Source organism: Astatotilapia calliptera, chromosome 19, assembly GCF_900246225.1.
Source record: "Astatotilapia calliptera chromosome 19, fAstCal1.2, whole genome shotgun sequence".
Classification (NCBI taxonomy): Eukaryota; Metazoa; Chordata; class Actinopteri; order Cichliformes; family Cichlidae; genus Astatotilapia; species Astatotilapia calliptera.
This window is the reverse complement of record NC_039320.1, coordinates 3,370,364-3,441,642: the sequence shown is the minus strand read 5'-3', so window position 1 is coordinate 3,441,642 and position 71,279 is coordinate 3,370,364. Positions and strand designations below refer to the sequence as shown.

The following is a 71,279-nucleotide window of genomic DNA, read 5'->3' as shown; positions in this document are numbered from 1 at the left end:
TAGAGGTGCCCTTTAACTCCAAATTTCCCCTACATATTTCCCTCTTCACTGTGATACTCTGTACCCACGCACGCACACACACAGGAAATGTTTTTGTCTTTATATTTCCAAAAGCCCTTATGGGGAAGCAATGCTGACACACACACTTTTTAACTTTGAAGTAAGTGAGGTAAATGGTCAAATCAGCAGCATGGATTGTCCTGCCTCACTTTAAACCGCTCTCTTTAAAAGAAAATCCAACAAATTTATTTGCATATTATAAAAGGGAATAAAATACTAATGCAGTCATGTGAGTCATAATATTCCCTGAACATTACTAGTGGTTGGGTGAGTCATATTTCGCCCTATCCTAAAGCCAAAATGACAAAAGAGTATATGTGCTGAATGTGATATGTGCTTAAAGAATGTGTCAAAGCTATTTTGGGGGGTAGGAATATATAATGGCATCATACTCATGATTCAAGATCCAGTTTGCAAAATTGCTTCATTTTATCAGCTGAACTACAGTCTCCTACTTTGTGCTATTAATATTTTGCAAGACTGCATGTCACAATATCAAAATAGATTAAACCGTCTCATTTTGAAATGAAGCCCTTCCCTTTGCTTGTCCTGAAAGACTTCAGCGAGAGAGAAAAAAGTCACTCTGCAGCAAGCTTTAAAATTCTGTGCACCTACAGAGCACATTAAAACGCTACAATAAACCGCAAAGGGCACCTTGTTGCATTGTGCTCCAAGCAGGAAGACAGCAAAGACGCAGTTAGTGGACAAACACTGGGTGGGATTTCCTTTCCTCTTGGCTGCTGCCTTACATTGTCTGTTTCCATATGCTGGCCAAGGGCCGCAGACATGGACAATAACAAATTGTGTCTGTTTTGAAACTACAGACAGACACACAAAGATATTCAAACAAAATAAATGCTCTCCATCATGTGCGTGCATTCTGACTAGGATTGCAGCCAAGGTAAATCAATTTCTAACACTTATCTTCAACATCGACGGTTCAAATGTTAACCGGGCTGGTGCGCGCCTTAATGTTAACTCTTTAACTATTAGCAATTACCCTGTAGCCACGCGAGTTGTATATTGAAATTACCATTATGGAAAAAAAAAAAAAAAAAAAGACACGCCTCTTAATTTTGTCAAGAGACATGTAGTATTGAAAATGGCATTGGGTATCAAGCATTTTTATAGGTATCAATATTGAGCATGAAATTCTAACATGGTGACAACCCTGCTCCAAACTTAAACAATCATACTGTACAATACAATAATCATAGTTTTACAACTGTTTATTAATACTCACAATTGTATATTTAAAATCTGTATAGTTTTCAGTGATAATATAATTAGAATATAATTATTTTTTGTGAGCTTATACAAGAACTATGTTTCTGCAATAGCCACATAAAGTTTGTTATACCAATATGTCTGGTAAGACTGTGCTGAATTTGGCAGAAGAGCTAAAAATTTCAGCGGTATAACTAAGTCATTTGGTACCAAATTTTTAATTTTTTATTAACCGATCTGTCAACAGATTTCTTTTACTTTTAAAATGTATGAAATGTCCAAAAAAAATAGTAAATAATATCTATACTGTTTCGCCGGAATTCAAACAAATGATTAATTATCAAAATTACTGATATTTTCTGCAATTATACTCATGTTCATCACTATACATGTGATGACCGAATTATATTTCCAAAATCATTAAGTAGCAGCTGTAGTTGAGTGTTTAAGTGGTCCAGACTGTTGAAATCCTGTGGAAAGCAGTTTCATCCATGTCCTGTTGTATGTTTGCTTACATTTTAGAAAAATAGATAACTACAGTATATTTACAATCATACTTTTTTTCTTTTTTTTTTTTTTCTTTTTTAAATGGACTGTCAATCAGCAGTCCATTTCCAGACATTTCACTTATTACATAATTGTCTAATATATAAAGTAAATATATTACCTTGTTCAACATATGCTCAGCCAATTCCTTGTTGGTAATCTATTGGTGGATATGTATACTGGATGTATATGATTGGTTTCTATGTTTTTCTCTACTAGAAACATTTTTTCCACACAAACGTCTACACTGCAATATGTTTTTCGATGAGCCTAATGAAGGCTACAGCCTGAAATACATTGGTCATGTAATAAAGTGGTTATTCAGAAGCATTGCTAAAGTTTCAACCTCTTAACATACAGAGTAGGGCTGTGCGATATGACCAAAATCTCATATCCCGATATAAGACATCTATTGTCCCGATAACGATATAAATCACATATATATCGTTATATCGAACAGCCCTAATACAGAGATACAAAAGACAGAAATTTTTCTTTTACAGACAAGTTTGGTAGAATAGTGACTGTCAGGTTATACTACAATGTGTCCTTATCACATGATATTTAAGGCTGTATAAGGAGGTTTCAGCTGGCACAGCTGGCCCATGCAATGCCATCAGAAGGTCCCACAGAGAGTGTGGCTCTAATCATGCATGTATTAACAAACCTACAGTGAATGCAACCCACTGAACAAACGCGGTTACCTGCTAAAGCTAAACAATTATGGCTATTCCTTTGACATTACATGTATGTAGTATAAACCATTAAAAAAAAAAAAAAACTAATGAAAACAACAAAGATGAACTGCTAGTTGCTGATCACTATAATTTCTCAGTTACAGGTTTCATAGCCTCCTGATGTCCTTCATGCAGTTACGTATTTGTAGCCTAAACATTTTAAACAAGTCTATATCAATTTAACCCCCACACAATAATGTGCCTAATTAACCTGACAAATAAAGGGCTTCCAAAGGCAGCTGAGGGAGCTGGAAGTTAACCGACTGTCCACACTTGCTGAGGTGATTGATTAATAGCTTCACCAGGAGCTACTTGATTCCAGTGCAGTTCTGCCAGACAGCAGCTAATGAATATCACTTAACAAACAATTAACACTGTTGACCAAATTCCCGTGCGTCCATGAATACACCACTGACCTAATTTGAAGTCAGAATGAAGATTGAGAAAGAGTTTTAGGCCCTCAGATAATAGTTCAAATAATGTTTGTTACTTTATATTTTTAGAGAGAAATTATTAAATTTTGCATCCATCCAAGGGCATTAATAGTTACTGACCAATATTCAGTTGTTAATTTTGAAAATATGTTTTTAATGTAGTCCAGAATATTTACAAAAAGCAAACAGTATTTTACATCTTCCCTAAATCAGACATCTATGTGACAGTGAAGGGAACTAAAATGTAAGACTAATAAAATTTTGTCATGGTATGCACAGTCTTTAAAGAATTTTGTTAAGAAAAAGGATAAAGGCTTCCTCTTGGCTAATTCAATGAATTAAATACAAAAATAAAGAAAATTTATTACATAGATAAAAACTGCCATAAAGCTGTCCTGCTCCTAGAAGCCTAGAATAACCACAGCTGTTTAAGATTATCAGAAGAGACAAGCAGCCATGAAAGTAAAAGAACTGACAAGGGGGCATGTATAAAGCTGATAATCTTGTTTCAATACAATATTGCCCTGGAAAACCTTGAGTGCTGGGATGAATATCGATGTTACTTTGACACGTACCACCCACGCAAACATTGTGGCAAAACAAGCACACTCCAGCAGCCCCATGAAAATACAACGCCTCTTCCCTGCAGGACAAAGATTCCTGCTCCAAACTCTCCACATCGCAGTCTAATCAAGCAACCACCAAATGCAATGCAACAAGCCTGATGAACAGGGGACCCACCTCACAGCCCAAAGAACCCCCATCAAGGCCCAGTAAAACCAGACACCTTCATACAAGCCCCCAACGATTAAAATTCTTTTAGCAGCACAACAAATATTAGGCAAGGGGTATAGGTAGTATATTCAACCACAAAACACCAATATTCAGTGAACACTACACTTTTTTTCCTCTTAATGTGACCTGTACTGTACTAACAGGGTTATGGGTGTATTCTCGGGAGCAGGTCAACATGTAGAGCATGGTGTTAACAGCATCAGAGAGAGAGGCTCAGATCCCACTGGAAACAAAACAGCATGTATGCACACTCAAGTCTGGGAGGAGCTCAGAGTGGAAGTGCCAGCCGGATAGCATATATATATATAAAAAAAAAAAAGTGGTAATCCTGATAAAAACAGACCGTTACACAATACAGACAGGATGATGTGGGGGGGAAAAAAATGATTGTTTGGGAAAATTCAAGGTCAAACCAATGTCTTTTTTTTTTTTTTTTTAAATAAGGCTTTGAACTTAGAGGTTTCTCAACTATAAAGCTTCTGTTTTTCAATAGCCAATTAATATTACAAGATAAGGCAAAGGAGGGTTCAAAAGGCTAATTGTGTGTCTTTCTGTGAATTGTTCCATTTACAAGCACCTTGATTTTATGATGTAAGAACTGCTGTACTAAGAGAAGACCTAAAATTCAACATTCTGCAAGCCTACACATAGAAAAACAGTTTTATCTTTCCCCATTTATGTTACTATTATTATTATTATTATTATTATTATTATTATTATCATCATCATCATCATCATCATCGTTAATTTTCACATGGTGATTATTTAACATGATTACTCATTAAAAGTTGCCTTTAGCTGTTATTTTTGTGCTGTCATTAGCTGGCCTAATTGTTGTAGTTTTTAATCTAAAAATGTATTAATAAAAAAAATTAATAAATAAAAAAAAAAAAAAAAAGCAGGGTGACTGGCTTGCAGAGGAAACCCAGCATAACAAACCTGGAGCAAAATGTCATGAACTCAAGCTAGGCGATCAAAACTGTATTCTCTGTCAGTATGTGATGCACTTTGGCTAACTGTTTTGACAGATTGCATGCGTTTCCTCCTTTACACGAAAAAGGCTTGGTACACTTGAAATGAGCACACTCAGCATTTGCTGCAGTTAAGCGTAATCACTCTTAAACAGCCCTCATGCAAACTCTCAAAGAGAGAGATCTCTCTAGCAAACAGGAAACAGATTATGCATCACTGACAAATTTGCAAATCAGAAACAAAAAATGTGCAAAGATGTGCAAGATTACATTCATGACAGTAATAAATATGAATTGTATACTGTAATTTCTCCAGTGTCAGGTCTACAACCAGAAATCTTTTTAATACTCCATGATGAGAGGGTCAAAGACAAAGCCACTGGATGCAGAGATCTACCAATCAAACTTTATTATAGCTCTGACTGACCGATTCACACCACTTTTAAATTAATAGGATTTATTTCTCTGTCTGAGAAAGGATTCCTACTTAAACAACCCTTATTTCTACCAGCATCTTTCCGGTTGCAGAAATAAATTGCTTTCTTTTTCTCGGCCCAAAAAGTTGATTCTGTCTATCTGGTCTAGTGTTTTCAGTGGAAGAAATGTCTCCAGTCTCAGCTGACTGCAGGTTCCCCAACTTTATAAACAGTATATTTGCATAATGAATGAAACTAGCAACACTGACAAACAATGGGCTGTGAGGTCCGTTTCTGGATTATTTATATGCAAATTATCATTACTATGAGTACCAGTTACACAGAGTTGGGGAACGGCTGCAATCACAGCATTGTAAGATGTATCCTTAGGCCCCTTACTCGATTTAGGGATGGCCTCTTTGACTCACCGCTCGAACCAGCGGGGCTGAGAATGGTCCTTTTTTTGAGTTTGGGGTCATCCTGCAACCTCTTACGAACGACCTCAACTGATTCAGTGGCTGGAACACAAGTGAAGAGAGATGAAACAATGGTTTTGTACGATGTTACATCTGCCTCCATAATGACATCTCTCACCTTCTCAACAAAATCCAAAGTGTTCTGGATGTGGTGTTTAGAGCTGCCTACCAACGGGTTGAGGATCGTAGCCAGAAACCTTGAGATGTTATAGGTGACCAAGTTGATCATGCAGATTTAGGTATACAGATTTGTCTTAAAGGTACACCCTGTTTATGTATTTTCGATCATCATCAGTGGTAGTTGATCAATGGTCAAGAAAACTTCTATATTAGTGATCAAGAAACTGACCTCACAGTATATTGTTCATCAGTGGTGCTAGTTTCAGTCATTATGTAAGTCTATAGTTCATTAGGTTGGGGAAACATTGAGTTACCAAATTAATCTGTCCCATAGATTAGCCCATTTCCACTGATACCCAATCCAACTTTCTGAGTCAGGATCAAACCGATATACAAACCAGTCAGATAGATGTATCCCTACATAGATAACAAAGGAACTACTCGAGAGACCACAATGTACCTAGGTAATGCTTGGACTGAGTACAAGAAACCTACAACTTAACACTGCATAGAGTGCTTGCTACTATTCAAGGGTAACAGGACGCTGATAGCCATCACCAGGAACACAATGCGGCTGTGAAGGCAAAGTCCACGGCCACTGCAGAAGCCACATCAAGGGAGGCATTATCTGTACTAACAGAGTGCATTGTCCACAATGCTGTTCATGGTTCACAGTCATCATTGTTCAATCTCAAAAGGTAAGTGACCATCAACCACCTCATATACAAGATGGAATAATTTATGAGACTCTACTGATAAAAATGAAAAACAACACTGATTTAAACTAATTTCCTTGAAACCCTTTTCTGATCACATGCATGTTTATCTGCAATGCTTAAGTTTCTCCACTATATCAAAATGGCAACAATTTAACTCAAATTTAATTGTGAAAAAGAGGACAAGGTCACAAAGTAGCATAGCAACAAAGAGAGGAAGCATGGTACAGTCATACTGTCAGTTTCCCCTGACAGTATGACTGAGGTTCACGCAGACAACCCTGTGGATCTCTTCAGCCACAACAAGGATGCTCTGGGTTATATCCAAGTCTGAAGCATCACATGTGGACTTGAACAGGGCAGACTCTTCCACTGAAAGCTGCTACCCATGCACAAGTTTAAGAGGTATTACAACAGAGCAATATCAGCTGGGAGTGGTGCACAAGTACATGAGAAAATGACAAATGTGAAAATCAGCCAAATTTGAAGCAGGTTAGGTCGATTTTTAATTCATGATGTCTCACCTAGTACAATTATGATGTCAGGCTGTATGCCAGGAGTGAACAAGACATCCACTCATTGATCCATTTCACCAGGATCAATGGCTAGAAGATTGGAATGTCATTCAAACTGGATATATCCAGTGGATGGTGGCAAAGAGAGGGAAGATGTTAAGAGCTCCAAACAGACAAGCTGCCACTGGCCAACCACACATACTGATGGTTGGAAAAGAGCAGAAGACTAGATGGAGAGTCTTCTTGTCATGCACAGAGGAGCATGACAAGGTTGCAATAACAGTGGACACATCACAATTTAAGATCAAAGTTGTTATAAAAGCTAGCCAACTCCAACTACATCTGAGAACCCTGTCTGAAAAAACACAGCCTTAGGAACATCTAAAGTGTGTAAAATCCTCAAACTCCCTTAAGATCAGATGCTCTGCTGGAGGATCAGAGCTTGAGAAAAAACATAATACCTCTCACATGGTGTTATAATTTTAAAAAGGTCACAAAATCAGTGAATGACTCTAAAATGTACTTAAATCATCTTATCAGTGTGCCTCACCATTGAACTTGCTTAAAATCTTAATGATGTAGAAGGTAAGGCCGATTCTGCTGTTCTATATTCTTGAAGACTGAATGAAATAAATATCAGTGTTTATGGTTGCAGATATTAGACGCCATATTTCGCTTTTGTTAGACTTAAAGCTGCTTCTTTGCATGTGTTTTGGCGCCAATGACAGTACTTGCCTTGCTTGTGTGTTCAGCATGTACTCCATCCATTTATAATGAGTTCTGCTGAGAACTGAGGAAGCCAATTGTATTTACACATATAATAATTCCCTCCCAGCCTAAACCATGTCTTACAATGACAGTACAGGTAGTTGTTATGACTCATTTAATTAAAACAATTATTATTGTTAATCATACACACCTGTCAGGACGGAAGCCAAAACATATTACTGAGTGTGTTTAAGATGAAGACTTGTACCACACTCTTTAAGTTCGCCATCCGCGTGCCTTGTTTTTAACTCCGGTGCATAACAAGTGACTAAAATAAGAAATACAGTCCTTATATAAGGTGAACTGTCACCTGTGAGGGAAAACATTAGCAAAAAAGTTTTATATTTCCACATCTTACCTTTAGTAAAACGATTCACTGACGCCGCCCTCACCTTTCCATCGTCCTTAACAGTTTTCATAATGTTCCCGGTCTCCAGAAAATGTCGAGAATATATTCTTTTCTTCTTCCTCCTCTTTTTAAAATAAAGAAACCGAGCAATAACGAAAGGTTTGACTTTGTTTTCTCCGGTCGCTACATTTAAAGAACTAGAGAAAGTGTCATCAATTAATTAACGGTGGTCGTCAGGTGCTGAAGACCGCACGCGCCCGCCGAGTGCCTGAACACCAGCCCCGCCCACCGCTCGCGCTGCGCTGCGGACTGTCACATAACAGTATCCAGAGCGGGAAAAAGCTGACTGGCTACAGTGTTCCAATTTACTGAAACCAGTCATTGAATGCGACACCTGCTGCCCCCTGATACAGCGCGGATTTTAGATTTTATACTGTGTTTCGATTACACAGCAGAAAAATGACAACTGCATAATGTAAAACCTCTTATCATTTTTACTGATTGACAGTTTTGTTTGTTTTTTACTAAATTATAAATAGAAAATAAGGAGCGGGAGGGGGGCTTACTGAATATTATTAGCATTTTTGTATCACAGTCTAATTATGTATTATTTTATATTTAAAAATAGCAAGCCAGAGAGCAGAAATACAGAAAACTTCCTCGAAAATCATCTACCTTGTAAAAGAGTAGGTAATGATTACTTACTTACTGACTCTTATTACTCTTACTAAATAGTTAAATTTTATTTATATAGCACCAAAGCACAACAACAGTCTCCCCCTGGTGGTTTATACTGTAAAGTAGAGACCTTACAGAGAGAAAGCCCCCAAAAAACAACAATCCACATACCATCTAGGTCATGCTTCTGGTAGCATTTGCATGCATGGGTTTCTGTCTGTGTGGTCTGTGTTATTAACATATAGAAACTACGTTTAAAATATGTCACATTTGACCTATGACTTTCAAAGTAATCAAAGTAATGTTGATTTCAAGGTCAAAGTAATATTAAGGTTATATAGAGTTCCTTACGTGACCTTGGTAATCTGACCTCTACTTGAAGGTCAAATAATCCATGTCCAGGTATTTACAAATCAGTACCTCTGATCCATTATCTGCTTCAACATAATGTTTGTGTAATCAAAGTAAACATCTGCCACGCTGCCCTAATCGGATTTTTACTGCCCTAGAAAATTATTAAAGTAGGCTTAAAAAGAACAAAGAAACAAAATGATTATATAGAAAATACAGTATTATTCCCTTGAAAGTAAATAACGCCCAGAGAGTGAGCTGCCTTGGCAGAGGTTTATGCTCTGTGAGTGCTTCTTGTTCGGTGCTGTTATACGCTGGACTTTGGTTAATTGTATAACCCACAGAACTGATTTGCCCCCAGTATTTGTATCAGCAGTTTACCATAGCTTCTATGGTATTATCACAGAAGGGCTTATTGCCCATTGATGTTTTTTGGATTTTTTTCAAACTAGACATTGTTACAACAAAATTGGAATACATAACTGACTCATTATTAATATTATTTTTTAGAAGCCAGCTGTCCAGATTATGTGGTTTTTACACCACATTTACCAGCTGTTAAAATGCAGAATTGCTATCAGCTGAGTACTCTGAGTTCTTAGCTGCAGCTGGTAAGTTATATTGCTCTGCAAAGTTTTTTAATTATTTCCTGTCAATACCCCTCAGGTAGATGTGCTATATAAAGCAGTTATTAGAACACATTCACAAAGGTGAACATAACAGAGACCTTTTGTGATCAAGCGTTTGTTTGAACATCATAATAAACCATTTCTTGGGTTTGCAATAGAAACTAAAGCCCTAAGTTAGAAATAGTTTTTGTCATATTGGACTTAGGTTGTCACTCTGGCTGTCGCATCACCACAGCCTTGCCACAAATATGACTAAATCTGTCTTTTAGAGTCTAAAAATAGCATAAAAGAGAGGTCTCTTGTCCACGTGGGATTTAAAGCAACTGATTTTTGTCTTCACCTCCTGCGGGGTGCAACACTCTCACTCATTCTTGATCTTCTGAAACAGAACACGTGTCGAAAGCTACATGTGGAATAACTAGAAAGACAACTGAGCACAGAGTTAGTTATAGAATTGATTATTGAGGGCTTCCGCAGTTTCTTAGATCACGTAACAGCAAAGGCTAACATTTGTTTGATATGTTTGAAGAATACAAACCCAGTCAGTCCCTTAGATCTCATCGTAACAGCTTTTTTTTGCCTGCGGTCATAACCGAGCTGCACACACACCCACGACCCCCCAGTGCGGTACCACAACTTTCAAGTCAAATTTGTGTTCTTTTTAATTCCCCTGCTTTTGTGTTATTTGATCCACTACATTTCTTATGGCGTTTATTTCTCCATGTATGTGTGTGGGGTTTTTTTTGGTTATAATTTCAAATTTCAGTATTATCACAGAGACCATTTGGGGCTTTCAAAGTTCTGTGTAGTGGAAACTATCATTGATCTTGAGACAGTACCTATGGGGAGGGCTGTATCAGCCGGAATAAAGTTTTAGATGTTAATTAATGCCCATTTGGACTGAAAGCACACAGTTTATTACACTGCAGAAGAATCACACACAAACCTCCTGCACCCAAAAGCGAGTGGGATACATCTCTTCTTTTTCAGCCTGTGGTTATTTCCTTCATTTCTCTGCTGCATCAAACATCTCTCCCACCAGTGCGTCTCACCTCTCTGTGAGGTGGAGAGAAACCCCCACAGCACCCAATCCCGCTCCTCCACTCTCCCTAATAAGCCAGGAAGAGATTCCTTGGCAGACAGCTGTTCCAGATGGCATTATTACTCTGCACTTTCCCAGTCATCTGGCCTGGGATCCAGCACTGGCAGAGGTGGCGGTCCCTTTGCTCTGCCTGCGCATCAATATCAACACCAACATATGGCAGTGTTATATAACACTGTATCTGCTGGGTGATATGTTTCTGTGATAATCCAACAAGTTCTCTTTCTTTCTTTCTTTCTTTTTATTTCTGTGGCGGGTTCAATCGTCGTTCAAGGACCACTTCCCTTTTCTGCAGTGTTTATGTACACAGACGAAACGCACTGAAGATGACAGAGTGTTGTGTTGAAAGTAAAAGGTGAGAAAACCTCGATGCTCTCAGCTCCCTTGGCATGAAAACAGCCTGAAGCCTATACTTGAAAAGCACAAAATTGGTTTAGCTTAAAAGTTCAAAGCGTCCATGATGTATATACCAGATGATACGCGGACTGCGCTTTTATTAAAACGCATGGCAGTCTGACTCTTGCTGCTGCATCCTTTTCTTTAGTTCAATTTACCCCTTCACTCAGCTTTATCTCCACCATGTTTTTGATAGCGTTGGGGTGTCTGCGTGCCACTGAACATGATAGCTCGAAAAGTTTTGAATGTGTTCTCATAAAACTTTGTAGGGGTGTAGAGTAGGGTCATGTTAACAACCCATTAACATTTGGCTTACATCTACCAAGGTCAACTTAGTGATTAATAGGTCAAAAATATACAAAAACCTTTAGAACATTGAAACTATAATTCTTACAAGTGTGGTGAGTATTGTCAACATATAGAGAGCATCATATAAAGAGGCAAAATATGTCACATTTGACCTTTGTGTAAGAGTCAATAGGTTGATCTGAAGGTCAAAGTGACAATCCTATATAGAGCTATTTAAAAATAAATTTTTATATTTCTTACTGCCATTGTTTGTTTTTAAAACATAATGGGAAATAGGGATATTGTTCCAAACTGGGATGCTAAAGAGCACAGTACTTTGGACCTCTGGTCTCAAGGTCAATTAGACTCAAATTGTCATAGAAAGTCTTTTATCTATGAAATTAGATAAAAGCAACATTAGGAAATTATTTATGAGGATTTAAAAAAAAATCACATTATAGTTTGCATCCAAATATTAGGTCACATTTGATTTCTGGCCTTTCACTTTTACATTTCACATCTGCCAAGAGGGTCAATATATTAAAATAGGTTCACAAATACCAAAAAACAAACATCTAAATGGGCATTTAAAATGAAATAAATATATCCGAAATACAAATACTATTCCTTTAAAAGTAAATATTGCACATAAAGTGAGCTGTCTTGGCTGACTTTTGCACTCGCAGTGTTTCTTGGCTTGTATGCAGAAACGTTTTGTTACACTAATGACTTTCTGGTGTTCCCACATCAATTGCACACATATTTTTTTTAATGTAGTAATTTTTTTTCTTTCAATTTTTCTTTTAATTTTTGTTCAAATTGCTGGTTGAAATAGTTTCCTTTGGTCCTGAAAGTGAAAAAAACAAAACAAGGAAGTTACTTCATGAGTCAACAAATGAGTCTAATATCTCACATTAAATCACACCTTATCATTTTCACATACAAAGAAGATAATAACTTGGAGAGTAGCAAGATTTAGAAGTGGAAGAAAAACTGTTACCTTCAAAACCGATCAGACAGATAAAGGCTGATGCAGATCTTATCCAACTGTTGTCTAAAAGGTGAATAAGAAATATTTCCAAAATATTTTCCCCACCTGTCTGAGGAGCTGTTGCCTTTTCCTTGTCTCCTTAACTGTGAAAAAACAGCTATTTGTGCTTATGTGCACCAGAAGCAGTCTTTAACGTTGATGTCAACGTTATTTTATGCCAACTCTCTGAATCCTGCCCCTTTGTCACAATCAGCACATGCTCAAACATTAACCCTTCCACCTGCCTGTTCAGCAGGAATGGATCCAAACATTAACACTGTACAAACCTGCACATTCAAAATTTACACGGATACACATGCACAGACTGACACAGATGTCCAATAATTTACACTCACTTGTGTGTCCAGATATGCCGGCGGTGGTGGCGGTGTTATTAGCAAAAGCACGTACCAAACACACACAAGCACATCCAAACATACATTTGTAAGCTTTACAAGCGCTTACAAATACACACACAGACGTCACACACTTCTCAGTTGGGGCTCTCTCTATTGGCTGGTCTTAACTGCTTTGTAGTATTTTTAGGCCTGTTATTCTGGGGTCTGTCCTGGCAGGCCAATAGGAGAATATATAAGCCTCCCACCCTGCAACTGGGGACCACAAAGAACACACAGTGGAAACATCTCTGGTCGATACTCCGGCAAACATCCGGCAGGCTTTTGAAATCCTCTCAGGGTGAGTATAAGCCTCACTAACATATAGGGATGTAGGAGCAGTTAAGCCTACACAGAACGGGTTTCCCCTCCTGCCCTTTTAAGTGTAAATCAGGCATAAATCAGTATTTTGAGAGCTACTTTCATCCATGTTTTTATTTATTAAAAAAAAAAAAAGTACTATTCTTAAAAACTCGAGCACACCTAATTATTTTAGGACAATGGATTAACTTTGACATGATAGGGGCTAGCTTTACTGTCATCTGAAAGTTTTGCTTGAATTGCTCCTCAGGAAGGGGTCAGGGTTAACTGCTACGCAGTGCACACAGCTGATAGGACCTGGTGAGGGACACTTGAGCAGGGCAGATACATGCCACGTGGCTTCAAACAGGTCATCTGGCTGAAGGACAGCCGCTGTGCCAGCCTGCTGCCCTGTCAAGAATAAGCAGTTTTTCCCATACGTTGCTTATTTTAAAGAGATGAATACGGCCATCAGTGTGAAGGTTCATCACGTACAGGAAGTTACGGGGTCATGTAATATGACGAAAGATTTATTTCTGCTTTTAGCTGAGACAGTGATTAATGATTTTAGCTTTTGCATTCATTTGGTTATGAATAGACATGATATAATTGCCAATTCATCTCTGTCTTACACACAGCGCACTGCACTGTATAGAATACGCTCTACTTCTGTCTTCCGAACAGCTTGCGCACGAGGGATCCCTCAGCAGTTGTGTGTCTCACTCTAAGCAGAACAAGATACTGAGTCACTATCTGCTCATGAGATTAAGCTAAAAATATCTTACAGATAATAACTGAATTTTACATTTTATCCACCTTGTCTCTGGACAGGATACCATGCATCCAGCATAATGTCCGCTGAAGTTGCAATTCAAAAGTTTTCTTTCCCGTTTGCCCGTGCTACACACCTTTCTCAGGAAAACGATGTGACCCGGAAGGGATGCATACAGGTGAAAACCCTGGAGCTTCGTGAGCTTCAGGACAATCCTGTTTTAAGCAATCCAAGCTCAGTTAGGGTTATAGGAGCTCAGGCACACAATGAGAAGCAGGCACAGGAGAGTCTACCAGAGCTTCCTCCTGGACAAGACGTGGCAGCAGCACAGGTCCTGGTCTGTGGTGAAGCCTCCAAGAGTACTGTGCTCTCCAGGCAGTGTGTGTTTGAGAAACTGATAGTGGAGAGCGAGGACCAGCGTCCCGCTGCAAAGAGACAACTGTCGTCTGAGAGCGCGGCTAGAACCATCACGGTGGTGAAAAAGAGTGCTGTGAGGAAGGAGGCAGATGAACCAAGACACTTGCAGCAAAAAGCACAGCTGGGACAGAGGCCGAGAGCGTGTGCTTCAGTAACAGTGACGAGAAAGCACAGAAAGGACCTCTTCACCAGCTCAGACGTGTTCCACAGGGTTGACTCACATGCTGTGAGGGCTGGAGCAGAGGTCAGAAGTACTTTTGTGTGTGTGTGTGTGTGTGTGTGTGTGTGTGTGTGTGTGTGTGTGTGTGTGTGTGGGTTTTTTTTTTAAGTGTCTGCAAATCTATCTGCCATTTAGTGCTTAATCTTAGTGCTTTAGCTTCAGCAGTGAGTCACACTAGAACACTTTCCATATGCCAAGATGAACAGAACTGCAGTTCAGTCAGTTTCAGTATTTGGTTAGTTCAACACTAGAGAGACACAGGGACACAACGCTGTAAAACTATAAGGAATTAAGTCATTCCAACTCCATGAAAGTTTGTGACTCCATCTTTGCCTATGTTAGTTACCTTTAAAAAGCTGTGAGTTCTAACAGTGCATATCGTTGTGTTTGTTTTGGAGCTGAAAGAAAAGTGCGTGTACAATGTGAAAACAATTGTACAAAGCATCACAAAGGAAGCCAGAACTGAGCTGGAGAAACTTCGTGCCATCTGGGTCTGGCTGTGCCACAACATCGGTAACTACAGCTCACACAAGCCCACTAGGTTTAGCTAATGAGACATATTTTTGAGTTTAAGGTGGCGAATCCATCTATGTTCAGCAGCATTCACTCATACAGGTGTCATTCATCCTACTGTGAATAAAAGGAAGGTTGCTTTCACAGAGTATGATGTGAGCGGGTACCTTGGCCACTCGGAGAAGCTGAGTTCACCAGAGGAGGTGATTGCGGCTGGCCGCGGTGTTTGCTGCAGCTACTCCAACCTTTGTACGGAGATGTGCAGGTAAACACAACACCTCCGAAAACAGCTGTTGTTGATTTGTGATCGCCAGTTTATTAACTGCTGCATTAAAGGCCTTCTGAGTTTATGAACTCGAGTTTGAGGACATGCGATATAAAAACAAAAAGCCATGAGCATGTTGTTTGGTTTGTGTTTACAGAGAGGTGGGCATCGAGTGCCAAGAAGTGCCGGGCCACAGTAAGGGCATAGGATACCGCCAGGGCCAAAGCCTGAAGCATGTGAAATCTGATCACCTGTGGAACGCTGTGCTTCTGGGAGGACAGTGGTTCCTATTGGATGCCTGCTGGGGAGCGGGACGAGTAGATATGGAACATGAAAGCTTTGTGAAAAGGTGTGAAAAGGAAATGATTTCAACACATTCACTATTTAGCGGTTAGGTTGCTGCAAACAATACCACAATGACACGGTGGTACGACAATAATGACTGAAGTTTAACAGCTGCTTATTCGAATAATCCCATGACAGGCAGCAGGTTGAGTCTAAAACCAGCACACTGTCTCTATCTGTTCCTTCAAGGTTTGATGATTTCTATTTCCTAACGGACCCGGAGGAGTTCATCGATTCGCACTTCCCTGATGAGGAGAAATGGCAGCTCCTAGGCATACCCATCTCCCAGGAAGAGTTTGAGAGAAGGGTCTTCAAGACCTCAGCCTTCTTCAGTATGGGGCTTAGGCTGATTCGGCCACATCACTGTCACATTGTCACAGGTTACCTGACAACTTTTTTGTTTTGTTCTTCTGGTCAGCTTTCTTTTTTTTGGTTTAGTCTTATTGTTGAATGTCATTATGTTTTAATCAAGAATGCACTCATATTTATTTTTAACATCTATCTTCAAGTACGTTAAAAAAAACAAAAACAAACGCTCTCTTGTATTTTCTGCTCAGATAATGGTGAGGCAAGTGTGTCCCTTGGCTTCTCAAAGCCAACAACCTTTACCTATGAGATCACCCAGCACCAAGACCTCCTCCACTGTGGTGCTTCAGAGCAGAAAGAGTCTATCAACTCTTCATTCGGTATCCTAACTGTCTCCCATCGGAGCATGAAGTTGCAACTCCTGCCACCCGCAAGTGGAATGTACGATGTGAAGGTGTTTGCTAGACCCGAGGCAGCTGCCACGCCTCTGGTTTGGGTTTGCTCCTTCACAGTCGAGTGTCCTACCCCCAGAGCGATGGAAGAGATCCCAGAGAACCCCTTCTTGTCTTGGGGGCTGCAGCCAGTTGCAGGATCTCTTGGAGTCACAAGCAGCAGCCAGAGCAGCGAGGTTGCTGAGGTGGACGAAGGTGTCTTTGATTTGGTGCTGAAGACCTCCAGGCCTCTGATGATGCTGTGTGAACTGGTTCACCCAGAGATGGATGCTGCCATAGCCAAACGCTGCCTGGCTACTCAGATTAAACCAGACACCCTGACGTGCCACGTCCTCTGCCCTTTACATGGCTTCTACCGGCTGTCGGTGTTTGTGCGGGATTATGAGAAAACGGAAGTCAAGTTCCAGAACACTGCAAACTTCCTGTTGCACTGCAGGGGGAAGGTGGTTAGTCCTCATGAGCTCTTCCCTCCTAACCTGGGCTCAGCATGTGGCCCAGGGACCCGGACGTCAGAGGCGGGACTTTCCAAATTCAGTCATACAACAGCAGTGGTGGTTACCCAGCAAGGCAAATGCAACATCACCTTCCACAACCATCGCGACCTTGAGCTTCACACTGTGCTCAGCAAAGAAGAGAACAAATCAGCAGCTTTTCCACTTTCCCGCTACTTGTTCTGCACATACACAGACACAAAAGTGACAGTGAGCATCAGCCTGCCTGATACTGGGGTATATCGGCTGGGCCTCTACGCTAGGATAACCCCTGGTGGAGATTTTAACCCCATGTGTGACTTTATCCTAAGGAACATCTGCGATCAGCCGGGGATCCCTTTCCCTTGTGTCTATTCTGCCTGGAGCAAAGGCTGCGTTCTCTTTGAGCCTCGTGTGGGCCTACTGGAGCCCGCCTCATGGGTTCGCTTCAGGGTACGGGTTCCAGGGATCCAGAGGGTAAGCGTGGTGGGAGAGACACGGACTGACCTGAAACTTAATAAAAGCAGAATCTGGGAGGGTGACGTTTTCAGTGGAAATGCTCTTCAGGTACTAAAACTGGCTGTCTCCTTGGGGGACTCCAGTGACATGGCTGTTTTGATGACCTTTGACATCAAGCAGCAGGACAAAGAAGTGTGAAATCAAAATGCGGGGGTGTGGGGGCTACCGAAGCAAATCGCACTCAGAATACTTGCAAATAATTCAAACTGTGAGCTCAGATCTTCTATGTTTATCTGTATTAATAAAGTGCAGATGGCGGTATGTTAAAGCTTGTCAAAATGAAGCATACAGTAACAGGTACAACACTGGAGATTTTCTACATTTCTGAAGATATTTAAGTGCATGCACAAGTCTTGAAAGTAGACAAAAAAGAACAAAATTAAATAAATAGCATGGAACAAAAATTAGACTTGGTCATTTGGTTATTGGGAGAAATGGTCAAATAGTGCATAACTGTGAGCGGCAGAAGTATGTAACCCTCTAGGATTAGCAGTAAATGTAATGGTAAAATCAAGAGTAACTGGAGACACTGATCTGTTAATAACTGACTTTCACTAAACATATTTAGGGAAGTGACTCAAACCACAAATTATAATTCAGAGTATGCCAAAGGCAGATTCAACAACAATGTTCAACAACCCTTTAGAGGAGAGGTTTACCTGCACTCCAAGAATGAAAGCTGTGATAGCTTGTGAGGCCCCAGTGGGACCCTGGGTAGCTCCTTAGCGACAGAAAGACTCTCTCACAATGGCTAATGGTCATGTAGCTCATCTCAATCATTTCACCAAGAACACATTGAAAAAATGGTGTGCAAGATGAGCAAGTAGAAAGCTACTGTTCTCCAAAAAGCACAATGGTGCTGTACAGGCCTTGGTGCCCTTTGCACTAAGTTGGATAAGCAGTTTAGTCATTTAAATATTTTAAATGAGAAGCATTGTGTTTGGACAGAACCTTTTCCACCTGTGAAACATGGTGGTGGTAGTGTCATGGGACTCCTTGCTGCATCTGGATCAGGACAGTTCTTGGTTAAAGCTACAATGAACTCTTTTTAAAAACAACAACAACAACAACAACCCAACAACACAGAGATAATTAGCAATAATTAGCAAGACAATATCAAAAGTATCTAACAGTAGAAGAAGAACAAAAACATATTTTCAATCAAATTTTTTTAACTTTAACAGAAATAATTTTAAAAAAAAAGAGCGACCCAAGCAGGGAAACTTACCAAATATTGCAGTCGAATGAGCTAAAAGTGGGTTTTCGCCATCTAGTTTTCAGATTTCTAAGTCTAAACATGTTTTTGGCTATATTTATGCAGGAAAAAAAAACAGTTCAAAAGGTTTGCAAGCTTTTCTTTCTCTTTCCTGTAACTCTATAAGAATTGATCTTAAATTATGTTCTTGCAACTGTATAAGCATTGCAGCAGCGTAGTATTATAAATACAATCGCAAACCAACATGACATTTTTATTTGAAAGCTATTATTTGATGCAGGTAGTATTCATCACCAGCAAACCTTCAAGCTTGACAATGGTGCTCAGCTGTGGTGCTCAGCCGTGATATTAAACTGATCAAGAGAGCTGTGTGTATTATTATTGTTGTTATGAGAAACAAAACTGCATTATGAAATGACGGTTGTCAAAAACTGTGCAATAAATATATACAGTGATGATGGTATGTCTTTTGTTTTCTGCAGTCACAGTCACGCAACGTTGCAATTTAAGTCTCCAAATTATGTTAATTATGCAACAAAGGCCTGTCAATGGTCGTTTTACAATTGTCTTACTTACACTGATTTATCTGGTAGCTTCTGGAATACCTGTCACAAGTTCTCAAGATTTATTGTGAAGATTTGCTTCACAGGAGTTCTAAATTAAGACAGCTATTACTTTACTGGCCTTAAAGTACAAACAAAAATAAATTCCATAGAATTTCACTTTGTAAAATTGAAAACATCTAGCACAGTGGTCCATTGTTGTAGAGACCTGGACCCACTCAGCAGGCTTTGGCAGACACCAGCAAGAGCGATGAGTGTTTACATGTGGCCCTCATAATAGGCCACAAATAGCCTCAGTTCAGCTCCTCGGTAAAAATACAACAATAGAATGGGTGGGGAGGAAAAAAAGAGCAACTAATGGTGGAAGAGATATGGCTAGAGCGTGTTTTGAGTGTGCTAAGTGTATCTGGGCGGGTAGTCTTGCCTTGAGTCGCTGGGGAGAAACTGGCGGCACAGTGGTGGCAGAAGAGAGGCGAGGAAACACTGATGTCAGAGGTTAGCCATGTGAACGAATGTATCTGCCTGGCAACAATACAAGGACACACAGACTATCTTCACACAGCATGAGGAAATAAAGGGATCTGTGGGGCAGGATTCCTCTTGTTCTCTCTGTGCTATTCCAGCCGTCATTTCTCAAGTCCATCACAAATAAGTGTGCGACGTAACTCAGACCTTCAACCTCCTAAGACCTGAACTCTTTCATGGCATGCATTTTTATTTTTTTGCTATTTGGGACCTGATGAATGTAAAAACAAAGAACTATCTTTTTACCTGATGTAGTTTCGGAGAAGAGGATATCAGGCCCTTGTAGAGAAAAATTTAGTATTGTGGTCTAAACAACCCAAAATGTGATGTCCACATAGGTGGACGCCAGGTCCTAGAAGGTTAAATTCCTACATGTTGAATGAAATGATAAAGACAACAAACTCATTAAACTTATAAATATTTAATGTATTACGTGGTGCAATAAATACAACAATTAGTTAATAAAAGCATCAGTCACAGGAAGAAAAACAGAAGTTACAGTAGTTTTGTGCAAATGCAATTTGTTTTTGCTCACTTTCCGTGAACACTCTTAAAACAAGACGTGGAAGTCAGTTTGGCACTTTTAAAGTTGTTTTTTGCTTCCCATCACAATAAAAAAGTTATTTTTTCCCCCTTTCGCTTTGGACGGCCTGTATAGGGAAGAAAAAGATTGAGCCCTTTGCTGAGATCTAATTCTGCCATCATGAAATCAAATGTTTGCCAACTTGAATCGCAACTGTTCCTTAACATAAATTACAACATCCTCGTTTTGTATGCGGCCGTGCAGCCTGTTGCTATGTAGCTACAGACCCAAGACATTAACCACAACTTCACCTCCATCTTTTTCTTTAAAACTTGAGTTTGTAAGGGCAAATATGTAACCTCGGGCACAGAAATAATAATAACTACACCTGAAAGAACTCCTCGCTGTCTGTAAGGACTGAGGAGTGAAGAGCATGTGCTCAAATTTAACCTTCTCGGAACAGAACGCCTCAAACAATTAGTATCAACGGTCCCCGAGGCCTGAGAAATATTTGGTCAGTCAAAAATCCATTTGCGAGCTGCATTTTTTCTAATAAGCGCAAAAACACCATAAAAAGATCCACTTCCACTTTTAGAGGGTGGCCCCTTTTTTGAACACTGGAGCCAAACTAGAAAAGAACAGAAAAACCTTTAACACTGCATTATCACACTGCAGTATGAGAACGTCACATTTCCATCCTTCCCAAATAACCAATTAACACCAAACTTTGTTTTTTTGTCCTATAACTTCAGCTACAAAATAGCTAGTCTCCACATACAGGATGAAGACACCAGAGTGCTCAGTCTGCCAGAGAGCTACGTAGCAGTCACACTGAGAGGCTTGTGGAGGGCTCTCTGGGGGTCCCATGTGCAAGAAAGAAGGGACCACCCAACTTTAGTCACAAACTAAATCCTCCTTTTTGCTTATTTCATAGGGGTGGGGCATACTCTGATGCAAAGCTTTACATTTTTGTATCCCAGCTTGTGCTAGGCACGTATCCTAAAAACATATGAATGAAATTTTCTAGATCTTAAAAGAACTGAGACAAAAATGTACGTTTCATTTAAAAGACCAAATGAACTTGAACGAAAGACAAAACAAATGTAAGTGTGAACATAAATCAGAGTTGCTGTGGTGCCCTGCCCCCTTTACACCATATTTTTGGTTTGTTAGTGAGAATACCTGAATTATCCTGAGCCAGCCAGCGGCCTCCCTGTGTGTGACCTTGACTACTTTACCCTCTGGCTTAGTAAAAACACATTGCTTTAAAGAACGACTCCATGGATTCCTTTCACCAACACTGCTGAAGGACAGATCCTCGCCTGACAACACCTCCTCCCCTGGTGAAAGGGAGAGGGATGGAGTTCTGAATGCAGCTTTAATCTCTGCTTTTCTTAGCTGTAGCCAAGGCACTGCTGGATCTGAGAAACCTGATGTGTCACAACTTATCAGATTCTCAAGTTAGTTTGTTTTTTCTACAAAAAATTTGCATCTGCTTTTGCTTTTTGAAGCTTGTGCGAAAGGAAATGTTTTGTTTTGCACCTTGAATGCTCAATTCACGGTCTTACAAAAATACTATTTGTTGCTTAGAGGTCATTCAAATTCTCAGCAGATATGTAAAATAAATGCGATTATTTTCTCTTTGCTGTACCAGTTTGGTGAAAGGCAATTGTGTCAGAATATATGTCGTGGTATATTCACGTGACATCTCAAACATGCAAAATAGTGTAGACACATTTGTAGCAGTAATTATAGCGTACACTGTTAGTAGTGCTTTCATTTAAAAGTCACAAACATCTTACATAACCCTCACTTCTTTAAGGACCACTTTATGATCTCTTAGCCAATTAAGGTTACAACATCTCTGCTCTTGGACATAAAGCAGCTTTCAAAATGGTCTCCCATACATATTCCCAACAACTATTTCACTGTCAGTCAAGGCAACTCTCTGCAGTATTACATAACTACAGAATGACGGCAACTGTTGTTGCAAACAGACGGCTTAGAGTGCATCTCTGAAACGCTAAAAAGAACATCCAGCTTAAACGATAGTTATCATTTTGTCACCAGAGGATTTAAGTTATATATTATCCCACTCCATTAAAAGAAGCACTGTAATCTGTGTGCATTTTGTTGTCCGTCATTTGTAAGCAGAGGTAATACCCCCCTGCCTCCCCTCCAAGCGGCATTTAATGTTGCACCAAACCCTTGACTTGTTTTGTGAGCACTTGAAAGTGAGTGAAAATCAGAGACTGAGAATTTAGCAGCTCATTTGTTTCCTCAGTTATGTCCTTAAAGAGCTTTTTGAGGGTACTGTAAGTAGAATATATAAAAAGACAAAGAACAATTGCACTTCTTCATAGAATAAAAGAGAAGAACATCAGGAGAGGAGCTAATGGAATGACTAACTTGGGGTGAGCTCCTCCCTTCCTTGTGAGCCCCCCTTTTTTCTGGCTATCTGGAACATGTCAGAGCAACACATGTTAGAAGATGTACTTCACCGCTAGGTTATGTGCTATTTTAAAACTACGCATGATCGCTCCACACCTAGCACACCTAAGACTATATGGCTTGTTCAGGTCAAAGTGGATGGATGGGGCTAGCAGTGCTGGATCACTTAAATCTGCACAGACAGAGAGGTCACCTGGGGAAAAAAACCCAAAACTTGCTAATGATGTAATCACACTGTTTTTGTCTGAAAAGGAAAAAAGCACCGTCAGACAGTTATCCAAAATATGAATTATGAAGGGTACCCATAACACACTGAGGTCTCCACTGATCTAAAAATATGTTTTTAAAGGAGATTATAACAGCAAATGTTCACCTCACTAGCAAGCGTGCCCTCCATTTGAGGAAACTTTTGATTGTAGACTTGAAACGTAGACTGAACAGAAACATTTTTCCTCACTTATCCGTAAATCTCAAAGTTCTCACTGATTACAGACATTTTTTTGGTACAGCAGCCACTGCAATATATCATGCAATTATAGCTGCAGCAGTATTTCTTAAAAGCATATTAGTGTATTGGATTGCACTAATATACTACACTGCTAACCCCATAATGAATGAAAGCCACTGAATCTCCAGATACTGAAGCAGGGTTCCTACACATTCTGCACCTCAAAATTTCATATCTTTTTGACGCAGTTATACTGAAATACTTGTTCAGTATAAATATTATAGATTAGTGGCTCTTTAAATATGCAGCTGTCGCAGCTTTTCCCAGAGAAATGACTGCCTATTAAACACATTTTCTTACAGGTCACAGAATTTCCAAACCTGTGTAGGAACCCTGATAAAAGGAAGACGTGCATAAAACATTAGTGTGACACACAATCGCAGAGCAAACAGTGGAATAACTCATTTAAACAAGACTGTTCTCTGCAACATCACACCACTGATACAAAGCCTTATACCTTTTACTAATCACTTTACTCATGTTAACCCTAATCTAGCCAATATTTAATAAAGCAGTATTTTCCCCCACTTTATTTCATTTTCCCTGTCCTCCCCAAATGCTGCCACTCAAAAGAATCAGGGGGATGTGTGAATTTTCAGCAAATAGTGGCATAATGAATGATCCACTTCTGGCTGTCTAAACTTTTTGTTTATCATGTGCTGGTGTAAACTAACTAACATTACAACAAACAGAACACAGGGCTATGATGAAGTTTGTGGAGGACCTTGGTAACCCCAGTAATTCAATATGTTTCATGACAGCCTCAGCTGTTTTACAACACTTTGCTGCTGGAATTGAAATCTGGTTAATTGCACTTTCATAAGATTCCCTTGACATGTCTTAAAATAAAGCACTGGGACGGTCTATAGCTATGCGATTAATGGCATCATTCATCAGTTGTCTGTTGCCAACAGGCTGTCCAATGTTTACAGCTCAATGATCAAGTCTTCCTCTGCTGCTGTGTGGCTTACAGACAAGCTAACAGGTGGACCATGGATTGGGTGACAACAGAGGAGGAGCGATTCTTGAGAAACCCCACCAGGGAGCCCACCAGAATCACACGGCTATCCACGCCTGCCCAGAAATAGAGGCATTAATTTGCCAACTGCGATAAACAGAAACGCACAAGGAGTGTGTGGCCCTTCCCTTCAATTGTGAAAGTCGCATAGCTTGCAGACTCAGTGGTATAATCATACTGGTTTAAAGGTGGAGATTTGTGTGGTGCTTGTTCTGATTTGTCTACAGCTGTGAGCAAATTGCATCTCTTGACAAACATGTCTTAATCTAAATTAGCTACCATAACAATGAAACCCAACTCACCAAAGTGCTAATGCTAGCGTAGTCTACAGCATGGCAAACAGCCATACAATTACATAACCACCTTTTCATTGATGATTGAAGGCTCCAAATAAGAAATAAAATGATAAAGTAAATAAGAAAGGACTTCCAGCAGAAGCGGCTTGTGAAGATACATGATGTGTGACCACACACTGACTGCTCTAGTGGAGTGTTCAGCACATATCCCCTTTGCCCTCCCTTACCCCCCACAGTGGTTCCCTTACAAGGTAAATACGACAGATGGAGTGAACATACACGAAGATTCTATCACGGCTCAAAGAGGTCGGGCTGTCCCTGCGACTCCAGCTGACAGTTGAATTGCTCTATCTCCTTGTTGGCCTCAGCGATATACTCTTTAATGAATTCCTCCATGTCTAGGGTAGCAGCAATGTAAGGAAAACTGCAACACATGCACTCCACACAGCAGTATATAAAGATGCATCTCAGTATTTTTCACTGTTCTTCTGTGTCAAAATCTCAGTCAGTCAAATCAAACTGACTCATGACTATTTCAGACTTTTGTTCTCAAGCCTTAATGACAGGGACATACAGTTTTACAGTAACCCTTGTGAAAAGGATACTGGGATGGAAGTTTGTTTTATCTCCAAAGATGTCAACATATTGGTAACCATTGTAGAAGTAGCCTGGTGGAAGAGGTTCCAAATGTCTGGTCATCTAAACAGAAACATACGATCTCAAGTTCAGTCAAGATTATTGATAAAAGCCACAAGTCCCTCATCTAGCCCAATATTTAAGAATTAGCAAAACCTGATAAATAAAGAACAGACCACAAAAAAGAACAATGGCACCCATATTTAACATCAGTTAGAAAACTGTCTCTATCAGCAAATGTTAATGGTAACCTTGGGAGATTTTTGTGCATTCATTGTTTATCAGATGTGTGTATAATCCTTTGATTTCATAGATGTGGTTAGTGCATCCTAATTTGTAAAATGTTTTGATTTTATTTAGAAACTTCAAACAAATCAAACTCCAAAGATGAGCAATGATTTTGTTCTGGAAACAAAAAACTGGTAAACATGAAATTCTGTAAAAAATATCTAAACGTGAACACACTGGCATGTATGTAGATCAAAAAAAAAAAAAGAGGGCGTGCTTTCATCTTTAGTTTCTACAGTCTGCAGCATATGTGTCAAAGTACTCCTGCCTTTGAGTATTTCTGCTTGTTTAGAGCCTTTTATGAAATATTATGTATTGCATGACAATTATCATCAATTATACCTATAGTCCCTATAGTTCTGAGCATGTTAGAAAGTGGAGACTCACGTGGATGCTCTTGATTTCTTGTGGAGAAAGGGTACTTTTGGTCTTCTTAGTTTTCTTTGCCTGCTTCTGTAAACGTAAAAAAAAACAAAGAAAGAAACAACACGTTATTTTTTTAAAACCTGACTGATGTTGTGTGATAACATGGCTATACATGAGTGTCAGTGTTCAGTGTCTACCTGCTTGGCGCACAGTCTTAACCAGTCCTTCAGTCCATCCTCAGTGAGACCAACACCATCAAAGAATAGGAAACAGGAGGTGTTGGTCTCTTTGGGACCCTGACTCAGAGGGTCACTGTTGTCTTCAGGGACAATTCTCAGGTTCCCACTCAGTGCATTGTAGCTCACTTCCATCAGCTGGTCTGAGTCTGGAGGTTTCACAGATGAAGCAGCTCAGATTTGAGTCTCAGTAAAGTTCACACCTTGTCTAACACCTGCTACAGCAGCTTCATATGTTACCAGCATGCTGTTGGTGGAGTGTTAATGTTTTAACATCCATACAGGGCTTCTGTTCCCAAAACGGCTCACAGAACCCGTGTGTACAAAACCAGATAAAAGCAAGATAAATACGTCCCACTTCAACAATATGTGTTGGATGTATATCAGCTAAATCGAAAAACTCAAACAAAATAACTACATGGATGTAAATGATACACTACCCAATAGGCAGCTACTAAAATATACATTAAGGGAAAGTCGGAGTCTCAGACACCACACTGGTTTCATACTCTATCTTCCCAACTATACAAATATATTCACACTCGCTGAACATCTCCTCACAGGCACCTGCACTTTCTCCTCATGCAACAACTCTACACACGTCTTAAAATAAAAAATAACAAAAAGAGTGAGAAAATTATGTGAAGCAAACCAAACTAGTGGAATATGGGCTGAGTTCTAAGCACCAGACACCAGAGCAACAACCAAGCAAAATTCCTACCGTCAGGAGCTTCTTTCCTGCCTTGAGAGAAACCTTTTGTCTAATGATTCCCCAAACTGGGAAATGCAAATGTAGATTAAAATATTTCCCAAGGAAAGAAGTCACATTTGTTTTTTGTCATGTTTTTCATAAGCAAGTTCTTCAAAGTAGGATCTGAAATTTTTAAAAGTTAGCAGAAGTATATTGCAAATATATTTTATAAAGAGTAAAATCAAAGGGAAAAATATGTGAATCCTACCAGAAAATCTGACTTTTCCCCAAACATTGTACATATTTCCTTGGAAGGGGCTTGGCCGTAGCGATGACTTGATTGCTGCAGAAAAACAATGCGAGTTTGATCATTTAGTATTGTCGAGCAAATTATGTAAAGTGAAAATTTCCTAGAAAGCAAGTTTGTGACAAGACTCTAAAGCCATCCTTTGGGAGTACAGATGACTTCAAAGCAACGGCTGATAATTACTTCAACACCTCCATATTCGGAGGGAAGGCAGCTCATGTAATCACAACCAAATCCTTCCATCTCATATCTAGAGAGTCTGTCACGAGGCAGGGGGCTTCTTTCCATCTCACCTTTACAGTGGGTGACAAATAGAGGCCTCTCTAGGGGCCGGTTAAAAGCCACGCGCTGCTGGGTGAGGACCAGAGTCCCAGAACCAGAGCAGAAGCGCCCTTTGCACCTGGAACAAAGAACACGTGAAAGTTAAATCTAGACCAAGCCAAATGTTTGTGCTACATTTTGTCTTTGGCTGGAAAGCTGTTTACTCAACCAGCTGCTCACAGTGAAGAGGCCAGTGTATGTGATTTGCTGCTAAAATGCAAGACAAATTTCTAAATGCAGATTCTTTTAACAGCAGGTATAAACAAAACAAACATTTCTCGCTCCTTGATATGAGGGCATCTAAGAAGAATCCCAAACACACCCCAATATACACAAACTGTACAAATTAAAGGCTGAAGATGAGCAAATTAAAACGGGCCACACTCTGGCCAGATACTGTGTATGATCTGAGAGGAGGATTTAGCAGCAGTTCATATTAGGCTGAGCATTGAGGCATGAAGACTGGCTGGACATAGTCCAAAGGAAAAGAGACCCCTCTGTGTATATGGCAACTGCATGGCCAACAGCTTGTTACTGTGCTGCCAGGAGGCAACTGGTGATAGAACACGAGATGCCCTGAGGGGCTTCATGCCAATCAGCTGCCGATACACACACCACTGTAGCTGAGCAGCAATTAAACTGCAGGGAGGCAGGACTGAGGAAAGCCGAAGCAGGAATCAATCTGTCATTCAGCAGCCAAGAGGTTGTGTGTTGACACAGGAGGACATATGGGTGCCTTACCATCCAGGGTAGAGGACGTAACGGGCTCTCAGCATCTGTGGCTCATTGAAGCTGCTCTCAGACAATATCAGATTCATATCTTCATCCCTAATTAGGGAGAAAAATAATAATAAAAAATAGATATTTAACATCTAATATTCTACTGTACCAGTAATCGGTCTGTAAGTGTTTGCATTTTGAACACCAAATGTGACAAAGGAGTACTTTGATCTGTAGCAGACTGTCAATCACAACGATAAAATATTAAGTATAGAATGCATTGGGGAGTGTTCATTACACATTCAGGAGTTAAGTGAGCCGTGCTCTGACCCAGAAGATTTAAACATAGACTCAGAGAGTGGAATAAAATGTAGCCTAGAGTGAATATTTTAGGCAAAGATAAAAGCAGTGAAATGACTGTTTGCAGCATTGATCATGATTCTGTGGGCGCCTACCTGGTGACAGCTCCTCTCTCTGCCAGTATGAAGGCAGCAGTGGGGTTGGCAGAGCGTACCAACTGCTGAACATGCTGCATGAGAGGGTGCTTCTTCTTTGCTGTCAGCCCAGTGAACACCACTGTACTCACAATACCTGACATACAACAAGGCACAAAAAAAGAATGAAAATTCCACAAGAAAATGGATCACTTTCCCAAAAAATACAGAATCTCCTCAGTTTTGTCCCTGCTGAAATACCGTATTTCACACTACATTTAATTTATTGTCCATACCACTGCTTTTTTTCTGCCTGAAAGCAGAATATGCATTTTGATCACCTCACATGAGCTGACTGATATAAAAGGGAACGACATATTTTTTCCCTTCACAGTTCCATGTTTTTCCTCCACACTGCCCCAAATTAGGATCCAGTAACAAAGATGGGAAATATGATGACAGTAAACCCAAAAATGTGAAAATTCTCACTTGAGAATGTGAAATAGAAAGTAAACCATCTCAAACATACAGTAATGTTTGCACCAATGAGGTGTGAAACGTTTTTATAGCTCCTACTATATGTAACAACATCTCTAAAAAACATTATTTAAAACTTACTATGTCACAAAATAATCTGTATTAGTATTGTTGCTATTTTTACCTCCATCACTAAGTTGTACTTACAAAACACTTTAATTAAATGAAATTGTTTTATTTATATAGTGCCAAATCACAACAGCATTCATCTGAAGGCGCTTTAGGTTGTAAAGAAAAGATACTACAAAAAACAGAGAAAACCCCAACAATCAAAAGACCCCCTATGAGCAAGCACTTGGTGACACTGGGAAGGAAAAACTACCTGTCACCTAGGCAACAAGAGCCTTTTATGTCCATTAAGTGGTGATGTGTCAGCTAGAAAGTGATGCACAACGAGCATATCGTTTTATATAAATGGTGCTTAAGAACTAAAAGTTTTTACCTCCATATTTATTATAAAGCATCTTACATGTCAGCAACTCTAAGGTAAAGAGCATCATATTTCATAAGTCAACACTTTCTAGTACAAACAATACAAAACTTTGGTTAATTGATAAATGGTCTGTAACAATTTATAATGCAGCTACAGGCCGATAAAGAAGAGTCTAGCTTTGCTGCAAACAAAAGAAAATTCTAACTATCTATCGACATGGTCCTTCCTCAGCATTAAACATACTGTGCTGCTGGACAGGTGAATGAAAGTGCAGTGAAACAGACTAGACTAACCTTGGCTGAGCTGCTCCAACAGCTTAGGAAAAGCAAACCTAAAAAACAAAATGACAAGAAGAAATGAGAGAGGAGAACTATAGTTAAATATTAAACATATTCTAGAAACTACCTAATGCAAATTTTATTTTTGACTGAGACGCTTACTGCTTGCACTATAGGTTCCATACTCAACAACACACAAGAGGTGTATTTAAATGTATTCACTTTTCTGCCCTCTTTATTTTGCCCATGTCCTGTGTCACCACATCATCCTTAATAAGAGCTCTATTTCTGACTAATGAATGCATACCAGCGTTGAGCAGCAATAAACAGACTAATTCCACATTGTGGGCCTTGGCCATAATGTATGACATCAGGACTTTGACTGGCAATGGACCAATGGAACATCTTTCTGTAATTTAATTAATTAAAATTCATTGTAACAATGTATCCGGAGTTTTCATATCGATCTGTGTTATACACCACTTTCTGAAGTCTCCTTACAACCACTACCCTTCTTTGGGAGCCTGCAGGCTTGGGGATCAGCAGTTTGAAAGGCATTTATCTTTCCTGTCCTGACGTAATGAACTGTCTGCATCCATCACAAAGAATAGATCATGACTGACTGATGAGCTTCGCTGAGGGGGGTTGCTGGCCACACATGTGGATCTGGGGGATTAAAGGGCTATGCTGAAGCGGGTGACAGGCAGGTCAGACCTAAGCTGGGCTAACCGTATCCAATTAGCGCCATAGTAGGGGTCCACAGACCTCCATACAATCTGTGGCAACAGACAGGGACAGGAGGCTTGATGAAGATGCCTCAATTGGAAAAGTCACTGCTAACTGCATTGTTAGCTAAATTCTTATTACACATTTTCCACTCCTGAACTAAGTAGGTACTGTGTTTAACTGAAAAGGTCATCACTGCATGATTAATGCATGCAATTCAAGACATATTTCATAAGCCTAGCTTGTGACACAAGCATGGACCATTTTTAGAATTTTGCTCATGCACATCTCCACAGTGGACACAAACAACATCTAACTGAAGTACAGACTTTAAGATTTACTTTAAGGGGTTTACCAAAGTTTTATATATAGTCCCAGATTTTCATAGACTCAGATTTAGGTGCACAACTGACTGACAGGCACTTTCATGGTCATGAGAGGCCTAATCGCTCATTAATTCATGACAAATGAAACAAATAAAATATCTGGAACTGATTCAGTTTTGAACTTGTAGCTGGTAACTGTTCACTGCAACTCTCAGCACGAGGTCCAAAGAGATATTTGCAAGAGGACAGACTCATAAGGTTTAAAATAAAAAATAAAGCTATAAGAGACATAACAAACACTTTAAAAATGGCAAAATTACAATCTGGTGTATTCTTATAAAGAACGAAAGCATTGACCAGCTCAGCAACAACAAAAGACATGAAAGAAAACAGAAGACAACTAAAGTCCATGATTACATAATTCATCACATGGTTCAGACCCCTCACAACACCTCACAACTCAATAACACTCACGAGGAGGCAGACATGCTACTGATAAAGTCTATGATCCAGAGATGCCTTCCTGAATGTAATTACAGTGGATTCATAAAAAGGTGCAAACCACTGGTTACACTCAAGAAGCCCTTAACAGAAAAATTCTTTGGACAGGTGAAACCAGCATTAACCTGTATCAGAATGATGGGAAGACAAAACTGTGGAGCAGGAGAGAAACAGCTCATGACCGGAAACATACCACATCATGTGTCAAACATGGTGGAGACAATATTATAACATGGGCCTTTGGAATTAAGTCTCTAGTGAATGGATAATGACCCAAAGCATGCTATAAAACAAATCAAGACTTTCCTGAATATAATGATGAAAAACAATTACGGTATTTAAAACAGTAAAATTTGTGCAATTACTTTTCAGCCTCTGAAAATGGGTTTTTTTTTTTTGCATAAAAATGACTTTAATTCCTAACCAGTACATGGAATTTATATGTGTAGTTAACATTTGTCAAGCTTAATACCCAGAATCTAGTTACTATAGCTTAACTAACAAAGGATGTGTTATATAACGTCTATTGATTTTTTTAAATGAAAGTTCTGATGAAGACAGATGATGGCACAAGTTTTCAAAGCATGCAAAGACTACACCCTTTAGACTGGCCTTGTGTGTATGAAAGCATCAGGGGCTTGGTCAAGCTTGGCCTGCTTTGGAAAAACAGCCTATCAACCGGAGTAGTATGCCATATTGTGTTGAGCTGCTCAGTAAATCTATGACAGTGAGAAGCTCTGTAAACTCCATCTAAAGCCTGTAACAAAAGGAGAGTGAGATTAAATGTAGAGCTGATCCTCTCTGTAAAAAGGGACCCAGCCTTGAGTTTTAATAGCTAAAAGTGTCATGTAACCTTTTCATGGAAACCTCCAGCACTTTAACAATTTATGAGCATCTCCTGTCTGTAATTATCTGGCCTGTCCATATGTTGCTTGAAAATATACCTAAGTGAAACCCTTAATACTGGTGCGTTTGACCTCACTGAAACTCTTAAACTTTGCACAACAAACTGAAATGTGTGTCATTTCAGAAATAATCTTCGTTGGTAGCAAATTACTTTATTGCACATCTGCTCATGTGCTAGAAAAATCTATGGTGGACACACGTGTTTCAGGAAACTAAGCACACAGAGAGGTGAATGGCAAACTATACAACAAAAGTAATATACAATTTTTCATCGTTAACCTGGATCAATGAATTGACTTTAACTGCTGTGAAACTGAGCTGACTGCACTTTCAGAGTCATGGTGATTTACTTACCACTAGTTACTATAATCCAAAATTGTTTTATATCTTAAAAATAGCAGAGAGAAATATCTCAAATCGTACCTGTGCTCGATAAAGGAGGTGAGAGGGTTCACACAGGCAGTAACTGCACCAATTGTGAAGCATGCCTGAACAACTGGGTCAGGATGGAAGAGCACAGCCTGGACCACATCTAGAACATCTGTATATCTGTAAGTAGGAACATTCACAAATGTAAACAATATTGATCTATTCTATACTCAACATCCTGCATGTTTTAATAGTTTCATATTCTAAGCTCTTTTATATTAGATGAATACATCTTTAATATTAAAAAGGTACAAGTCTTATGACTGGTCTGCTTTAGGTCTAAAGCACAAATTAGTCTTAACTGCTAATTTTTTCTTACCCCGGTGTGAGCACCAACAGACGGGGTTTGCCTCTTGTACCTCTTTGGCTCTCCAAGAAGCTGGACAAATACTTTTGGAGATGAGAAGCTGAGAAACTTTCCGGAGCAGGCTCATAAACCACCCACCTGTGAGTGTAATGATTGAAAAACTTGTGTATATTTGGTTGTGTTATAAGTCTGGTATTTACTATGTTATTTGAGAAATGTTGTACCTTTCACATTTGTGGTTTAGCTGGACTGAGAAGTTGCAAAGTATCTTCTTATGGCTTCCTGGCAGTCCAGTGATGATGGTGATGACAACCTTTTCACACATTAAAAAAGCCCACATCAGATATTCATTAAATCAGCTTTATTATAATTAAACTAGGTGCTAGATAAGAAAGCAATCAGAAAATGATTTACTATGTCTACAATCTTTAAAGAGAGAGAGAGAGAGAGAGAGAGAGAGAGGGAGAGAGAGAAGGATTCACTGCATCCTAAGACAACATACTCACCTTGTCTCCCTGACAAGGGGGTATATTCCTAAGCTCTGCAGAGGGAAAGAGCATCCCCAGGTGGTCATACATAATGGGCTCTTGACCAATGCTACTAAGAGCAAAATGCTGAAGAAACCTGGTACAGGCCAGAATACAGGAATCAGTGAACAGAAATGTGGTTGACACAGACCGACATGCCTAGACAAACCTATGATTGCATTTACTGTATTGTGTTTACATGCCATTACTGTCTAAAGAAAACAGCAATTGAAATTACACTGATAATACAAAATAACACTATGGACAGTGAGTATTATGGAACAACGCACAGGACGCTTATTTTGGGTGCAAATGCTTAACACTAGAACTGCGAATGCTGTCATTTTGAACCCTTGGCATTTTAAAAATCATGTAACTCTGTTACATTTCTATTCAACAACTAAAACATTTTGGGATTTGTGGGCTCAAAATGTAAAAAAACTATATGATCACTAGAACTGCAGAGGACATTACTTTGACCCCATAGAAATTAATCCAAAACCACTACTGCAGCACACTGAGTTGGCTAGCAACACGACTGTTTACACACATTTTAATATGAAAGCTGCTATAACACGAGCAAAAGCTTGCTCGATGTGATCGGTAAATTAATATATAGTAGAATGTAGTTAGGTAAAAGTTGAGTGCCCGGGTGGGTTTGCTGGCTGTTCTGAAGAGCAAGGGAACTGTAACTGAGCTGAGCAGAGTCCAAGTAAAGAGTGAAATCCAGCAGTTTCAGTTCCTTAGTTTATTTTTATGTTTATTAGTTTACTCTAATTTGAATTTTAACTTTACAACCTGTAATGAAACAATCTAAATAGATTATAAAACAAATAAAAACCTTCTTTAATACTTAAAGTTTGAGAAATTAGATGATAATTAACAACTTAACTTCTTCAAGAAGTTAATTATTTGCCATCAATGCTGTTGTGGCAGGACGAGGTCAAAATGACGCCTCCTGGTGGTTTTGAGGACTTTGGGATTCTGGCAGTTCTAGTTTTGAAGCAGCTGGAGTTTTAATTATACGGGCTAACAAACAAAACAATGCAAAATAAGTGCTTTATGCATGTTTTGGCTCTAGCTATGCAGACTGGGGGAAAAGAATGCATTTCTTATTTTGGCTCTTTGATCATATATACTCTGTGTCAGCATAACAGACCTAAGAAGTGTAGACGGTCAACACTGATTGAAACAGTGCAACACAGGCTTAAAAGCTATTTTGGGAGTGCATACTCATGATTAAGCAACACCTAGCATCAGGTTTTACTACTTGTTTGATCCAGTTCTGGAGCACTCTGTTGCTACGTGTGTACTAACATTTCCTGTCCTGGCAGCTGACAGTATGAAGTCTTCAGGCTGCCTCTGCGTTTGGCCATTGGTGGCTCCTGACTGTCGTGCAGCTTCTGCAGCTTGGTGTGCCTGAAAGAGGAAAACAGAATGTCTACCCTGAAACAAATCTACTTATCTGTCTACCTACTCAAATGATCATACTTCACAATAGCTGAAACTGGCAAAGCAAGCACTGTTTGCTTACATATTTTTCTGGTTCCACGTCAGGTTGTCTTGGTCCAAGAATTGCAGAGCGAGTCCAGAGCTTTTCCACACAGACAAAACCTACAAAAATAAGATAACAGGTTTATACAAGTACAACTGTGGCTTTAATGGGAATAATATAAAGAGAAAGGGGGCTAAAACACATTTTAGTATATAGTAGACAAATAAATAATGACATTCTTGTGCCAACAAGAGAAGTGTTAATTGGATATTCTTAATAATTAATTAAAATGATAAATTCACCAGAAAAAACAAACAAACTTAATGGACAAACTTGCTAATGAGATTTTACCCCTCTCACCTTAGAGTAGAAGGCCCTCTGGCTCTTAGACCTTGGAAGTAGAGCAAAGACCAGACACCTATCAGAGCTGTGGAGAGGGAATGGAAGGTGGGGGAGCAAGCTGTCCTCATACTCTACAAACAGAGAAGCCACAGTGCTGTAGTCCTGGTGATAAAACGACACACAAAACACAAGAAGTAGGAATGAGAAATCCAATATAATATGTTTTATCATACTTTTACATGGAAGGTACTGAAACTCTGAATTTTAACTGTTAAACAGATGTTGCACAGAAATATATAGGTGTGTAAAGATGAACTACCATATGAGAGCTAAAAATGTAGCTCTCATATGATAAAACGAGTAGTTTTATGCATACCGGATTGTAAAACTTGACTTTGTTGATGTGATCCTTGGAAATAGTGATGCTTCCATATTGAGAATGGATAAACAGTCCCTCAGAAAAGAAAATTATCTTTCCTGAAATCAAAATTTGAATAAAACACATTTTGAATGATTGCAGGAAAATCAAAATAGAAAATGCTAAATTCCTCCCAGGTTTTTCAACAATGCTCACCTTCTTCAGGAGCTGAGAGGTGGCTGCTGGACAACACATATGCAGCATCTGCTGCAGTCAGAACTTTTCCCAAACAAGTACCATCGTCATCCTGTTTAAAACAAATAATGTAGATCATCAGGTTGTACATGAAGGACTTAGACAAGCAACCTGTAGTGCTATGAGCAGAGGCTTTGGAACCTACCTTAGTGAGCTGCTGAGCTTGTTCAGACTGCTTGACATCAGATTCCATCTGAAAACAAAATGACAATAAAAAATCAAAAGTCAAAGAAAATGCTATGTTTATATCACAGATTCAGCATAGGTCTGTCAGATTACTTCAAATATTGGTCCTGATTTCTACATTCAGTACCACACATACCAGCCAGCAGGCGTAGCGAGGCACTGTTGCAGTCAAGATGGTGTAGCAGCTGTCTGAGGACACAGTGCCATCTACAGGAGAAGAACCAGACATGTTTAACGTGGGGAAACAAAAAACAAGCCAAAGAATGACAAACACAAGATGTACAACAAACACAACCCATGGCACGGAAAATAAGATATCTTTGTACTACTGTGATGACTGTAGATGACTTTCAGCTTTTTATGTTTGCAGTGGATTTGTAATGTTAATTATGTATATCAAACTTCCTTTGCAGATTGAATCAGCAATCCATTCAAATCTAATCTGCACTGTACCTCTCTGTTGAATGTTGATACTGGACTCCAAGAAGGATTCAGAGAAGACTACAGATCCCAGTTCCCCCCTGTCCCACTGCAGGTCTGGGATGTCATGGACAATCAGGGAAGCCTTAAGGAACATAGAATTATTGCAAATGTAGAACATTGTGTACACAAATAATTTTATCAAAAACCTTTGATCAAACAAGTTATAATGTGCTTCTCTAACTTACTGTTTTTATTACGTAGCGGCTGTCTTCATTAGTGAGAGGAATTATCCTGAAAACAAATAAGAAAAAAAGTTTTAAGAAAGCATCAATTTGGGATATAGTTTTCAGATAACACAATGAAAACACTGTTCACTGACTTCCCCATATTTGAATGCTTAAACAGAGGTTCGGGGCAATACTTCAAAATGTTCACTATCATCGTGATCTATATTGCAAAAAAAGGGCTGTAACGATAATCCATAACACTGACCTACTTCCTGATAATATTCTAAAACTGTTATTTAAAGGAGATGGAGAACACAATTTGAGGGGGAGTTAAATTCAAATAATTTTTGTGGTTTTTTTTGCATCTCTGTATTTGGAGTAAAGCTGTGGAACAGACTGAGTGATGAACTGAAGCAAAGTCCAAAAGCAAGGTACAATGAGGAAGAAGGGCTTTTATTGGGTGTTCCCACCCACAACTTAACCTATATGTGTGTACATGTGCATGTATACGTATGTGCATAATTTGGCAAAAGAAGGATTTATGTTAGGACAGAACATAAAAAGGAAGTAAAGAGCTGACTATTAGTTACTAAATATGTTAAATTATTTACTGATTATTATTTTCCTCATGTTTTTGTCCTTTTGTTTGTATTTCTGTATATCTACAAATCTTTGTATATTAAGCCACAAGCAAATTTGAGAACGTGCAGATAACACCCACATTCCTTGCTTATTCACTGCTTGAATGGTGAATTCACATTTGGACCTGTAGAGAGCAAACACAAGAGCAAAGGGATATAACATATACTTTAAACCTTTGATCAAGGTCTGACACAGTTGATGATTGAAAAAAAAAGTAATCAATTGCTACCTGAGAAAACTGCGATACTGGCTTAAATTCATCGAGTCCAATGACATCAGAAAGGTGTTCTCAGCCACATCCTTAGCCTACAAAGGATTACACAGTGAACAACTGTATATGCTAGAGTACATGCTGTAAAGCCAATGCTAAAATCTGTGTACTTTTTCTCTAACCTTGGTAGCGCTGGTGGTACAGGAGTAGCATTTGATTCCCGACAGAACTGCTTGAATGGCAGCTGAATAAATCTGTGACAAAACTCTGAAGAAAAAGATAAGTTTTCGTTAGATATTCTCAAACGTTTGACACCCAACAGCTTAAAGGGAAATGAAAGATTAAAAATTAAACACTTACAAGACGTCTGTCTTCTTTTGCTCTGTGTTCTGATTTCCTGTGAAAAATACAAGGGGAAAATGTTATTACTGCTTTAACTATGGGTTAATATATCATATATTGCAGTCTCTGAAGTACTAAGGACAACAAAGTAAATATAAGATGTTCTAAATATGCAACAGATGAATAGACACAAGTAAAGTCACACAATAAACTTCACCAAGATATGGGTTGTGGGTAGTCCCAAAGAAATAGGTCCGAGCGCAGGCTAGAGGTCCTTTGGGAGCCACACACTGGAGAATCTAATGGGGTAAAAGGTGTTTTGTATGAATGACATGAACAGCAGAACGTTCCCACTTTACAAACAACACAAGTAACAATATTGAGACCCAGAATTTGCAAACTGACCTACATCTCTTATTTACAGGAGGACATATTAACAGACTTAAGTGCTCCAGATGACTTATCAAAATGCTGCCCAGTAGATGGTGCTGCAGCTAATTTTTTCTCTTTTAATTGAGTAATTTGTTTTATAGCACATTCATTAGAAGTGGAAAAAAATCCACTCCATTTGAAATAGTGGAGTCTTAACAGAGGTCTTTGAACCTAATAATCACTTTGGCATTTGTCCAGTCATTACCAAATGTTTCATAGTAATGGGTGTAGATGTAGGGTTATATTATTTATTGATGATTTAAATGTCTGCTTCGTACTTGCTCTCTGCTCTACCCCAGAGAAGTTATTATCCTTCACTATGCTGCTGTTCCTCACCATGTGTCTGGCTGCAGAACCTTGAGGCCCTGTGTTGCGGACCTGATGACTCTCTGAGGGAAAGTTGAATAAATAGTTCTCCAGATCTTCTAAGGCAGAGTGTTTCCCAAACAACACATAGGGCTGCTGGCATTTACTGAAATAAAGAAATGTTTCACTGAGAAAAGGTGTGTGTTTATTTCATTCCATGCCAACAAGACCACAGATAAACATCATTTCAATATTTACACACGAGTGAATACAAAGAATACCTTTTATCTGTGATTTTTCTTGAGATCAGTCCATGAAGGTAATAGGAACGGAATGCCTGCAGATTGTTGAGAATACACTTTATGCTCATACAGGTACACTCTACTTCTGTTAGACTGATAAAACCCCCTGCTGTCTGCAAATACTCTTTGCATTTGTTATAAACTGCATAACATTTGTGCAGACAATCTTTTTTCAGCTGCTACTCTTTGCAACAGAACTGGCAACAAAGTCTGATTAGTCATTCAATATTATGACTAATTATTATGACAATATTAAATAATATTTAATATTATTTATCTTTTCACTGTGTAAAAAAAGCAGTTGATGTCTCTTTTTTGGAAAAAGTATATCCAGAAAAAAATCAGAACAATTTAAATTACTCCAAATATCACACAGCAGTTATTCTAGTTTTGTGAGGATATGAAGGCATAAATGTACCTCCCCTGCTTGTGCTTCAGAGAGCTCCAAGATAGAAAGATGACTTTCCAGGTCCATGCCCGAGAAGAAGCCATTCCACTGTTTCTCAAAGTTGACCAGGTCCTAAAACAAAACCAACAGCACTCAGGTAATACGACATATCTCTTTACATACAGTACCGTGGAGTCCCTCATTCCTCTGTTTTTCTTGGAAAATGGGAAATAGGTGCAGGGATTTAATAAAACATAGTTTCTAGAATTCTAATGAGCTTGAAAGTCAATATTTGGTATGACCAGCTTTATTATTCAAAACAGCATAAACTCTCTTAAACAAGCTTTCCTATAATATGCTAAAGTAATCTTCAGCAATAGTCCTCAGGATTCTTGAAGGAAAGACTTTTGTCCTGTTTCTCTGTCAAAATGATCCCACTGCTTCAATAATGTTGAGGTCCAGAATTTGGGGAGGCCAATACATGAGTGATAATTTTCCAGTGTGTGGTTTTCTACCCAGTTATGCTTTCTTAGGATTATTCACGTCCTGAATAATAAAACTGTCACCAAGCTGTCATCTAGACACTTTCTAAATGTTAATGCATGGCGGATCAAAATCTACCTGTGCTTTTCTGCATTCATAACATGATCAGTTTTGGTAAGATCCCAACACCACTGGCTGACATTCAGTGCTAAACCATGACAGGGGTTCCAGATGTTTTTACAGATAGTTGTAGAAACTCACTGTTGTCAATCTCGCTCTACATACAGTATAGACAACAATTTTAACCAACAATTTCATTTGTACTCATCACATATAAGAACTGTTGACACCGTTTTTCAGTCTAGGTCTTGCACATTTTATGAGTTTTTGACAGCCACTCTTCAATCAAGATAATTTCTGATGAGGTTTCAGTGAACACTAGATGGATCAACTAAAGGACTGGATTCATCTGTCAGGTCCTGTGTCAGGTATTTGCTGATATGACTTTCAAATACTGTTCATTTGCCATAGATAGTTTTTTAGACCTACCATTTCTTCTTTTGTCCTCTACTTGTCCAGTATCCGCATTTTGTAAGTGACAATGTCCCCAGTTAATACGTCTTTGGCTAATAGCGCTGTAGGAATCACTTTGTTGGATCAAAAAAATTTTTTTTGCTTGTCAATCTGTTATTTTTTTTATATTTTTTGTAGATTCAGTTATGGAAATCAGCACAAATTATGTGTTCCCATGATAGGCTGTTAGTGAAAAAGTGGCTAAAGATACAATTGGAAATTGAATTGGTGGTTATTAATTGAACTGAAAAAGTGAAAAAGCAGCCAATGTCAAGAAAAAAAACCTTTGAATGATTGCTGAAGACCACGTCAGCAATTACAAGAAAGTCTAGCAAAATACAGATTTAAACCATTTCACAGTACTGTGCTTACTATGACTTGTAGTTACCAAATAATGATTTATATATTAATGGCTAGTCCAAAAAAAAGATTCCTAATAGCGGCACTGGATTTTTGGCAATTTAAAAAAACTTCAGATGTCAGATGATGAAGTACTGTAGGCCTCGCCACTAAAAGTAACAAGAAACTTTCAAATTTGGTAAAGCTGACAGAAAATTAAACTCATTGTTACCTCTGTGAGGAGATTATCCAGCGACACTGGGTCGAGTCTGTTGTAAACCTGCCACAGATTCTCACTCATGTCCATTAGCTGCATAAGTAGAGATACATAAAACAAACAAACAAACAAACAAACAGAAGCATAGGATCCTAAGAACTTTCTACATATTGTAGTTTCTTTTGCTGTTAGGCTTTACCTTGTATTTCATGGTAAAAAAGCTTCCTCCACCAATGCCTTCCAGAGCAAAAGCTTGAAGCAGAGGCCATTTTTCCACCATAAACATATCGAACTTCTGGATTTGTCCTAAAATTAACAGAAACTAAGTTTAACTAGGTTTTGTTAATTGGGAGGTCTCATTTCAGAAGTAGATAAAACTAACACAACAACATGAATTACAGTTTAAGAAGACATTTTAATTTCTTTGAAAGACACAAGTAGTAAATGATGGGGAAATTAAAATGTAAAAACATGTACCTTGCGAGCTGTAAGGTACTCCAATGTGATAACAGTCCTGCACCATTGCAACAAAACTGGAGATTTTAAATTCTTCTGCTGCTTCTTCATCTTCATACTGCAAGTGGAAGGAAAAAACGACAGTAAATGTAAGCTTTAGAATAGAATAACAGAATTACAAACACTGCTACAAAGAAACACATTTTAAAGGAAAATCCTCTTTATGTCATTGATGACAATAAATGCGCTATCATTGTGCAGTCAATGAGTTAAACATGCAACCTGTTAAACCTAAGTACTTCTTAATTAATCGACTAAACAGGAACTGTAATAAAGTGAGAGGTATAGTTTTTTTTCTCCTTCTTCTTCTTATTTATCTACTTATTTTTACCTCTGTTTCTGTCATGCAGTACAGGTGTAGGTTTCTCCAGTGGGACACATAGGGCAACAGGTAACTGTAGTTCAGTGGGTTGCAGTACAGGTGAACACAGTCCACCTTAATCAGCAGGATTACATCTGACACAAGGACAAGTGATGTGTCAACGCTGATAAAAACTAAAGCATGCACAAAAATATGACATGCATATGGAGACCCACACTCACCATCCAGCATTTCTTCAGGAAATTCCTCAAGGCCATGCTCCAGATTCACCTGGTTTTGTTCATATAGTCCATAGAACAAGTATTTTGCCAGCTCAGTGCACCCCTCATTATATCTGCTATCAATTCCTAAAATAGAGAAAAATACAATAAATAAAGTTTATGGCTTTGGAGTGTCCAGAGAAAATATTCAAGTCACTTTCTATTCTGCTTAACAAACTTTGTTTTAGCCTTAACAACTGACACATCAAAGTTTCTGACTTAACATACCGAGAGAGCACAGGATGCCATCAGGAATGGCAGTGCCACTTCCACAGAGCAGAGCCTGAACTTGACGCAGACGACAGCAACTGAAAAGCATGATAAAAAACAACAACCCATAAATAAGTACAAAGTCATGGCTTTCATGGTTATTGATGATGCATTTTAGATAGAAAAGTAATTCTTCTTTTTGGAAAGATAGAGCTTTTGTTATGCCAAATTTACGGAAGCTAATGAAGTTGCATGTAATTGGCAATTTGAGCCCATTTAATTGCAGACTGATATCAGACTGACTGTTGTGTGGCTTTCCTGACAGTATGCTTGATAATCTCATTTTGTGGCAAAAATAAAAAATAAAATAAGATAAAAACAAAGCGATAAATTACAATATACGTTATTGCAATATTCAGTATATCGCAAAACGTTAAAAATCGCCACAATATGCTACCGTGAGTAGTATTGTCGTGTTGTGGGGTGTCTGGTGAGTCCTACCTCTAGAAATAATATAGCTGTAACACAGGTTCACCTAATAAAACACTCAATAGTATCAAGCATTAACTTATTTAATAGGATTCGCTTAGATAATTTTAGAATTCTTCGTTTACTACGCTGTTAAAATTGTAACAACATAAACTGCCTCCACTGGGATGCATTGAATGAGAAATCCCCGGCAGGGGATAGCAAAACTATTATGCAGCTTGACCAGATGTTTTTATTAATAAAAAATATAAACTTCAGCTGGTTTGAAACGTTGATAATGTGGGCATTACTATACGCTATTCAGTCAAAATTAATAACGATAAATGGCGTTGATACGTCGACTAGTAACGGAGAGTGGTTCTGTCTAACGTTAGCTACGTTAGCATGGCAGCTACGGTGAAGCATTTTCTAACAAAACACAACTCGATTCAAACATCACCTCACGGCTGGGTTGATTCCAGAGAATTTCCCGTTAACTTTCCTTATACTTGACATTGTAATTGTTGTCACCGTTCACACAAAACCGACAAAGCGTTGCGTATTTTTCCGTATCGGGCCGTGTAACTACATTTTCTTCTCCATCACCCTGGAGAGTGTCTACAGAAGATAGCATAGCAACGGAGCGAACGATTTCAATAATTGGGGGGGTTACTAAACCAGCATATAAGTACTTCCGGGCAAACTTTACAATATAAGATTATGATTTGATTTACTCCCGACACAGTTTTATAGTATTTCGCGTCGTGTCGGACACACCAATCCATTATAAGAAATAAAATTTTCGGGTTTTAACAGACGATGCCCCCGTTGTCACGTCTTAGTACGGTCTTGTTTTGGGCCGTTTTGACAGCAGCTGGCAGTTTCACGCAGCTTCTAGTGATGCTGCAATCCTTCTGCGATCACGTACGGGGGAAAACAGCTGCATACTGTAGTGTGTCTTTATTCTAACGTGGCGTGTTATAATATAGCTATGTGTTATTACTGCTCATTTAATGGTTTCTTGGGGATTTTCTTCCTTGGAATTTTTATTAGTAGTAATTCATCGGAGATGAAGTGTTCACAGGCTGTTGAACCACAGTATATTTGGCATGCCATGACTCCAAAGTAAACTTATGTTTCTTGACGGTCTGCAGTGTGGCTGATTCAGCTGTTATCCAGATTAAAAAAAACAAAAACAATTACCGGATGTCTTGCAGACTGGCTCCATGGTGCAGAGGGCAGTAAATGATTAAAGTAGGAAAGGGAAACCGGATCAGGCAAGCTGATTATGTGTTTGCAAATTCCCACAATGGTTCCATTTAAAATGTTCACCTTGTGCAGACACTGACATTATGAGCGCTTCCATCTTAGGCGGAAGCACGTTATCTTAGGCCTGTTGTGTTAAGATCAAGTCTTTACTGAATTTTAAAGTTTAGCATGGAAAACTGCTTTGTGCACCAAAATTATTTGAAGTAATGCTTTTTTTCTTTTGTATTCTCAAACCTAAAGTGAAACACAAGGAAAATACATGTTCATCCAGGCGTGAACGGTGGAATGCACTTCCTTGACAGTTGAACTTGTAGTGCCACATGTTGTAATCCAGAAGCATCCTGTTTTACCTTTTACCTGTTTTACCTTTTTCCTTTATAATGCTTGTTTCAGAGCCTGAGTGTCTAGTTTCAGGTGTTATCTTGAGCTGACAAGAATCTTAGTGCAGACTTGCTGGAGCACCTGCAAAAGACATGGCTAAGAGTGAGTAATCGTATTTTTCTTTTACTATGAGGTCAAATCATTGACTAAATAGTTGCAAATTATTTTAAACGTTAGATCCTAAGGATGTGTTGGTTTGTGTACTGAAAAGTTGTTATTGTTTTGTTTGACAGAAAATGTAACAGATATAAGAGAGATGATGGTGGTCATATCAATGATGGAAGAATGGTCTGCTCTGAAATCTCTGGCTCAGGATAGCTCTGAGGATGAAAGTCACAAGTTAAGTTTTAGATCTGTGGGATCAAACCAAGTCTGTGATTTGACTGTGGAGGATCGTTCGATCAGCTTGCACTATGCAGAGTTAAAGGAAAACATGACAGAGGAGAGCATCTGTGAGACAATCGATAGCTGTTTCAAGTCTTGCACAGAGGAAATCAGAACATTTCTGTTGCTGATCCAAGGTGGCTGTTACACAATGAGAGAACAAAGACTGACAGGGATCCTTCAGGCCCACTTTGGAGCTGAGGCTTTAAAATACTTAATTGTCCTCTCTGTGGAAGATGGAAAGGTTGTTGACACATTAGATGACGCCCAGCTAGATTTGATAAATGTATGTGATGGCAGGTACTGCCGAGTTAGGTCCTCTGCTCCGGGTGGCGGGCTGCACACCCTGCTCGAGATGGTTGACTACCTGATGACTGAAAATGGCGTCACAGGTTACACTGAAAGCATGCTAAGTGAATCCATGAAACGTAGGACAGAAGACTCGGCCATGAACATGCTGAAAATGAAAGTACGCGAGGCAGAAGAGAAGGAGCAAGCTTTCATGCAGCTACTTCAACAACAGGAGCAGAGAAGAGCCAAGGAGCTGGAGGAGCTGAATGCAAAGCACGATGAGGAAAGAAAGAAGGAGGGAGCTGAACAAAAGCAGTATGAGGCAAAAAGAGAGAACCTTGAGGAGGCTGTAAGAAGCCACAGAGCCATGTTGCAACTTCAGATCAGTACCCCTGATGGTAAGAGCTATTTCCATTTGTTCTGGTGTTTTAAAACTAAAGTTGTCAAGATGAATAAAAATACAGACCTATAACTTCCCTGTACACCAAAGAGTGGTGAATACATCGTCCAGCATCTACTGGAAGAGGTAAAAGTGATGTTAATTGCCCCTAGGGGGTGATAGAGTTACATTTTTATATGGATATTGTTATAATCTTTAGTGTTACAATTCAGTTTGACACATGTAAAACCAGAAGAACATGATATAGACCCCAACAGGGGAAATGGCCCTCCACAAGTTATAGATATTATAATATTGGGGCTGTAGCTAGTGTGTAATCATATTTTCAACATTTTCATAAGAGTTGTATGGTCTAATTTTCTGTAGGTGTTTTCTAACAGTCATTTTCCATTTCATTTTTGGCTTTCAGATGATGAAAAGAATAAGATCTCTGTGATCTTTCTTGGTCTCAGTGGCAGCGGTAAGTCTTCTGCTCTGAATGTAATCCTAGAGAGAGCAGGTAGCCAGTACTCAATTAACGGATCCACTCATGAACCGGCCCTACTGACTGTATTTTGCGAGAGAAAGGAGGTATACGCAGCAGGGAGGAAGCTCATCCTCGTCGACACCCCTGAGCTGTGGGATGAAGACGGGGTGGAGAATGTAGAGCTGGTGAAGGACTGCCTGGCTCTGGCCGTACCTGGGCCCCATGTTTTCCTGCTGGTGCTCCAGGTGGGACGCTTCACCCAGGGAGAGTGCGAGATGTTCGGACACCTCCAGAAGATCTTTGGACGAGAATTCGCAGAGCATGCCATCGTGTTGTTCGTTCAATTCGACAACAACAAGTGCAGGCCTCAGAAAATCAACAACTATGTTGCTGGTGCTCATTCAGCTCTGCAGGATCTTGTCCGGAAGTGCGGGAGCCGTTATTATGAGCTAAACATTATAAAATCCCAGAATGCTTTGAGCTATCCTCAGGTGAAAGATTTGCTGTCTGGGATCAGTAAACTGGTTGCCTCACATGGAGGACACCCCCACATAGTGAAGAGATTTTCTTTGCAGGAGCTGCAGGAACGAAACAAAGTGATTGAAGAGAGGAAGGAAGGAGCACTGGAAGTGAACTACTTATTAAGAGAAAATTAACTTCTCTTTCTTATAAAAAGGGGAACACTGCAGATGGAAAAGCAGTACAATGATGTACCCTAGAGCCTTGAACCTTTCTTAAACTTCCTGTTTGGTAAAAAAAAAAAGTGTTAGTGTAGATGTTTTAAATTGGATTGAATTACATTAAACATTTGTTTCCTTTATTTGATACTCATGTGGTAGTATGGTTTGCTTTTGAAGGTTGAATCACTTGCAGAAAATGTCCTTGTAATCTTTTTTATTGTCTTTATAACCTTTGTATTTTAAGTTAACTAGCTATGAATACCTTTAAATGACTGTTAAGATGTACTGTCTTTTAGAAATGTGAGCCTCTTGGTAGAACACAATGGCGGGGGTGATGGTGTGGTTTTGATCAAGCTAAACAAATCAGTGGAGCATGTTGGGAACTACTCACATACCTGCTTGTCTGCACAGACCAGTGAAAGGAGGAAAAGAAAAAGTACATGTGCTCTTTTTATTTGCTTTTGGACTTCCTCACCACTGGTATGAAGACTGGAAAGTTTATGAGATCTGTTGTTGTTGTTGTTGTCTTGATTGCCTGAGACTTGAAGACAATTTTACAAATGTTTCCACTTGCCAATAAGCTGACACACATGTATTAAAATTACAACAGTGATGCATAAATTGTTTAGATGACATCTTGGTGTTGTGTTCCAACATTGTAAACTTTGGCTTTTAACCATATTTTCAGTTAGTCTGATCTATTATTGTTTGTCTTTCCACTCACAAAGTACATTTGGAACTTTATTGCCAATAGCACAACTTACAGGTAGTATTAAACAAAACTAAACAAGAGGAAAAGGCACCGACTGACTTTCAGGGTTGGCTTCATTTGAAATATAGTTTAGCTACAAACAGATATATAAACTATTGATAGAACAAAGCTGATAAGTGACAGCAATGATAAGTGTCCATCTTCTTATAAGTTAAAGTAATTAAAGCTGTATAATATATCTGGCATTTTCTGATATCTCTGTCACTCACTTTTTAAAATACATATATGTTTTATTGTTGGAATACGTAGATGAAATCATAATTCGATATTGGTTGGATCCTTTTTCAGAACGCCACAGTCAGTGTGTTTAGTGATGTGATGTCTAATTTTTAGATGTCTATACATAAGTCACCTAGGAGTAAGCCAATTATTTTTTCCTGGAGTAGATAATGTGAACACGTTTCCATCAAATAATTGGTTTATTCTTAACTTTTGGCCTATCTTCTATTAAAAATAACAAGTACAGAGGGGGGACACTTGATATTTCCTAGTGAACAGTAAGCATGGTCCATGACCTGCTACTTTCCCCTTTAATTGCATGCACTGCATTCCATACCTGCAGTGTTTGTTTAACCCGTGTATTACGTTAATTTTCCTCTGAGACTGTTGACTAAGACATTGCACTGTAGATATTAATATTCCTGGCATTCCTGGAGTTCTGTTTAACATAACCAATCTCTTCATCTCTACTACTGTTCTGAGCTGGGATGCCCAGTAATACAATCTTATTTTAGGTAGAATCAATCAATCTATCTATCTATCTATCTATCTATCTATCTATCTATCTATCTATCTATCTATCTATCTATCTATCTATCTATCTATCTATCTATCTATCTATCTATCTATCTATCTATCTATCTATCTATCTATCTATCTATCTATCTCTGCAAGGTACAGGTATAACACGAGACATGTACTACGTTTTTATTAATTCCATAATACAGCAAAGTGCTACATTATGTGATTGTTATGATGATGCTAGAGAGGGTAAAATGGAGGCAGACAATTCCCTATGGCGACGCCCATAGAGGGAGCAATCAGGAGCAGTAGAAAAAAATAAAGACGTTTACATATGTTTTTGTCATTTGCCACACATTGATGAACTGCTCCTACAGACATGCATTAATCATATATGTATATATAAAAAACACTGTGACAGATGCATAGTCAGCTGTAGCTAAAAACTTGAATGTAACATCTGCTTTCATTTATGCGCTCTGCTCTTCTGCTGCGGCTGGCTGTGGATTCATGATGTTGTCAATCCATTGAGTGTAGTGAGAGATGATAGTATAAATTCCAGGCTTTTTTGTTTGGCCGCACTTTTTTCCGCCATTTGAGGTGATGCCCACCACAACGCCATTATAGAGCAGAGGACCCCCAGAGTCCCCCTGAATGACCACAACAAAGAAGCAGGAAAAAAAAGCACAAGTTTAGGATCAGTAATGCAATCTAAGCCAGCTGTCTAACAACTGTTTTCACGTTTCATCATTTATGTTTAGTAGAATAAAAGGAAGTAAAACTTACATCACAACTGTCCTCATTCTTATGTGGTTGGTCACAGGGGTTTGCGCATACTTTATGTGCACATATCATGTTAGTGGTGAACTTTCTACCAAAGTAGTCGCTGCGTCTGCACCGATCTGGGCTAATCACCTCGACAGTCACCTCTTTGAGTTTATCTGGTCTGGCCCCCAGGTTGTCAACCGATCCCCAGCCAGCTGTTTCGACCTCGTTACCGGTGTCGGGGTTTGTGCCTCCAGCACGCAGAAATTCCACCGCTTTAACCGCTTCGGAAATGTTAAATGGACGATCCAGCTGCAAAAGCCCCCACAGATAATGATTCCAACTATATCACTGTTTTGGTTTACTATTATAGACTCTTGTTTCTGAGTATTCGGATAGTATAAGGGCATAGCATATGCACTTACCTTAATTAAAGCAATATCATTGTCATAATTACTTGGGTCAAAATCTTGGTGATTGTGAAGTTCCAAAATGTCAAAGATTTGCTTTGTCTCTTCAGGTTCACTCAGAGAATGGACACCGAGCATCACCTTCCTTCCATCTGGTCTTAAAAAAGAGCACAATAGTGTTATATTATTGAATAATCATCAAGAAAAAGAGTTATCTACTACATAAAAGCAAACTCTAAATGCTTTTGTAGAGCCATTGAGCAAATTTAAACATGAAACTTGAACAAGCACAGGAGAGATTATTGCCCAAGCAAATACAAACAAACACAATCCAAACAGCACCAGCTTTAAATGGAAAATATCATGCTAATATGATTCTGATCTTGCAAATGTTTCCATACATTTGTTACACTGTAAAAAATGTTGCCTTACCCGTTAGGTAGACAGTGCACTGCAGTCATCACCCACTGATCTGCTACCACAAAGCCTCCGCATTCATGTTTCAGATTCTCCCCTTCTGGCACCTGGATGGAGGCCATGTAGGGCCGAGAATGCGGCGCTGCCTCCCTGCCTCCGATTATGCCCGCACCTGAGATGAAGAAGCATATTTTTCTTTTACAGACGCGCAAAATATTAATAGCAGAAAAATAACATCTGAAATGTTGCACCAAAAAACACAGACAAAGCAGCACAAACGTACTCTCTGAAATGAGGGCGACAACAAAAACAGCAGCACCCACGAGCACCTTTGACACCATGATGTCGCTTTAACTGATACAGAACGAGCATGTGTGCTGTTTTTAAAGGCTTTCATTTGGAACAAAGGAAGCCAATATTACGCAAAGCACAAGGGGGAGTCGGACCATCCTCCCATTCTCTGTTTCCTGGAATGAAAAACAGGAAAACATAAAACATGTTCTTGAGGTCGTTACTTTTTTGCATGGCTTTTATTTTTTTGCCATTGTCTTTGCTTGGAATTCCTATGTGTGACTTTTCCTGATACAGTCATATTATTGAGTTGATCTTTAAATGAAGATGAGCAAAGTATGTAGTATATAGTAGCAGTAGTTTTTGAAACTCATGCTTTAATTGGCTTCTTATAACTTCAGGTTCATAAACACAACACTCAGAAGAAAACATCGTGTTCCTCTTTGATTTCTGTAAGAGATGCAGGAAAATATGGCGAGAAAATGCATTGCAAAGCAGTTTTTGAGGCAGGAATTCCAGCATGTGTTGAAAATATGCGCAAAGCTTCGGCATCTTGGCTCAGACTTTAAACATACCCACTGCAAAAAGACACAATTCGTAATTTACGCCCTTACCAAGGAAATCCTATATGCAGAGGCACAGTATTGCAAAAATATAAATCAGAAACAGAATGGATGAAATATCTTTGTAGGTTTGAAGATGCTTCGATGATTTAACACTTTGTTTCTCAACTTTGAAATTTACGACATGGCGAGCTGAGCAGTGCTGCTTTCAATGAAAAAACATTTTTTCAAAAAAACTTGGCTGTACTGTGTTTAGAATGACAGTCTAGGCCATTTCCTGTACATTTTGACTCAACTCACAGTTAAGATAAGTCTGTACCATCAGCACCTAAGGAGACATTAACCCTCTCCAAGCTTTAACAGAAAGGTAACAGTAGATTGATAGTGATAGTGAAACTCAGGAACGTGATACTGCTATTTACAGTAAAAGCCACTTGCAATGGTATGTAATTGTGTCTTTGTGTGATGTATGATGCCGCCTAAAATCAGCAGAAGCACAATCACTTCGATGTTGTCAACACATGGTTCACATCAGGATGTCATCTGACACAGAGGTTTGTGTACTGTGCACACAGAGAACTAATTGTAGTTTTCTTAACAAATCCCCTCATATATCAGATATAATTAGGTGTTTTGCTGTGATTATTGTCAGACATGGGCCCACTGAGGCAAATTCCTAACGATGACATGGCAAAAAAGTATTGAATCCTTGATCTTAATATTACACTTATGTTTCTAGTTGTATTTAATTGTTTTTTTTTCTTTGCATACTTGTCCAGGCTCTCGGTTGCTTAAATTTAAACTCCTACTGGGTGGAGTTTGGACAGAATTATCCTGCTCCGAATGTCTGGGAATGTTTCTAGTTGGCTGATTTGGGGGGAGACAGTCAGGCATTATAGACAGGGAAATATACTGAGGTTTTTCGTTTCAGCAAAGGTCTTTAGGACCTGGTAATTAGGTTGTAGTCTGTGTCCCCTCAAGCTTATTATGTATCATTACTCCTTAGTCAGCAGCCTGTGTCTATGATCTTCACTGGACTCTATGCCTTATGCTCGTAAAGAACATATTGATTTTTACAATTAATGTAAATAAATGTCTTCATATTTGCACTGTAAGTTTCTTTGGCTAAGCATACCCTCTCTGCCACATTCATCTACTGTAAAGGGAATTGTTTTGTGATTGTAAGTGTATTAGTAGTAGAGATTTGTGAGTCTGGGCCTTGGACAACATCTGCTATTCAAAAGGTCACATATTTATCATCACGCTCTGTGATCCCATTAGACATTTCCTTTGGAGGAAGTATTTACAAAGTGTGCAGCTGGATGAGACTAAAATATATATTCATATATGAAAATCTATATAAAATTTCACATATATGTAAAACTGCACACTTGATTTAAATGTAACTGTAACAGTTTGTACTCCAGACCAGGGTATTCGAGTGGCCCGTCACTAATTTGAAAATTTATAAACACATTAAAAACTTTTGCCAATCTACAACTCCAACTCCAAAAACAACGGGATGGTGTGTAAAATGAAAAAAATAAAATAAAATAAAAATAAAACAGAATGCAATGACTTGCAAATTTCATAACCCCATTTTTAATTTACCATAAAACACAGAAAGCACATGAAATACTTAAACTGAGGTTTAACGTTAAAAATAATACTAACAATAGGATAATTTTGAATTTGATGGCACCAACAAGTCTGAAAACAGTTGAACAGCGATGTTTACCATTACATCCCTTCTACTTTTAACAACAGTCCATAAACATCTGGGAACTGAGGAGAGACCAGTGTCTGGTCCCATTTTTGTCTAGTATAAGATTCTCACTGCTCAAGCCTGAGACTTCTTAAAACTTGAAGCATAAATAGTGTTGTAATAGATGTAGTAACAGGTTTGCAAGGTCTTTCCTGACATCATCACCTGGAACTGGGGCATGTTGTGTTAAACCTTGTATATACCTTTCACTCTTACCTGACTGTGTATATTTCTTCTATCTTTACTATTTTGATTTTTTAAATTTTACTTCTGCACAGTTTTCATGGAGTACCCATAATTTTATTGTACATGAACAATGACAATTAAGGGCTGTTCTATTCTACCTTAAAAATAATTTATATATTCTGATAAAATAATAATGTAGAAAATAATGTGCTGGTGACACCTTTTTGCTACCTGGAGCAAAGACAATTCGGTTTATTGCGTTAAATTTTGAGAATCCGTGTTGAAGTGTCACGATTTACCACTATTGACACGCAGAGGGAGACAACGTAACAGTTTGTTACTTTTTTACAATTGTAGGCCTGCACTGCCCTCTGCAGGTACAAGCAAAAACTACAAGACCATGTTTTAGAAAAACAGAGACGCTCATCAGTGAGGATAAAAAAGTTTCAGATTTGGCTGAAAGCGTGAATGTGTTACCAAATGTTCATTTTAGGTTCTGAAGCACTTACAGTAAATGTAAAAATGTAATGAATGTTAAACAGTAAATTACATGAACAAATGTCTTGCCATATCTAAAATGTTAGTGTCTATTGACTGAACAGGATGACAATTTTATATCATTAAGGCCATTTTCTCTGAAATAGACCTATTATGGTAATTAAAGTGCTTACAAATGCTTACTAAGAGTTTCTTTTCCTTATGTCTTCGGGATCTGACTGAAGAGTGATCACGTGGGTTCATTACTGTAAAGTGGGGAAATAGCATGCATGGAGGATTTTTTCTCTCTCCTTATAACATTTTCCTGCTCCTCACCAATTAAGTCATGAGTCATATTCTCCCAATTACAAGTTAGGAAGGATATAATAGTTAGAAATTACAGGTTAAAACTGACTACCCACCTTGGATGATGATGAGTTAATTTAGCTACAGAAATGTTTGGTATATCTGCAGAATCTGTGAGTAATTCACCCAACAACATTCTGAATATTAAAAAAAATTATATCACCACCTGATTTGGTTATTGGACGTGCAATGCATTTAATGTAATTCAATAGTTGCATATTTACCAATTTATGGTTACTACAGAATAAAAAGATTATTAGACTTTAATTAGCTTTGAAGAATTGTTCCAGTATTTTGATTGTCAGCCATGAGTCGTTGTTGTTGCGATGGAGACGAATTACAACTACAACTGTAGCCTCGAGCAATCGAGCCCACCCATCCAGGTATGCAGTGTGTGTATATGTGTGTGTGTGTATGTGCAGACATCTATATCTGATCGTCCGTGTGTGTGGTCTGGCACTGAACCAGTTATCAGAGGTAAATTAACACAGTCATTTTCAACTTTATGTTTTCTAATGTTTCATTTCTCTCCCTCTCTTTCTCGCTCTCTGCTTCCCTTGCTTGCTCATTCCACCTCTGCCTCTCATTCTCAGACACTGACTCAGCGTGGCTGTCAGTCTCAGTCTGTCTGGCAGGCTTTTCTTTCAATCAATCAGTCAGTCAGTCAGTTTGACTGTCTGTTTATGTCTTTGATCTCTCCTTGCTATCGGCCTCATGGGTAGCATGTTATTTTCTTTTGGCTTTTGAGCTTTTTTATAAATTTTATTATAAAACATACAGACAACATTACACAATTCCACATTAGAAATGCAAATAAAACCAGAATAAAATCAACTACTGTCAGTAAAATCTGCCTCATAGTACTAACTCTGCTTGTAATATTCATAAATATCGTTTATGAAGTACAGAAAAAAAACTGCTATCCCTTTTAAGGTAATACTACAGAATGGATCTTTAAAGCAGCAAATTGTCCCACAACATGTAATCACTGGTGTCACACACATTAATGTCACTTGACACCCTGAGTTAATGTGTTATGCTTTGTTTTAAACTAGTGCTTGATTTACAGGTCGATCACGAGCACAGAATCCAAGACACAAAAGAAACAGAACAAACATAATCATCCGACATATATGATTCTTACAAAAGTGAACTTGTATTGTTTTCACACATAACATGAAACACTATGGCAACTGCATTTCTATAGTAAAAATAAACTGTCAACATCAATAAGAAAAATTTGACTAGACATTAAATGAAAAACACTTCTGTTTGAATGGAGTCTTACATATACCTGCAGTATAAGTAATTGTTACTGTGAAGGCTTGTTTTCTGGCTTGAATATTGAACTGCTGCCTGTTGCTGAGGGGAGCCGTCCTACTGCTGTCTGACTCAAGTTTGAATCTACACAAAGTTAGGATTCCTCTATCAGCTGGCGTGAGTGTGGCTATGGCAAAAGGCTGCGGAGAATAAATAAATCTGTTTCAGCTCTGTTGACACAGATACCACCTCATGCCCGCATTTAATTTAGATCTAAGCTCCTGGGGTGCTGGTGTCGCAAACTGGTTGTGCAGGCTAAATGTAGTGGCCTAGGTTTGATTCTGATGCAAGGCCCTTGTTGTGTGTCTTACGCCAGCGGTCCCCAACACCCGGGCCATGGACTGGTACCGGTCTGTGAGTCGTTTGGTACCGGGCCGCGAGAGTTGAAGCTCGATTATTTTTTAAATCGTTTTTATCGTTAACTCAGTTTCCCTGTGTCTTTTCCTGTGTGTTATTAATAAATCTTCTTTTTTTGGTGCAGGTACTAGTTTTATTTTGTTGTATTTATCTGCGACACCTTAAAGGCCGGTCTGTGAAAATATTGTCGGACATAAATCGCTCCATGGCGCAAAAAAGGTTGGGGACCGCTGCCTTACACCACCCCCAGTGTCTCTCTTTCTCTGTTTTCCTGTCTCTTTTTCATGGCACTACTGACTTAAGGTGAAAAGTCCCCCAAAGCCTGGTTTTGCCAGTAGTTTCTTCCTGTTAAAAGGGAGTTCTTCCTTCCCACTGTTGCCACGTGTTTGCTCACTGGGGGTTGTGATTGATTGTTGGCCTTTCTTTGTCTTGTTTGCTTAACTGTATAAAGTTCCTTGAAGTGACTGCTGTTGTGATTGGGCTCTATATAAATAAAACTGAATTGAATTGAACAGAATCATCACCTTACAAAGACACCAGCCAGTGACATAAGATGACTATAGGCCTTAATTTTGTACTGACTAGTGTGGGGGGCGTTTTTTTTAGGTGATTTTGCAGAAGAACTTCACTTTGTAGGTGCAGTTGTTGGTTAGAAATGCCAACTGAACATCAGTGACAGGAAAGATTAACAGTAACTTTGACCAAAGTCATTTTTCCTTTGTTAAAAGTAATTGTGCCTGCATCTATCCATGAATGAATCAAACATATAACATCCTGTACCCTAGTAGTATAACCCCCACCAAAAAATACAAAATTAATTAGTAAGACACGGAGCCTAGTGGCTCAAAAAGATAACAAACATGACAAGTGTCAGGAATGAAATCGACATCTTCTCTTCACGTTTCTCTTTTAAAAGCTTTAAAACAAAATGCACGTGCTTTGGTACGTGACTTATTCTCCGAGTCAGCTGCAGCATTCTTTCGTGAAAGTTGTAAATCTTTTTAAAAGTGTGGACTCTCCACCCGGGACTGTCTCTCTCTCCTTGTTTTTCTTTGTTTCTCCAGTCGAACGGAGGTCTTCTGCTCTGCACTGGCATCGCTCCAGAAGAGGGGGATTACTGTTAAACATGTATAATCTCTCCTGTTTCCTCCATCAGACCAGGCCCATCTGATGGGAGCTGGTGTTTAGAAGGGGCTCCACAGGACGAGATACTCTTTAACTGTAATCTCTCTAATCTCGCTTCTTACTGCAGGCCGGGGTCCCACAGGACTGTCATCTTTACATTTTGTAACTCACTGTCATATTTCTTCTAAAGCCATTTGACAGAGCCTGTATTTTTAGTTGAGAAAATATAATCATTTTTTTTCAAATGCAAACTCATAAAAAGTAATTATGGTATTTTTTTTCAATGCAGTGTATACTTAATGACAATAAATCTTCAGTTAATAGGTTTGGGGAGTTTTGCAAAAAAGGTCACACAAGCTGTTTAGGCACTTTTTAGAGGCTTTGTGTCTTTTCTAATGAAGCGTCTGTTGTATTTAGCTATAAAAATGCATTATCTATAAAACAGACTGTTTACAATTCAAATAAATGCTTCTGATTCTGATGCATTATTTGAAAAAAATGTAAATTTATTTCATAAATCGCTCTGTTACAGTAAAATGAAATATGCACATTAAGTAATTAATGGTGCTTAAGATGTCAGGATACAAATGGTGTTTACAAATGCTAACTAGATGTATATATATTTATCTAAAGGTAAATTAATTTAAGGTTTTTTTTCCATCTAATTCGTTTTTGCACATTTACATTTTCTATTCTAGAGAGGATGAAACTGAGGGTCAGATGTTTATCTATATATGTCTGTGAATGTGTTTCCCAGCATTTTCCCATCAAAAGCTGAATCCTGTAATCTGACAGTTTATCAGTCTGTATGACCGTGCATTACTTTGCATTTGTATAATCATACCTGCCAGTTAGACCTTGAAAGAAAGGCGACTACAAGTTTGAGGGTGTCTTTGACTGTGTGAGGACAATCTTCTCAGGAACGGTCAAATATCTACAATTATTTACCTTCTTTTCCCAGTAAACGTGTGTGAATGTGCGTCAGTACCTCCATGTTTCCCAGGAGAACACTGAATCCTGTAAATCTGACATTTCTCTTCCTGGTGTTGGTCCCAGGAGGATCAGCGGGAGATTCCACCTTTCCCACATTGCTCCTTGATCCACCTGACTCCTCCTCGCCTCAGCCGTAAGCCTGGCTTTTGTACCCATCTGTGTGCAGCGCTCAGTTTGTTTGTACATCCAGACATCAGGGTGAGAATGTGCGACAGTCCCACAAAATTGAGAACCAGGAGCTCACATTCCCACAAGGGAATAAATGTGTCTTGAAACACATTCATAAAGAAGCTCGAGCAGGATATATGTGTAATTACAGTGAGGGGTTCAATATTAATCCCTAAATAAGCAACTCAACTTAGAAAAAAAAAAATCTCAGGAAAAAAATGATATTATCTTAAGGTCAAGGAATGTACGAACTATGAAAAGAAAGAAAAAGGAAAAAGCTGAAAAAACAAGAAAGCCCCCTAAAAAACTTAATGTTTGAGATCGCTTCCTGAAATAGGTCCCAGAAAAAGAAACAATTAAACCTGTTTGATGTTCTCTGTGAGTCCAAAAAAAATGAAAGAACAGAAAACGGAAAAGGAAAGAAATGTTTTGGATGAAAAAAATCTTTCTTTCATGATGGAAATAACACTTTATGACAGAAATATCACCCATTCTTGCGAAATTCTGCAACAGAACACACACCAAGACAAATAATTGATGAACTGATCAACTGAAACTATTTTGACATTTAATCTGTTGATATTTTTTTATTTGCAAAGTCCTAAATTTTCCGTTATTTTAGCTTTTCACTTCACTGAATTGTGTCTTTTTTGATGGTCATTCTTTGGTACAAAAAGGTCCTTTAAGGGTCATATTAATCACTTATGAATTTAACTGAAATTTAACTGAGTGAAAAGCTCAGATTGTCCGGCGCAGGCAGAAACTTGTCTGATCTTTCAGTTCTGCGACAGATCAGCATTTTTGTAAATGTGTGTTGGGTTTTTTTGACAATAGAAATACAATTCTGTTAAAAACAAGCAAGATTACCACCATGAGGACTTAACAAAATAACAACAAAACAGATAACAAAGGCAAAAAAACAGTAAGTGAAAAAAGGAGGGAACCAAAGAAAATATGAGCACGCAGACACACACAGCGAGGATGATCTATGACCGCAATCCTCGTCTGAACATGCAGGAAAAGTGAGGTTTTCAGATGCTGTAATTTACGCAGATTCAGATTCTGATCCTGATCCAGATCCAGATCATTTTGGCAGAATATGGGACCACCTGCACTTCAGCTCATGTGAGCAACTTCCAAACTCCTGAGAGGAAAGACATGAATCTGGTATTTTACAAAAGCGTGAGATCTGAGCCCAGCACCAGCTCTCAGTGCTCCTCTGACACTCTGATATCTCCAGTGTGTTTGTAGACGTGTCTGTTACTGGGTAGAGGTATTCAGAGGATTTGAAATAACTGTCAGTGCAATGGAATCAATCAATGCATATTGGAGGCTGTCAGCGGGATTGAAAGAATGCATGTGCAAAGCAGGTGTCGGAGTAAAGATGCAATGAGTGGAAGTAGTGATGATGGAGGAGCTTAAATACCTGGGGGCAACCATCGAAAGCGACGGACAGCACACAAGAAAAAGGAACGCAGTGAGGGTGGAGTGGGTGGAGTGTCGGGGTGATTTGTGGCAGAAGGATAGCAGTAAGATTTACAAGATAGTAGCGAGACTGTGATGTATGGTTTGGAGAGAGCAGCATCCACAAAACACAGGAGGCCGAGCTGGAGGTGGCAGATTTGAAGATGCTTAAATCTGGGAGAGACCAGGATTAGAAATGAGTAGATCAAAGGGACAGTTCAGGTCGGGTGGTTTGGAGACAAGGTTAGAGAAGAGATGGTTTGGACATGTCTGCAAATGTCCAAACCATCTCAACTCTGTGGATATATGCCAGGTAAGAAGAAGACCACAGAAAAGGTTTGTGGATCTAGTGAAGGAGGACATGCAGAGGGCTGTTGTGACAGAAGAGGCGATAGGCGATAGAGATAGAGGCAGATGATCTGCTGTGACGACCCCTAAAGAGAGCAGCTCTGGCTTATTGATGTATGAATCTCAGCCCTCTATAATGTTGGTAGTATAGAGAATAAAGCACCTTGTCTGGCACAAATAGGAGAAAGATTTTATTATGATGACTTAAAGGTACAAAATAATAATAGTCTATTAATATAAACTATTATTATTCATGTTAGAGCAGATAAAATATGATATAATGGACTGAATAAAATCCAGACGCGTGCAAGGGGGGTTGGAGGAGCTGGGTGAAGCTAAATTGCTATGAAATTATAAGTCTAAAATATTAAATGGCAAATGTGGGACTATTCGGCCTGTTGAGAGTAACGTCTGAAGAATTTATGTCACATCTCTACTGCTCTGTCTTTTTTTCCGGTTACTTCAGTACAGTTTATGGAAGCTAACATCTAGCACTCAGTTAAACAATAGCAGAAAAAACCCCAACACACTTGCTGGTTGGTGAAAATCACATTAAAATATACATAAAAGTCTACAAAAGTAGACTTGTGTATATGAAATTTTACAATAGTATTTGCAATATGAACACTCTCGTCTCTCTTGACTTTATAAATTGCATGCACATTTTGCAGCTATACCAATTTCACTTTTTTCCCCCCTTTGCTTAATCGTTGTGGGTTTGAAGACCATTAATCTAACAGCTGGAGATGTTTTATTTTATTTATTTATTAAAATGCCAAAGAAAATCACTTAGAGCTTGTGGGGGCCTTGCTGATTTAAAAAACAAAAAACAAAACGCTGGGCAAATCTCGACTGACAGGTCATCCATTTAAAGTTGCCACATCAGTAGCGACTTACGCAGACACATCTGTGCACAGTTTGATTGGCACAGATGTTGACCGTGCGTCTTTGAAGTGCAGGGTGTGACGGGGTGCGTCCTTTGAAGCTGCTGCGAGTGAGTGTTGGAAGCAGACGCTGGACAATCACAGGAGAGGGAATAGCTGCATGGGTGACCGGCGGGCACTGACCCTTCCAACCATTTCCACACAAGGCTGAGAGTCACTCAACGGGGGGAGACACTGACTAAATCTGCTGATCTTTGATCCTGGTTTCAGACGCTCTCGCACGCTCAAACACACCCAACGGACAAAATAAGTAAGATTGTGACTATCTGATGATGAGTGCCAGAAAACAGTCAAATTGTGTACTTCTTAATCCTACAGGATACAACTGATGCCAAAAAACTGTTTGAAAATACAGTGCGACCCTCTGGCAATTGCACACACTCACTTACACAAACTCACACACACAAACATCAGATCTGATGATTCAGATTCAACTTGGAGTGGGTGTCATCTGCTGTGCCCATTCACAGCCACAGCAATGAAAACAAAATGCTAAATCTGAAGGATCCGTGCTGTCAGTCTGATTAAAAAAATGGTCTCTTTTCATTTCAAGGTGTGTAAACAACCAGGGAATCTTGGACTAATTTGTTGAACATAGTTACAGTTGTCAAGGTAAAACCTGCCCCATTTGAAGCTCCTCTTTCTGAAGTGTTTATGTTGGAAGTGGTTGATTCCTCTCCCTCTGGCGTATTATGGCTAGACAGGGTCGATTGTCAATAACTGTCACCCACAGAGGAGAGGAAGAAACGGGGCTCATTTGCCTTTGCCTGCCGTGTAATTAGCCCTAAAACAAAATGCTTTGTGCTGAAATGCAGAAACGGGCACCCCTGCCAAGCAAACATAACATCACCTGGCCAAAGAAAACATCGATGTGTGGCATGATGGAACATAATCACCTTTTTCCTACTCACGAGGCATGCAAATAGTGCAGATCTCCAATGCAAAAGCGCTATTACGAGCTAATTAAAAAAGACCTGAATTATGAAATCCATTCTGCAATGTTGTCTCCTGGTGTGTACTGGTTTGTCCAGACACAGCGAGGGAAAAAAAATCCACCTGTTCCCCCCAGGGCTCAATGCTAAACAAGCCCTCCTGAAAGGAGGAGAGGCCTGCAATCCAAACTGGTAACAGATATATGTGAATATTAAAAGCACTTCATTTTACCCCCTCCCGTATACAAACCCCCCCAAAAAACAATTGCGCCATTGTGCTTGGTGCCAAGTTGTGTTTTCCTCGGTGGTTATTACTCATGGGAGTGATAAATGCAGCCCTCTAAGTGGCTTCCCTCTGGATTTCCCGCAAACAGGACATCTCTGCCAGATTCTTCCATGCTTACTCGATCAGCGAAACACACCTACAACAATTTACACATGCAGCGTTAATGCTTTGATAGTAGTTGTTATATGCTGTGCTCCGGTTGTTGAACTTCAGATAGATGATGTGTTAATTCTGACTTGCAAGGTTTTTATTCTGTTATAAAAAAAAAATAATAACAACATAGACGGTGCAGACGTTGCGGTCCTTGAAATGTTTAACTCTTTAATTCTGACTTCATTACACAGCAATCAAACACCATAACAGCTAATCAACGCAAACCAGAGAGATCACAATGATTCCACCTGCCTTACTTCACAGGATCATAATTAAGCATCCAGTCAGTCATAACTCCAGAAAACAGTGGCAGGATTGTTCAGCAACATCACCACAAGGAATTTAACCCCATTTACACAGACAAATCACTGAAATCCCCACCAAATAAAACAAATCCAAGAGTGGCTTTTCATTATTGTGATGCCACAAGACTGTTTTTAAATAATTATTTCAACCACCAGGCTGTCGGACGTAAATTATGAGCAGCCGAGCAATTTGCATCTCCAGCGAGTGGAATAATACTGAGGTTAGTGAGCTGTTGTTGGACAAATGAGTTAAGGGATGCCTAACCTAAGTTTTGAGCTGATGTGTCTACGTGACGGCTATATTCGTTTCTTTCACAAATATTCAGTATTTCATTTCAATCCAGACCAAAAAATTCACTTTGAATTTAATTAAGACTTCACTTTGTTATTCCCGAATTTAACTGGATATCTTTTGAATTTGAAGCAGCCTGATTCATAAATAAATACCTGTGCAACAATTTGCATTCTTTTTCACAATTTAAATATTACGGTAATTCTCGATAACAACATCATATCTGACTGGATATCACTATAATGGCACATAATATGCATGGGCACATGAGCATTGGTATCATCATAATAATAATAATAATAATAATAATAACACATGTCTGCATTGGCAAAAAATAATAGTATAATAATGTAATTTAAAATTTTAATTCCTTCTCATTTTAAAGTTACAGTCTCTAAAATTTCACCATTAGACGCTCTTGTTGTTTCGCCAGTTTGTTGCTAGCTGTGCAGAAACGGGAGGTCTGCACGTCTAATCTGCTCACAATAAGTAACTGTGACAATATCAGGAATACACAAGCATGTTTATTGTTACTAATTAATGGATAGTTACTGTAGGCTACATCTCAAAAGGCAATGTTGAAGTTCTGATTTAACACTGAATACAACCAAATGAGCAGCAAATAAGGTGTGTGTATCTGTGACAGAGTGATAATCAGTGATGACACATTTTCAATCTAAACTAACCTAAATCAAACTTGTCTGTCTTCTACTGGTCTACTGATGGCTATCTTAGCTTGGATCTTATAGGACCTGTTTGCTCAAGCCTTCTTCGAGCTTGTCAGCAAGCACAGGAAACTCCTCCCGTCTTCTCTTACCCCACTTTTGTCTCCTACTCACTCTCCCCATCCATCACCATCACCGCTGCCTTCCCCGCCTCACTCACCTCCCCTAACGCCAGTTTGATTTATGGGCTAGCTGTGCTACCTGGCCCAAGACGACAGGCTATTTCCATTACTGCTGGGATTCTCTGTAATAATGGGATCTGAAGTAATGGCATAGCACGAAGGCCAGCTGTCTTGTCCCAGCTGAGCAACAACAACAGACCTCCAGAGAGCGAAAATATTCATACACTTTGCTCGAACACTTGATGTTGTTGCATTTATCGGTGGAAACATGTGTTTTCAACTATGTTCTACCTCGAGCGATGCACTGTTTTGTAATCTCGATCTATAATTTATGTTTGAGTCATAAAATTCAAATCCACCACACACAGTTGCTTACGCAGGCAAGCAGCTAGCAACTTGTTCACATCTGCCCAGAACAATTCGCTTCTGCATACAAACATATAAACAACATGGCAGTTCTTGGAATATATTTAAAATGTGTGTAAGAGGGTGTGAGTGATCCCAGAGGAGTGACTCCGACCTGAGAGACTTTCATGGCTCCACCTCCACTGAAACGTCGCGTCTGTCAGCAGAACAGACAAAGTGTCCGGCCTCTTTGATTCTGGGCTCAGAGTTGTTTTTGAATCTCCTGGGTCAGCATTGCATCACTTCCCCTCTGAGGTAGTCTCAGACGAAAAGTGTCACTCGCTTGTTTTTATCTAAGTCGCTCTGACAAAGGCAAGTTCACACATTACTTGAAAGCTTGGTGCCTCTAACAGTTTGATGAAGGGTTGCCTAAAATGACTTTAGCTTTAAAGTTCAAGAGACAGCGCTGCTTTTTTTCCACACGGATGTTGTTGTGGAAACCAGAATAATTATTTATTAAGGCAAATACTTTTTCATGTCACAGTAACTTTAATTGGAAATGAAAGAAAAAGGCTTTAAAAATACATGATTTTCAGGAGAGGTTTTTAAAGAAGCTTTAGCCACCTGGATGCTGGCAATGTGTTGATAAGCACTTACATAGTGCAGAAGCCAGTTGATGACGAATAAGACTGCACAGCTGACTATGCTTATCAGACATACAAGCACAATGACAAACTTCTCTCTTAGCTTCAAAATCAATTTAAAGGACTGGTAAGTCATCCTTTGAGTTTACTTAATAGAACGATATACACATAAATATACATTGATTATGTATTCCAACAAATTGATGCATTCCTATAAGCTTAGAATTGTTCCATCAAAAAATATGTAGGTGTGGGCACCACTTTGCGGAAAACACCTTGTTGACCCACAATCTTGAATGCAGTGACCAAGATGGACACTTTGCCTAATAGCTTTAGAAGCAATTGCATGTAGCTTGAGACTGGCCACAAAAGCAGTATGCCAAAGGCGGAGGAGATTAGAAAATGTAGTTGGGAAGGACAGGGACAACACAACCAGCATCTGGATACAATCTCATACTCTTCCTCACCTAAAGCCTCATGTCCTCCCATCAGGGCTCCAACGCCAACAAAAACGTGCACAAATATGTTTATTTATTCTCAAGACGGTCACATTTACTTACTGTCAGCAGATTAATAAAACACAGTGCTTCTGTCTCCAGACAACTGCCAAGAACTGGCTAAACAACAACAGCTGGTTATATGCTAACATTATGCTAGCTAATGTTAGCCTAAAGGGCCCAAAAACACGCTTTTATTTGCCAAGTATCCAAGTCCAACAATATCAGAGCTAGTTAAATAAAAGTTTCCCTGTCACCTGCTAATAGCAGCTAACAGTGGTAAAAACAGCAGTGCTTACTGACAGAAAGTTCAGGAAAGCCTCAACCAATCAACTCGTCATCGCCGTCATCAGTTAGAAGTGAGCTTCAGCGACTCATCGAGTCATATCAGACTCCTTTCACAAAGTTTTACAGCTTTCTCCAGAGTAAATAGGTCAGCAGACTGGCAGCCCACATTCACTACAAATGTACGGTAGCCAGAGTTGTTTGTCCTACAGCAGCCACTGTAGCTAGGTTTTAAATAAGGACAGATCATTGGAAGGAACTGAACAGAGTTTTTGATATACAAAATTTTAGTATTTGGTGATTACACTCAAATGACCCATCACGGCAGAGTAAAATGTCTAGACGCTGATGGTGGTGAAGATAAGATGGAGGGTTGGATGGAGTGTCTTGCATGAGGGGGGGGGGAAGCAGGCTGTATTTAGCAGTCTGCAAGGGTAACATGAGAGTTTTATTTAAAGTACGCAGAGTGGAGGCTGATTGGCTTGAAGAAGGGCGGGTAGAAAGATGATTGGACTATGATTGATGACGATGATTAAGTCTTACAGACTGATGGAAACAGCCAAATTACCAGGGAAAGCAGACAGATGAGTAAATAAAGATCTTTCTTATTAAACTTATGTATTAGCTTCATTATGCACTTCAATTGGGAGGTGTAAAAGACAGAATTCAGTTGAGCGCAATCTGCAGTCTACTGACATCTAGTGGTTAGTTTTTCCACACTATAACTTTAAGAAATGAGTACTTTGGGTAATAGCAAAAAGAGTATAACTTTGAGTGCTTTTGACAGTATCCCAGTTTTTTTGTTTAAAAAAAAAAAAAAAAGAAAAAACCAAAAAAAGAAAAAAGACTTCATTAGGAAGTGTAAGATGAATTGACAGATGTTTGGCCTGTGCTGCTGGAAACAATGCCACACACCAACGTTTTAACTCAGCTCATGCATAAAAAACTTGGCAGCAATCAACTGTAGACCGCAACCCCCAATGAATCACAGCAGTTAATGCCGAATTAATAATGGGAAGTTGTTTATGACCTCGAAAAGGTAGATGACTTATTATTGTCATCAGGCTGCTGACAGACGATCTGTCTGCTCTGTCTGGCTCTCCATTCATACAACATTCATTAGCAACTGAAGCATTTGTAAACACACTAAGTGTAAAGGTAACCTGAGCTCACAGCAGGTTTCATTAAACAGGTAGACTGTTGTACGTGTACAGATTGCAGTTGTAGTACCTACTATGGCTATGCTATAAGAAGGGAAAAACACCTAACACCATGGCACACTCCCTGAGGTCTATGTTTCACGCTCTGATGAGGCAGACTATGAGGAGATCTACATAATGTTAGGGAGTTGGTTTTAATCTTTTGCTGATCTGTGGACTTTCCCTCCTTCTTTAATTTCTGTATCAAAGACTGAGTTGACATGATAATATCAGCTTGCTAGTGTATTGCATAACCCATTCGGGTCAAAGAGTTCTAAGTGATAATGTGAATTAAAGGTCCTTGATTAATTACATGTCAAAAATTATGCAACATGGATCTAAGTTACAAAGAAAAACAGTAACAGCATTTTCATAATGAGTCTGGTTTCAATCATAATTATCAATAAAAAGTCCTGTGCAGAATACTGACAGGTGTACTGCTTTAAAATAGACCAAACATAAACAGTATTAAAGTGCATTAGGGCATCATAAACTGGGCATTTAATCCATGCTACTCCATTATTTGTATAACACTTCCACCGCAACATCAAAACCACACCTTGTGCCACTAAAACAGTCCTAACCTGCTGTCAAAGCAAGGACCTCACAAGACCTCTGAAGGTGTACCGCTGCATGTGCTGTGTACTATGGCACCAGTATGTCAGCAGCAGATACTTTAAGCCTTGTGAGCTGCAAGATCTCACTTGATTCCCACCAACTTTTATCATTGTACTCAAAGCATTCCTGAACAACGTCTGTAACAGAACTTACCCTGCTGAAAGGGGACACTGCTATTAGGCGTAGGTTATTGGTACATATCAAAGTGATACACACAGAGACTGACGGGTTTCTAGGAGCACATTGCTCAAGGCTTCAAACTGCCTCTGCCAGCTTGCAAAAGAAAACGTGATTCATAAACCAGGCTGTCCTCTCTCTATGGTCCAGTTCTGCTGCTCATGTGGCTATTATAGGTGCATAACAAGCCAGCATTAACATCCAGTATATTCTACAGTAGCTCTCTTGGTTTGGACCACATGGGCCATCCTGTGGTTCACATATACTGAACAGCTACCTACCACCAGTTGCCTTTTTTAGACTGCTTTTTGTAGACGCCACAGCATGCTGCAGACTGAATAATAACAGAATTTAGCTCATGTTACAATCTGTTATATTGTCATACTTAGCTTTTTCCTACACACCAGTGTTGGATTAATTTGCCGTCTAATATATATATATTCCTCATCCCTTGATAGGTGCCATCATAATAACATAATCAGTGTTATTCACTTCAGCTGACAGTGGTTTTAATGTTGTGGGTGAACTGTGTTTACTTACCACAGAGTCCAGGAAGCAGCTATTCTGCAGCTTTCAGTCACATCACATGATTTACCTCATGTTTAGATTTCAGTCTTCAAAACCTACAAAAATCTGTTTTCAGCTGCAAGCTGTAGACACAATCAGGAACATATTGTTACGTAGCATTTCTGGTTCAGTCGTATCTTTTGTTGTCTCTGATGCATATTCTGTGAACGGGTGTATAAAGTGTAGTGTTTCCTCTAGCTAAGGTCATCTTTACCTTCCTCAGCCTTCTTTAAAGCCGGGCTCGGTGAGGCCCACCTGGCAGCGGAAGGCAGGCTGGAGGTGGAGGGGGTTGGTGGTGGGGCGGGGAAGCGTTGTGGGTGTTCTGCAGCGTCTGGGCTGGACCAGGCTCGCGCTGTCGGGTGTGTGTTGTGTAACCCAAAGCCGCGGATGGATCGCCCCACCCCCCCCCCCACATGAGCTGTCAACTGACTTACTGACTGAATTAATTAAATTAATTCCCACTGTGACAGTTTCCTTTATGAGGCAAAAATAAATACTATATCGTCAAACTGGAATCACAGAGAAACAAGAGACTGCTGTGCGTGAGTTAAAAGACTTTCTTTTGCCTCAGTAGTTTATAAAAGCAGCACTTCGGAAATACAGAAACAAACACACGAGCAACAAAACCCCAAACCTGATGTTGTTGTCATTTCTTTTCCCCCCAGTTAGATCATACTTAGTGTAATCTAACCTATAAAGACTTTATTACTCATAAAAAAGGTGTACCTGTAAATTAGAAGGTGTTCAGCTAGATTTATCCTTCATTACATGCCGAAAATTTGACTTTGATGTTTAAGGGGCAAAGGTGTGTGAGTGAAACCAGAGATGCAAGTGGGTTTAAGAGTGCTTCTTTTTGCCACATAAACTCTGCACGGGAAATTTGATGCATGCAAAAACAGTTGCATAGATGCAGATTTTACTTGCAGCTCTTTTGCATCCCCTCCTTTTTCCCCAGATGAGACTCTCTCACGCGCTCAAACAGGCGATGGTTGTACAGTTGTACTGAAGAGAGGAGGAGGGGATAATTTAAAGGTGAATTAGGGCCTTTTATACTGATACCATATTGTCAACATGGCCTGTAAAACCTCCTCCTTCACTCCTCTTCCCTCCCTTCCCTTCCCTGCCATTCTTTCCTCAGTTCCTCTTTATTTGTTCTAATTCCAGGGACCGGCTGGGTCTTGCCTGGATTTGGAGAGTGCTTGGTTTCAAAGGGTAATTGACACCTTACCTGTAATTTCATGGTTTCACTCCACCTGCCTTTGATGTCTGGGTCTCAGTTGGGGTTGGGATGCGTAGGAAAGAGGCGATGTCATTTTGCTGCTGTAAGCTCCACCGCGAGTCTCTTCCAGCTTGCCTGGGTTTTTTTTTTCTTTTCTGAACATGAATGGCATCTCATGCAAACCCGGTTTATTAAAGCAAGGCGTGAGGGACGGGGAGGGGCCGGGGTGCTTTTCTTGTGGTGACAAATAGGCCTATAGATTTGTCAAGACTGACTAAGAGACAGAGGGATAAGAGATGACTCAGTGGTAGAGATGATGACTTCTTCAGTTTAAGTGCATCAGATGAAAACCACATGAAAATCTGTGGTAACTTTTATGGAATTTAAAGAAGAAAAATTGGACTCACTGTAAAGGTCCTGATATAATTGTTCTTATTTTACCCCGTTCATGCGTACAGGGAGCTAAGAGGAAGTCAAACAGCTTAACAAGGCAGCATCTTGTTGTGCATGGTCTCTTCCCAAAGTACATACTGTGTGGGACACCTCATAACAGAAGCTTTGCAGTATTTTTTTATTAATTATCGTCATGATTAATTAATAAAAAAAATACCACTGTTAAGTTATTCTTAGTGGCTGTGTTTATATTAATGCAGTCATATTTGTTGTTGTAATATTTATTATAATTTTTGGGCTTTTTACAGCAAGTTGGCATAAATAATATCCTCTCTCTCTCTCTCTCTCTCTCTCTCTCTCTCTCCTTCTTAAAGGTTATTAGTTAGTATTAATTAGTAGTTAGCAGAAAACTAAACCGTAGAAATATTCTGTTAAAATACAAAAAGAGTCTCGTCGACCAGGTTTTTTTTGTCCTGTGGCAAATGTCAGCTACTACAGTCTGCTAATCCCACGCTGTTATCTCTTAAATCTACTCGATTATGAATGAAAAAAAGTTGAATGACTTATGCATTATGCCTCACTCCTGACTGCATGCTCTCACATGCACGCTGACAGGATGAAAACTGGTTAGATCACACATTTGAATCATCTTTTTTGTTTGTATGCAGCAAATAATAATAATAATGATGATGATGATGATGATGATGTTGATGATGATATTCATGATTTTTTTTTACATGAGGGATGAAAGAAAGTGCAAAGTGTACAGTTTGTGCTCGAAGCTTGAGAGCTGCTAAAAGAACCATTAGATAGAACATTAACTGAATTAATGGAACTTTTCTTTTCTTTTTCTACGTTGGGGAAATGTGTCTCGTTAGCACAGCAGAGATGCGCCGTGCAGGGGTGAGAGGAAGGCTACCTGCATATCCAGGCGAGCAGCAGTGAGTGATGAGAAGGGAGTGACAGGAAAATTGCATTTGTGCAACCATGAATCATTACAAACAACCCTTTAAAAGGCACCCCTCACTGTAATTACCTCCTCTGCGATGCTCTATTACGGGGTACTTTATTACCTTCTATTACTTTGCTGTGCTTGCCTTGGCAGATGTAGACCTCACACTGACTAACAAAGCCTGGCAGGTGAATCTACAAGACTTTATCTGTTTGAGGGCAAAAATAGAGACACGCACACAAAAAGAGCGGTATGGAAACAACCTTTAAAGTCAGATTGTGTAACTGGCTCTGATAAATTATGTTATTTAAGGTAACTGAGCTGTCCATGCACTCTTACACTGCTAGTTTTTTGGAGTGTAAAACTGCACTAATCGATCTGTAATGACTGTGGAGCACATTTACTAATGGCTATGACTATCTGTATTTATTAAAGAGGCCAGAGTCTCAGTTTTGTCATTGAAAGGCATGGACACAGGTGTTTTTGCAGCTGGCCTTGTGTATTCCGGTTTCAGAGCAAAAGGTTTTGGAAGTGGAAAGTATTTAAATGATTTGCAATTTAATTTACAGTAAATTGCAAATCATTTAAATGCTGGAAAAATAAAAGCATGCCATATTTTGCACCCAGCATAGTTTTTATAGTTTCCATTAGGGGTGTTAATTTATTTGGAAATGGAGTGGGAGTTTATCGGAAGGACTGCATAAACGGTGTGGGTGGATGGATCAAAGCTGTGAGCCCAGGGCCTCGAGCTTTGGCTGTGCCATGTAACGGCTCACTGAAGTGAACTTTGGAGGGTGAAGGAAAAAATCCCAATGCAAAAAGTAAAAAGTATATGAGTAAGGATTGTCAATGTTTCACATGCTTAGTCACTGTCTTTTAAAATGCAACAATTACTGAAACTGCATGTTAGATCAATATGTGAATATCACAATATAGAATATTGACTTTAATCAATGTACGCTGCCTCACACACACACAAGCACACGCACACATACACAAAAAGAAGTAATGATGCATGCATTTACTGAGCAGGTGAAAAAGTAACAGTAACTTTGGCTGTTACGTTGTTTCCACCAGCTAATTTACACTGGTTAAATTCAGGTAGTTAGTAAAATGAGCTAGCTGTGGTTTTGCTTAGAAATGAATCCATGGTTAGTAGATCTATTAAAACTATTGGCTCCCTTATAAAAGGGGACTTATATATAGTGTTAAATCTACAGTGTAGGCCCATCATAACAATTCAGAAACCCTAAGCTGTAAGTTGATATCTCTAGAAGTGTA

The 71,279-nt window shown here is 39.1% G+C and overlaps 5 protein-coding genes across 8 annotated transcripts in view; 2 read left to right on the top strand and 3 right to left on the bottom strand.

Annotated features, from left to right (window-relative positions):
- slc4a11 (solute carrier family 4 member 11) overlaps positions 1-8,452 on the bottom strand; it is a 103,263-nt gene extending 94,811 nt beyond the window's left edge. Inside the window, exon 1 of one of the 2 annotated variants that reach the window (XM_026151298.1) lies at positions 8,140-8,452. In XM_026151298.1, the coding sequence (XP_026007083.1) occupies positions 8,140-8,200 (61 nt within the window). In that variant the 5' untranslated portion in view covers positions 8,201-8,452. The remainder of the gene's footprint in view (positions 1-8,139) is intronic. The other variant, XM_026151300.1, reaches the window with a different exon arrangement.
- Positions 8,453-13,205: 4,753 nt separating this feature from the next.
- Positions 13,206-19,254, top strand: ky (kyphoscoliosis peptidase). Its single transcript, XM_026151456.1, has 7 exons — positions 13,206-13,300; positions 14,131-14,732; positions 15,107-15,221; positions 15,369-15,486; positions 15,644-15,835; positions 16,021-16,211; positions 16,389-19,254. The coding sequence occupies exons 2-7, from the start codon at positions 14,151-14,153 to the stop codon at positions 17,714-17,716; spliced, it is 2,526 nt and encodes an 841-aa protein (XP_026007241.1). The 5' UTR covers positions 13,206-13,300; positions 14,131-14,150; the 3' UTR covers positions 17,717-19,254.
- Positions 19,255-20,287: 1,033 nt separating this feature from the next.
- dnaaf9 (dynein axonemal assembly factor 9) lies at positions 20,288-43,598 on the bottom strand. Of its 3 annotated transcripts, none has more exons than XM_026151455.1 (38): positions 43,405-43,598; positions 42,495-42,574; positions 42,228-42,353; positions 42,016-42,140; positions 41,646-41,742; positions 41,368-41,474; positions 41,184-41,261; positions 39,587-39,688; positions 39,148-39,203; positions 38,897-39,032; positions 38,346-38,427; positions 38,147-38,183; positions 37,969-38,053; positions 37,805-37,881; positions 37,655-37,699; positions 36,952-36,997; positions 36,737-36,848; positions 36,420-36,490; positions 36,243-36,290; positions 36,059-36,149; positions 35,861-35,961; positions 35,503-35,646; positions 35,182-35,261; positions 34,965-35,066; positions 33,627-33,744; positions 33,345-33,433; positions 33,133-33,258; positions 32,808-32,933; positions 29,941-29,978; positions 28,699-28,834; positions 28,265-28,351; positions 27,496-27,602; positions 27,164-27,238; positions 26,166-26,353; positions 25,990-26,055; positions 25,284-25,377; positions 24,958-25,076; positions 20,288-22,863 (listed from the first exon to the last, which is right to left on the bottom strand). In XM_026151455.1, exons 1-37 carry the CDS (start codon positions 43,458-43,460, stop codon positions 24,970-24,972), a joined length of 3,441 nt encoding a protein of 1,146 aa, XP_026007240.1. In that variant the 5' UTR covers positions 43,461-43,598; the 3' UTR covers positions 20,288-22,863; positions 24,958-24,969. The 3 variants fall into 3 exon arrangements, with proteins under 3 accessions (XP_026007240.1, XP_026007239.1, XP_026007238.1); XM_026151454.1 differs by having other exon boundaries at positions 20,288-22,859; XM_026151453.1 differs by having other exon boundaries at positions 20,288-25,076.
- A 1,547-nt stretch (positions 43,599-45,145) lies between these two features.
- On the top strand, positions 45,146-46,817 carry LOC113012579 (GTPase IMAP family member 7-like). Its single transcript, XM_026152864.1, has 2 exons — positions 45,146-45,667; positions 46,079-46,817. Exons 1-2 carry the CDS (start codon positions 45,334-45,336, stop codon positions 46,789-46,791), a joined length of 1,047 nt encoding a protein of 348 aa, XP_026008649.1. The 5' UTR covers positions 45,146-45,333; the 3' UTR covers positions 46,792-46,817.
- Positions 46,818-48,499: 1,682 nt separating this feature from the next.
- cfd (complement factor D (adipsin)) lies at positions 48,500-50,289 on the bottom strand. The gene is made up of 5 exons (XM_026152129.1): positions 50,204-50,289; positions 49,936-50,092; positions 49,519-49,660; positions 49,115-49,405; positions 48,500-48,978 (listed from the first exon to the last, which is right to left on the bottom strand). Exons 1-5 carry the CDS (start codon positions 50,259-50,261, stop codon positions 48,799-48,801), a joined length of 828 nt encoding a protein of 275 aa, XP_026007914.1. The 5' UTR covers positions 50,262-50,289; the 3' UTR covers positions 48,500-48,798.
- Positions 50,290-71,279: the final 20,990 nt, after the last annotated feature.

What these genes read in the sequence shown, in the direction of transcription:
- ky (XM_026151456.1), top strand. Translation starts at nt 14,151, where the DNA reads ATGTCCGCTGAAGTTGCAATTCAAAAGTTTTCTTTCCCGTTTGCCCGT. An exon ending in CTGTGAGGGCTGGAGCAGAG is followed by an intron (nt 14,733 to 15,106) that starts GTCAGAAGTACT and finishes TTTGTTTTGGAG; the next exon opens with CTGAAAGAAAAGTGCGTGTA. An exon ending in CATGAAAGCTTTGTGAAAAG is followed by an intron (nt 15,836 to 16,020) that starts GTGTGAAAAGGA and finishes TGTTCCTTCAAG; the next exon opens with GTTTGATGATTTCTATTTCC.
- dnaaf9 (XM_026151453.1), bottom strand. Translation starts at nt 43,460, where the DNA reads ATGTCAAGTATAAGGAAAGTTAACGGGAAATTCTCTGGAATCAACCCA. An exon ending in CTCGCTACGCCTGCTGGCTG is followed by an intron (nt 36,291 to 36,419) that starts GTATGTGTGGTA and finishes TTTTGTTTTCAG; the next exon opens with ATGGAATCTGATGTCAAGCA. An exon ending in TAAGACTGTGCGCCAAGCAG is followed by an intron (nt 26,056 to 26,165) that starts GTAGACACTGAA and finishes TTACGTTTACAG; the next exon opens with AAGCAGGCAAAGAAAACTAA.
- LOC113012579 (XM_026152864.1), top strand. Translation starts at nt 45,334, where the DNA reads ATGGTTGACTACCTGATGACTGAAAATGGCGTCACAGGTTACACTGAA. An exon ending in TCAGATCAGTACCCCTGATG is followed by an intron (nt 45,668 to 46,078) that starts GTAAGAGCTATT and finishes TTTGGCTTTCAG; the next exon opens with ATGATGAAAAGAATAAGATC.
- cfd (XM_026152129.1), bottom strand. Translation starts at nt 50,261, where the DNA reads ATGGTGTCAAAGGTGCTCGTGGGTGCTGCTGTTTTTGTTGTCGCCCTC. An exon ending in ATGATATTGCTTTAATTAAG is followed by an intron (nt 49,406 to 49,518) that starts GTAAGTGCATAT and finishes GGGCTTTTGCAG; the next exon opens with CTGGATCGTCCATTTAACAT. An exon ending in AGAATGAGGACAGTTGTGAT is followed by an intron (nt 48,979 to 49,114) that starts GTAAGTTTTACT and finishes GTGGTCATTCAG; the next exon opens with GGGGACTCTGGGGGTCCTCT.